General features: G+C 37.0%; 2 protein-coding genes across 6 annotated transcripts; both read right to left on the reverse strand.

The window, feature by feature from the left end:
- Positions 1–476: 476 nt before the first annotated feature.
- Positions 477–38088, reverse strand: LOC126820598 (transient receptor potential cation channel subfamily M member 2). Of its 4 annotated transcripts, none has more exons than XM_056101251.1 (29): positions 38001–38088; positions 35050–35114; positions 34749–34822; positions 33795–33897; positions 32346–32514; positions 30839–31020; positions 28939–29365; positions 28417–28532; positions 27819–27943; positions 26171–26313; positions 25415–25533; positions 24413–24556; positions 23589–23658; positions 21420–21553; positions 18716–18822; positions 17071–17302; positions 16192–16299; positions 14151–14279; positions 12640–12873; positions 11005–11182; positions 9390–9546; positions 8837–9036; positions 8367–8502; positions 6599–6878; positions 4075–4140; positions 3835–3900; positions 3413–3475; positions 1603–1679; positions 477–1081 (listed from the first exon to the last, which is right to left on the reverse strand). In XM_056101251.1, the coding sequence occupies exons 2-29, from the start codon at positions 35092–35094 to the stop codon at positions 943–945; spliced, it is 4023 nt and encodes a 1340-aa protein (XP_055957226.1). In that variant the 5' UTR covers positions 35095–35114; positions 38001–38088; the 3' UTR covers positions 477–942. The 4 variants fall into 4 exon arrangements, with proteins under 4 accessions (XP_055957226.1, XP_050404607.1, XP_055957227.1 ...); XM_050548650.2 differs by having other exon boundaries at positions 1603–1682; positions 38001–38086; XM_056101252.1 differs by lacking the exon at positions 4075–4140 and having other exon boundaries at positions 1603–1682; positions 38001–38086.
- An 8727-nt stretch (positions 38089–46815) lies between these two features.
- LOC130010266 (transient receptor potential cation channel subfamily M member-like 2) lies at positions 46816–71625 on the reverse strand. Of its 2 annotated transcripts, none has more exons than XM_050548657.2 (18): positions 71511–71625; positions 70504–70647; positions 69678–69747; positions 67440–67546; positions 64689–64795; positions 62984–63215; positions 62104–62211; positions 60053–60181; positions 58541–58774; positions 56771–56948; positions 55000–55156; positions 54447–54646; positions 53293–53428; positions 51567–51846; positions 49525–49590; positions 49106–49168; positions 48416–48492; positions 46816–47608 (listed from the first exon to the last, which is right to left on the reverse strand). In XM_050548657.2, exons 1-18 carry the CDS (start codon positions 71601–71603, stop codon positions 47362–47364), a joined length of 2628 nt encoding a protein of 875 aa, XP_050404614.1. In that variant the 5' UTR covers positions 71604–71625; the 3' UTR covers positions 46816–47361. The 2 variants fall into 2 exon arrangements, with proteins under 2 accessions (XP_050404614.1, XP_050404613.1); XM_050548656.2 differs by having other exon boundaries at positions 48416–48495.
- Between the last annotated feature and the right edge of the window lie 464 nt (positions 71626–72089).

Here is a 72089-nt window from a genome sequence, read left to right on the forward strand (position 1 = left end):
GTCGTGGTTTCGAATCCCCGGTTGTACGTGGCAAGGTGTAGGGTCGCCTGTCCAACCTCGTGGGTTTTCTCCGGGTCCTCCGGTTTCCTCCCACTGCTAAAGACCCCTACGCGCAAGCGAATTATTGAAATAAAATTGAACCAAATGTTAGTCCCGAAAAGATCTAGTTTGTGTCGAGTGGACGTTACCCTCTCTCTCTCTCTCTCTCTCTCTCTCTCTCTCTCTCTCTTTGGTTGAACTGTGGGATTTGTACACCCAGCATTTCACATATGTCCTTACTCTACCGACAACTCGAGGATGATGCGTTTCACAATGGTTTCCCCAGCCACCTAGTTCCTTTGTCATTCCATGTAATTGGGTTAAATTCCCAGACGTTGAGTGATAGTACTGAAATTGGGTTTAACTTTCTACTTTTCTGCATTGACAGGGACAATGGAAATAAATTTCATAATTATTATAAAAAAACACACAAATAATTATGTAGAACGTGTTTTAATATTAGAAATAAAACAATACTATCGAATATTATAAATAAAACAATACTACCATAATAAACTAACAAATTTAATAATCAATATAAAATAATAAATAAAATAACAGTTCAATATTTTAAATATTCATAATATACTTATTAATGTAATCATTAAAATAAAACAAATGATAACCATTCAATACTAAAAATAAAACAATACTACCGTAATTTACTTATAAAATTATAAAATGATAACAGTTCACTATTCTAAAAGAATATACTTATTTATGTAATCATAACAATAAAATTAATAAAATAATAATGTAGAAGAATGATAACCGTTTAATATTATAAATCTAACCGAAAATGACGTTAGCCCTAACCTTGATCGACAACTATTTGTAATATTAATTCTATCCTACTCGATATACAAACTAATGTTTTGCGGTCTAGGAAACGGGGTTAAAGGCTTACAATGTATTTGTGACATCCTCGGCATCTGTTTTTGTTTTCTTGGTCTTTTTCTTTTTCGATTTCCTAAAAACTGCTAGACGTTGTAAGCGCTGATATTCGGCCAGGTTTGAAAAACACAGCGAACTGTGTAAAAGTCTGAAAGTAAAATATAGTAACACTACGAAATGAGGACCACGCCCTACGCGCAGGCGAATTATTGAAATAAAATTGAAGTATATTATGTTAGTTCCGAAATGACCTAGTTTGTGTCGAGGCGCCATTTCCGGACTATTCAAATCACGACTACGAATCAACAGATCTTTATGTTAAAATTCTATTTATGATATGTTTAACTTGCTCTATAACAAATTATATTTAGGATCTGTTTAACTTGCTCTATAACGAATTATATTTAGGATCTGCTTAACTTGCTCTATGGTAAAATTCTATTAAGGATATATTTAACTTGCTCTATAACACAATATATTAAGGATCTGTTTAACTTGTTCTATAATAAATTATATTATTATAACTTGTTAACATACTTCGAGCTCTCGACTCCATTACAAATATCACACTTTCAGATAAACCTAAGTGAAACTAATGACGTTATTATTCCCAATTTATATACTTAGAAAAGTTTTTATTCATTGGAATTTTAAGTAAGTTTTACATACTTATTCTTGGCTTGTCCCCTGTATGGAAGATAGGTTGGGAGATCATTATATAGGTAGTCATCATCATAATCATCATCCTGCTAATGTGAAATATTGTAAAAATGTACTACATTATTAACAATCTAAATATATTTACATATTTTGGGGCCCCGCCATTTTATTCCGGCATAGTAATCTTGTTAATGATAATGCTTGTTAATGATGAACAGCTTCTTCAACTATTTAGCGAAAACAACTATGTAGCACAACTAACCCCATTTTCAATAGAAGGTTTGATCTCGCTTTAACTACGTACCTCTTATCAAGTCCTTCACGTAATACCCTGCATATTTCGGTACTAATTTCGATTGGGTATTCACCCAGCTTGAGAGCCTATCAGATTCCCCGATTATCGCGAATACTATGTCTCGCGCTTTCCAGCTAAAATGTCCACATGTGATAATCGAGTTGCAAAGTTCAAGGTTCGTTCAATGATCACGTGTCTGCAAATAACGTAGCTTTAAGTTTGAGAATTTTAAAGTAATCTAATTGTTTACGATATCACCCCCGCTAGAAGTGGACGTTAAACTCCAGAAACAAACGAGTAATCTAGCAACATCCAGATGTTGTAAAACTCGCAGTCGTTGCTTCAGGAACATGAACTTACCCGCTCCCCAAATATCATTATCAACTCAAGGTTTGACATTGAAAAGAACAACCCGTCGTTAGTATAGGTGATATAATGATAACAAGCCAACAGTGAGGCTGATGTCCCCCGCCGAAATAGGAAAATAATTAGAGGACACATATAAATTTATCACAAATAAGCGGAACGGACAGACAGACAAACAGACAGACGGACGAACCCATTTTAATAGTTCCCTGCTTTCTTCGAAAGGCGGGGGACAATCAAAGTAGGAGAGTTATTGTTTTCCAAAGTCTCGACCAATCAAATTGCGTATCGCTCTGCTTACCCTGAGCAGAAAATGCTCATTATCAAACTTAGTCAAGGTATTACTGTAATGAAACTATACACCAAGTTTCATCAATCTCACTTAATTAGAACTAAAGTTATCGTGTCCCAAAGCATCAACCAATCAAATTGCTTATCTCTGCTTACCCTAAGCGGAAAATGCTCATCTTCGAACTCCATCAAGGCATTGACCTAATCAACACATACACCAAGTTTGAACATTCTAGCTCAATTAGGAAGAGAGTTATCGTGCCCCAAAGTATCAACCAATCAAATTGCTTATCTCTGCTTACCCTAAGCGGAAAATGCTTATCTTCGAACTCCATCAAGGCATTGACCTAATAAACACATACACCAAGTTTGAACATTCTAGCTCAATTAAAAGTTATCGTGTCCCAAAGCATCAACCAATCAAATTGCTTATCTCTGCTTACCCTAAGCGGAAAATGCTCATCTTCGAACTCCATCAAGGCATTGACCTAATCAACACATACACCAAGTTTGAACATTCTAGCCCAATTAGGAAGAGAGTTATCGTGTCCCAAAGCATCAACCAATCAAATTGCTTATCTCTGCTTACCCTAAGCGGAAAATGCTCATCTTCGAACTCCATCAAGGCATTGGCCTAATAAACACATACACGAAGTTTGAACATTCTAGCTCAAATAGGAAGAGAGTGTGACGGACAGACAGACGGACGGACGGACGGACGGACAGACAGACGAACCCATTTTAATAGTCCCCTGCTTTCTTCGAAAGGCGGGGGACAAAAAAACCCAACACAACCACTAACCGAACTACGCAATCTGTAAATTACGTAATCATAATCGAGATACCATATTTCAAAATGTATTTTACCTCTGGTATTTCTGGTGTAACTGTTTTTGGTTGTCTGTCGGACGATTTCTGTCCCGCTTCTATCTGTACAATTAAAGCAACGATTAATGCGATGATGAAGAATTGTTAAATATCATTTGTGTAGTGTAGTCAACATTAACCCTTACCGGGCAAAGTGGGACAAACTTTGTGTTGAGTACAGGATTCTGAATTGATACGAGTGACTGGAGTTCGTACATTGATCGACTTTTGGCTAAAGGTTTGTCATATAGCCTTTTATTATTGACTGTCTATCTTTAAAAAGACTGACTGGGATTCGTACCTTCATTGTAGTTTGAAACTTATGCTTTAATACATCCTGGACCTTATGCTTTGTTCTGAATTAAGCCACCACCCACCTACATTTGTCAAGATTACATTGTAATGATTATTGATAATATTACCTTTTTAATCTCGTCTAAAATCAGTTTAAGTTCGTCCCTTCGGTTCGATGTGTACATAGAGTCAATCTAAAATGGAAGACCGTTTTATACTATATATATATATAATTCAATAAATAAAAGTTTGCATCAAATATACGTAATCACAATCTGATTAAAACACAGATCCCATTTTTATAGTTCAAAATTTCGTTTTGCTTGTCTTTACTGAACTAGGATCTGGAAGATTATTGATAATATTACCTTTTTAATCTCGTCTAAAATCAGTTTAAGTTCGTCCCTTCGGTTCGATGTGTACATAGAGTCAATCTAAAATGGAAGACCGTTTTATACTATATATATTATATAATTCAATAAATAAAAGTTTGCATCAAATATACGTAATCACAATCTGATTAAAACACAGATCCCGTTTTTATAGTTCAAAATTTCGTTTTGCTTGTCTTTACTGAACTAGGATCTGGAAGATGGAAGAGTTGATATAAAACCCGCGTTCTGGATGATGTGAAGGATTAGCCAATGAAACGGTCTGTTACGGCAACTTCTTCGCGTGCCATGCACGGCATTGTGGGCAAACCACTATAAACTTCATCGCGGATTGATTAATCAATGTCTGGCGTTATAGGATCAGATCTTCATGTAGTATAGGCCATCGAAAGTATTAAAAAAAACGAAACGAAATATAGATCTATGTTTTAATCAGATTGACGTAATAAAATAATTAGGATTTTCTAACTCGAGTCTATAACCGAAAGCCGAACTAAGGCCCAGAGGGTATTTAATACTCTGTATAACATATGGATACGATTCTCAATATTGATATGCATTCCAAACATTTTTTGGAATTGTTGACACATGTTTAAACGACATTTATTAATAATACACATCTCCATTATCGCGTATCTGTTTCACTAATGGTTATGTGGTTACCATTTCGTGTGGTATTCTAGTAGTATGTCTGGTGTAGCACGGGAGCCACGGTGGCTAAGTGGGTAAGGCGCTGGCTCGCTAGCCTGGAGGTCGCGTGTTCGATCGCTGCATTGGCCAAGAAAGTTCATCCGGATTTGTTAGACCTAGGTCCACCCGTGACAATGGACATGTGATGTTCAGCCCGAATTATCCCCTGTAGCACGTGACCATAGTAAAAATATTAGCATTGAACAATGCTTGAAGTATTGTTCTAAAGTCAATCTTCATTTGTTTTGAATAGACTGGCCAATGATCAGATAAATAGGATATCAAATGTTTAAAATAATATATTTATCGTCTACATGCGGACAGACGAAATACGCATAACCATATATAATCTTCAAAAAGAGTAGGGGATATTGAAATGCAAATACCTATGCAGGTTGTGATATGATAAATGGTCATGGACACTTGACATGCTTTGAGAGTATGTTCACAGATGAAGAACCACTGAGCTGCACATGCGACACGCAATAGCGCCATACACGTGGGAGGTGTTCATTGTCAAATTTGACACTTCAAGGAAGGGTTGATAAAAACTGCCGCTTGCTGGTTTATCCTATCCATGTTTGCTTTCCTATCGGTTCTTGCATAAGATTTACTGTTTAGTGTATCTTTGCTGTAGTGTGTTACGTTTAATTTGATCGGGAGACGTGTTCGTCGACGTCAACCAACAACACTGCAAGAATTGGCCGTGGCGTGGCAATGAAAGAGGAGTGGGTCAGATTGCCCCAAATCATGATTGGACGGTTGATTAGGAGTATGCCACGACGAATTGCTGAATGTCTGAGGATTGGTGGAGCAATTACTCATTATTAAGACAAAAAACAAAAAACGTTCATTTTCATTTTTGACAGTGTATCTCTTTGCTAGTGAAATGGGGCCGTCAGATAAGCCTCCCATATGGACTGTTTAACATACACTGGTTACCTCTAATAGAAACAGCAGTGCATTTACGCAGTTTTGAAGAGTATATATATATATATACAACTAAAAGCAAATGAAAGGTTTTTTTTACCAAATATTGTAAGGGTTCAGGATGATATTTTTAGGGTGCTACACGTGGTGTAATTGATCTCACAGTTCAGTGAGGATGTTCAACCTCAAATGACAATTTCTAAAGTGAAATCTCAAAGTTAAAAACAGATAATATTTAATGAAAATGAGTAGACGTGTATTTGCAATGTTAGATTGTACTACTATCACGAATGAGTAGACGTGTATTTGCAATGTTAGGTTTTACTACTATTACGGGGGAGGGGGGTAGGGATTGGATGGCCGAATGGCTAGCAAGCGCGCGCTGTATCATACGGTCTGTCCTTGAGTCAACTGGGGGGGGGGGGTCGATTCCCCGGTTGTACGTGACAAGGAGTAGGGTCGCCTGTCCAACCCCGTGTGTGTTCTCTGGGTCCTCCGGTTTCCTCCCACTGCTAAAGACCCCTACGCGCAAGCGAACTATTGAAATAAAATTGAACCATGTGCTAGTCCCAAAATGACCTAGTTTGTGTTGAGTGGACGTTAAACCTCATTTCTCTCTCTCTCACTACTATCACGAAAGTAAATTACCCTTTCGAATGGTTAACGCGTGCGCGTTGGATCAGAAGGTCTTAATTGAATCAAGTGGGGTGGTTTCGATTCTCCACTGGTAAGTGACAATGAGTAGGATCGTTTGTCCAACCTTGTGGGTTTTCTGTCGGGTTCCCCCACTACTAAAGACCCTTGTGAACCATATGTTAGTCTTGAAATGACCTAGTTTGTGTCAAGTGGACGTTAACCCCATTTCTCTCTCACACATTACCTTTTGTTCCAGGTGCTGAATGTTTTTTTCAATCTGTGATAAGGATTGGTGAATATCAACTCTTCCCGACGTCGCCCTTGACTGATACGTATCATTAGTAATGGGTGACCTGCGAGTTTTGTTATTATCATTTGCATCCTCATAATTTACACTATGGTCCACTTCATCGACTTTATCATCCTCATCATAATAAACATCACTTTTTTCAACCATCTTACTTGGTATTGTCGTGCGTTTATCTTCTTTATCAGTTGTTGCTGACCATTCGGTAAGTTGGTGTCTTAAATAGTGTAAAATGTCAGTTATTATGTTTCGGAGATGTCGTTTGTAGAATGCAATCGATACGCTTTACATTATTCCAGTGACTAGTACAATGTTACTGATACTGATGTTTCATCTAATTATTTAAATAAAAAAACTCGTTGACATTGTATTCTCTGAGATCAGATTAAATAAGTTAGTCTACAACAGGGTAGCGTTATTTTTTATTGTTAAACATACATTATACAAGAGCTACACGTATGTCTGTCTATTGCAGGTCTCTCTTTAGGCCTGAAATGTTTTCTAAATTATTAATCAGACATTAATTAACATATCATGTCCATAATTAACTCTCGATGGCATCGGATTTCTCCGATATTATATAGATTAGAACAGTTCAGCCATATTTTGATTTAAGCTAAAAGCGGAGGAACGAGAATTAGCTTTGAAATTATTGCACACGTCTTGTCAAATCTTCAAAGGATAATATTGAATGAAATTATTCATTTTAAATTATCTATATTCGAACTATTATAGCAAGAATGGCTAGCTCTTTATCTAAATCTTACATAATGTATCTTTAATAAAAGGCCTCTTATTATTCTAAGGATGGGCTAATTTTAAACTAATGCGCACCGATGAAATATACCTTTAAAGTAACGGTGCGCAGCTGGCATTTGTCGCCAAAATATATCAAATGGCTCGAGGCTTAATTTGAAACCGGTTTGTATACAAAGAACATGCCAATAAAATCAATCAATTATCAAATTCTATCTAAACCTTAAGTACATTTAAATAAAAGCATGGTAAAAACAATCAAACAATAAACATTGTTAAATATATATATTTTACCTCAGTTACACATTAGCATTTTTCTTAAAGGACAATATTGGTGCCAGTCATTATCACATATGTGATAGAACTGGTTAAACATGTTCCAAATATTATTTTATCACATAGATCATTGCTACGATAGATGCGTAATCAATCTTTCAACAATGTACGGACTATTTCTTTTTTTCTAGTGTTCTCTTATCTAATGTCATTCAATGATCTCTGTGATAAAATAATATTTGGAACGTGTTTAACCAGTTCTATCACATATGTGATAATCACTCGTCTGTATTTACAAACAAGAGCTGAAACGGACATTATGGACGAAGTAGCAGTTTCTTGCAATTAAACTGCAGCAAAGCGAATACTTTGAATAATCCCATTCGATAAAGAAAACAAAATCTCAAATAACCACTCGATAATGTCCAGGCTCGGATTCAATACAGGTCTATTATCAAATGTTCGTGGACACAGATTGGTGGTAGGCTTACTAAGCAGTATAGATCGGTGAAATTTCAATTTCACATATCTTTGTAAATTTACTGAACGGGATTGAACCATTAGTGGACTGATATTCTTATTAGAGATTCATCTTTAACATTCTTGTAGTTTAAAAGTGATTCATATTGATTAAAATGGAGCACCAGGACTTTAAGCTAAAATAAAAGTCTACCTGTTTGTATTTGGAAGATGATTATAATTATTTTGAACAAGTTGTGGATTTGTTTTCAGTAGATCTACACACTTTTTAGCCTTGCTCTTTTCAGCACGAGAGTAAGATCGGTTTACTTCATCGGTGAGTGCTTCACCTGCAAATCAAAATGGTCAAATAGTCATAACGTGAACAGAACAAGCCTCTTTTCACTCGCTGGTTTGCAATTCTAATGATGACTTAACATCTTGGCTTCGTACTAATTATTTCTCGCCTTCGCGTTGACGATTGGGATCGTGTGTAGTGACAAAGGCACTATATAGGTATCCCGTTCAATGTGATCCCAGGGAACTTTGTTTAGACATATTTGAATAGGCAGCACCTGAATATAATTAACTCCAATATTTGCCTGTGGGATAGAAGAATAAGTCGGATAGGGTTACGATGTCCCCTTTAAAGTAAACCCACAATCACCCCTATGAAATTCATACCATGCTTGTCCTTTTTTGGTTCTTGGTCTACTTTATTCTTACAGTCACATGAACGTATGCAGACAATTAGTCTATACAGATGCTCGAAGAATATAAAAGGAGGTGGAAGAATTGGTCTTGTTTCGTATTCCGTGACACGTTCGTAACGTTGATAACCCCAGTGTGGATACGAATCGTCCATGATGGCTGTTATGGTTGAGCTATTGAAGTAAACAGAAAATAAACACACATTATTTAGGCGCAATTTCTTCATAGAGGCTATCTGATTTGATCAAATTTGCTATTATTGGTATTGCGGATATCGCTTCAAAGTATTCCTGGTAGATCACACTGATTTGCGTGTTACTTTCGTTGTGTTTAAGAATTATAATGATCATTACTAAATTACAAATAAATGACAAATTTAAATCATCTCAACAAAAGTCAACAAACATTACTATTACCTTGAAAAATGAAATAAGCGTTGAATTTTGGCACACTATATTTTTGCCAAAATATTCGTTTGTTTGTTTTTTAAGGTAAAAAATATATGTAGTTGTGATAATAACTTTACCTGAACATGGCTATGAGGAGATTCAGCAGTAAAACATTGATCAGGAAGATGTAAATTGCGAGTAACACTGGTGCTATATACTTCCCCACTTCAGTTGGACATCTTAATTGGTCGTAGTCATCATACAGGTTAGGATCATTGGTACACTGACTCTCTCCTGAATTATACATACACACGATATATAGCATACGACATAGGGAATATGAGCATCATATAGATTAGGATATTGGTATACGGCAAAGATCATCATACATATTAGTAACATTGGTACATTAACTCTCTTCTGAATTGTGCATACACGATATAGGGTATAAGATCCTATTTGACCTTATGTTTGCAACGACTGGTTGAAATCACTGAATCTAATATCTCGTATCTTATAATAACATAGATGCCCATTTGTACGGCTCCACAGCCCCTACAGAAATTGAGCTCGAACAACAGGGCCGGTGGGTGCAATTCATGATTGGGAGGGTGAGTGCTATCATCCTAGGACTTTATGCGAGGGTCCAAGAGCCGCGTGGGCCCCGAAGCTTCCGGGGTCTAGATTTTCTAATACAATTACCGAGGAATGAACTGAAATTTTAAATCTATTCTACGTCCGTTACCATGTTAACACAGTCGATGGTGGTTTCCTGTGATACTGAACTTGACAAGTATGCATAATAAAACCAAGACTGTGTACTCTCTAGAGGTCCCATTTTTTACGATTTTGATGAAACTGACAATATATGTTAATAAACGGAAGCCCTCGGTTTCTTTTGATATTGACGCATATGGGACTGTCACATCCAATATATACATGTTTAGTTGGTGGACATTTTACAGCTCATGGTTTTTATTTGATTGTAAAAACCGTTCAAATATTTCAACACAACATCATAATATCGGATGAGTTCAACATTCGTGAACATCGGACCGCAATTGCCCGACAAAATGGCTTCTAACCTTCAAATCATGCAATAACATGTTGTGGACCAACCAGAGGTTCGAATTTTGATATATCCCAAAAATCTGGGTTTCTTTCGATATTGACCAGTATTCGACCGTAACTTTCTGGATTATGACCACTGGTTGTCCGAAATATCACTTGTTTAGCTTGCGGACCCCCTAGAGGTCACCATCTGTATCTTTCGTTCAAATGTATCACTAGCTCTTTGATGAAGTTTGTGGAGGCGAACATTTGTGCCCGATTCATCAGATGAAACTTAAACTAAATCAGACCTCGTTGTATCTAACGCATAATGAGACTAGCGTGCAATAACCTGAAGAAGGGACTATTCACAGCCAAATTATTGGGGGTGCTAAAGCGCCCCCCCCCACTCCCCGGGCCTGTCGAACCGTTTTTTAATGACGCTGGGATTACTCCATTTTCTTTGAATGATTTAGTATAGGCAATTTCACACAGATCGATTAACTGGCTAGTGTGAATAGTTTCAAAAAGGTTCCAAGATAACCCCTTTCCTCAAAGTGTCACCATTCTAGAAAAGTGAAATAAAACGCGTGGAGTAAAATATATATTATATAAAGTGAAATATCGTTTTTGTTATTGATCCCTTATTTACAAATCATACTTGATTCTGTAACGCCCCTCTACGAAAGGGGATATACCTACCTTCAATATCCTCCAAAAATAATTCCCCATAGATTTGCCAGTAGGCCTTCCTTGGTAGGTGGTAAAGTAGCTTCCACGATAATTTAGCGTTTGGATATAAAAGAGCCTCGGATGAAATGGCATATGCAACAACAAATATCAGTATTATTAACACAAAGGGAAGTAAGTCCTGGGTTACCTGTAAAAATATATAATATACTTTAGTTGTAGGCTTGTAGTCCATCTTATTATTAGTCAGAAAAGGTATATTCTTGCACGCGTTCGAATTTGTCATTGCCAGTTCATTTCATTTTGCTGCGGACTCCCTTTTGTCCTACACAAAGGAGCGGGGCCGTTGGTAACGTATCCACGCTGCTAGAATCATTTCGATAAAACGATTTTAACGTACGCCGATATTACCACCTTAACCTTAAAAGTTTCCATTTTTTAATACCTGCATACCTACGAGGGCTGGCTGAAACGTTCTAAAGCCTATCCGTGCAAAACCGTATAAAGTCGACGGTTTTCATTTATTTTTTCTACAATCTGGTCACAAAATTATCAGGATCTGCTTCAATTTGGTGCTTATTGTCACGAGACGTCAGGAATCTGACACATTTCTTATCTGTAACTAAGAACGTTGGCACCCATCTTGCTAAAAACTGTTGTTATTCCTAACTCATTGGCGATAATGTGCTCAACCCTCTCATATAAGCGATGCCCACAACACTGGCAACTGGGTAATGATTTCTTGAATGGTTGCTGTTGATGGCCTTCTAGAACGCGGGTCACCATCAAGGCTCTCGGCAACCCACTTCTTTACTGTATGTATCTGCATGTATCTGTGTTGAGGTTAACCCTTCCAGCTGCAGGTACTTGATGACTGTCCAAATCCAGTTTTGTTAAATTCTGGTGATTTCAATTTGCAGGTGTACAAGATGGTCTGGTAGGAAGACAATAATGACACTACAATGGTCGTACTGTTTTGCGGCAAAAATTTGTGTCAACCCCATTGATTTATTTTTTTCAAGTTTGAAACTGTTCAGCCAGCACTCATATTTAAAGGACAATATTGGTGCCAGTCATTATCACATATAACAACTTTTGGTCTTCGAAAGAATTATTAGTGATCAGAAATTCGCCCGTGTATCTGTTATCAATCGTCACTTCAGTCAGTTATATAGAGGGATAACTCGTGTTTTCATTTTGCGGTTGTCACTTACAATTGTTGAAGCATTGATTACCCATATCTATCGTAGCAATGATCTCTGTGACAAAATAATATTTGGAACGTGTTTAACCAATTCTATCACATATGTGATAATGACTGGCACCAATATTGTCCTTTAAAAACATAAAAGGCATTATGCCGCAGATAACGCTAAACTGAACTATACGTTCCATGACGCTTCGGTCCCACTGAGTATAAAAATCATGGGTTATGTGGAAATAAACAAATTTTCTTCCGATGACTCCCGTTGCTCTCGACATTTTTGCCATAATCCCATTCGATATGGCTCCTTTGTAAATATCTTAGGAAAATTCGGTTTAACAGTAATCGGAAATGCATCTTTCGAATCGTGTGTAATACCGGGCATACCATGCACGTAATGTGTGTAAATTCCCAAACACCCAGGAATGTTAATAAATACTCACCAATCGGCCAATCATTACCAACTGTGGTCCTAATTTTACAGATCCCAGGAATATATACAGCACACGGATAAAATAAACAAGCAGGACGAAACACATTACAACCCTGGACAACTCAAAACTGTCCTCATATGCACGAAGAATCATCCCGCTAGTAAAAGCGATTATTGCTATAAAATCTAATACATTCCAGAAACCTATATTTGTAATACTGTCGTCGTTACGGCGCTCTGAAAACTTAAAAAAAAATATCATTCTTTAAGGTGGGGATTAGGTTAACATTCTAATGTCCTGCACTAAGCAGGCTGTTTTGCCCGGGCAGCGGCGTTGTTGACGAGACAGCCAACGGTTCCTGCGGAACTTTTTCGGCCAATACTGGAATCAAAATCCTGTCAACATGGTTGGTGAACCATCGCCATATTCATTAGACCACAATGGCACACTCATTTAAATGAAATGGGGTTTAAAGTCCTAGTGTCCTGCTCCAACTGGGCTAATGAAGTCGGATACTCGTTTAAAACACGGTTTGTATTTTATACTTTAATATGAACCCGATGGCTAAGCAAATCCCATTGTCTTATCGGAAATCACATGCCCATGTGGAGAGTCGCGATAGTTCCAGCAAAGGTTATTGTATTAAATTTATTTATATCATTCAGTTTCTTGATTAAGTGCTTAGACTGACACACCCATCGATTACTGAAAAGCAACTTGGTTATAGTATTAGCTTAAAGTAAGACATTGTTAGTATCTTAAAAGTTTTGCTTGGTGGCAAACGGTATTCGAACGGGGAGAGAAGAAACAATAATAATTTTGTATCTGACCTATAGAAAAATGGCTATTACCCTGACCCAAACAAGGGTCTAAGGGATACCAGTGAATATGAATATGACCACCAACCAAATTTATGTAGAGCACAAAGCCCCCCACCCCATTCCCCAGATCGTATTAATCCATTAATCACGAGAAAGAAGATCAACACGTTTTCGAAAGTTCTGATATATAAATCAAAATCGGATATTTGTGTTCATGCTGTTCCAAAAATTACGAGGACATGTCTGACAAATTAGACAGAGAAGTTTTAAACTGTAGTAAGTCATAAAAAATATTAATTTTATGTTCAATTTATTAAACGCGTAACTGCCAATTGCGTGGATTCATCTTGGCCAAACGTGTATGATGGATAATTTTAAAAGCGAGAGAGAAGAAGGAACAGGACACTACCCGCTACAGATTATGGATACGGCTGATCTAGATGAAAACGACATGCCCTGAAGTGGACGGACGGGGCCAACTTAAGATGCGATAATTAGTAAGGAAAACAGACTGTAAATGTACATCCTCATCACCCACCTAAATTAGCAGAAATCTTCTCTCAAAGCTTCTGATTTTATCAAATTTGCGGGTAGTTTCCCCCGAACTAACGCGAGACTTGACGTTGTCTCCTCCCAGGACCCCTGCTGGACAAGCCCCTGCATGTCTCATAATAGTAATTCTACAACAATATGACATACCTGTCGAATCTCTTCGCAGAGGAAAGTGAACACCCAGAAACAGAGCACACCTTCATTACTCGAGAAAGACGGCTTAAACGAAACCAACATGTAATAACTAAACACGCCCAAAAACACAAAGTAGGATCCCTGAAATAAAATTGTTTACTACGTTTTAATGGAAGGGATAAAAAAAATATGCGTTAATCTACATGAATTAATTTCAATAACTTGCTACTTTATGATCGGCATATCGATGATTATTAAAGTAGCCAAGTCTCTAATTTAATATAATCCAAAGTCGTATACGTTGAAAACACGAATTATTTGTCAATTTAAATCAATATTGATGTTGTTATCTTACCGGGAAAAGGAAGGCTTCTGATATCCAATATTTAAGACAAAATAAACATTTTACCATTGGTAATTCGTGTACCATAGTGCGTTTCATCGTCATTTGTAACAAGTGACCAGAAAGAGCGAGGCTAGACATATTCGACAACTCATGTCATACGGCGACGCCATGACTTACCAGGAGAGCATGCGCAATAGACTGGAATAACCAGACGCTAGAAATTTCTATTCGGTTGAGACTCATGCCATATTTCGCTGGACCTAACTGATTTGAAATCAGAGTCAAAACGGAAACAATTGAATGTAATTCAGTTCATATACAATCAGATTACATTATTATTGGCGTTGCAACCCATTTGGGTCAATTTCTAGGTCCCTAAGACACTTCCCTAAGCCATGCAGGAAGAACGCCTATATTGCAATAGTCCTATCGAAACTTGAGTACGGAAGCGTCGTCTGAGACCCCTACTTGAAAGGAGACATCGACCGCTTGCATGGAGAGGATCCAAAGATCAGCAGCACGATTTATAACGGGCGACTATAAATCCAGGAAGGAAAGATACGTCACTAATATGCTCAAGGAAATGGAACTGCAACCACTTGAGGAGAGACGCCGTCACCAGCGATTGACGTTCCTATTTAAGGTGGTTGAAGGGCACGTACCAGCCATTAACAATGATCACTACCTCAAGGATAAGGGCTGAAGAGAACTATTAGGGCTAAACAATTTGAAAAACTAACATCGTAGAAAACTCAGTGTGTAACAACAAGTGCTTCCAGCCAATTAGTTCTAAAAGTCACATATTCAAATACTCATACTTTGTACGAACTGTATACGACTGGAATAAACTCAGTGATGATACAGTGAACTCAGAGTCAATCGAATTATTCAAATCTAAACTAGAAAACATTAATTAGCACACCCCATCCGTCGTGCAAAAGCCAGTAATTGGCATCTACGACTATTCATTCAGATTCAGATTCCACATATTAGCGATTTAGCTCCTTTAATTGATATTTCTATAATGATCATCCCAACGAGAATTCAATATACGGTTGTTTTATAATCACAATAATGGATATACATAGATTAGTTGGATAGGTCAATCTAAAACGTTTGTCAAGCAATCATTTTCTATGTGGTTACGTAAAATATTTCAGCACATTTAACAAGTTCTGCGCTATTTAAATGCACAACGATTCGGGTCGTCAACATGATGCGCATTATTAATGTAAAGATTGATGTTATTTCAGTGCAGAAAATAAGATTTGTCCGTAATGACCCGTCTTATACGACAAGGATTGCACAATTATTTTCATCATTATTGTCTTAAAGAGATTATGATGTCGGTGTGAAATCACCAAAAGCCAACGTAAACCTCAAATAGCCATAACTTATGTTAGAATTTATCAATTTGAATTTTGGATCCAAATCGGTTTATTAAGACATGTACAGCGTAGTAATATCATGTCACGGCTACCAAAAAACATATAGTACGATGCTGTAGCTCAAAAGTTGTAGCTCAGCAGATCGAATATGTGAGTCTATCCTGGTGACAGGCCTACCAGAACGAATATGTACCCCTATCGATCCTGTGACACAGCTTTCAAAATTCTTGACTTCACGTTGTGTTCTTTTCATATGAATTGTGTGGTCGGGGGGATTATTTATAGAAGATCTTGTATTACAAACTGTTTTTGTACTCACTGCATTTATGATATACTTTACTTTAGGTTTGGAAAAATAACATAGCATTTCTTCTCGTAGGTCCTCAATACATATAAGGCATAGCAATGTAATCGGCATGGCGATAATCTGCAGAAATAAAATACAAACCTAGTTATGTATCAATTTAATTGTACTGGCCTCAACGGTAGATTTAAAAAAACGTAAAGGTTTTGGAAATACCAGAGGTCAAAGTAAACAAAGTAGAAAGAACTGCATACAAATCTCGTTCACAAAGCTTTGTTTGATCAAGATTAGCCATTTCCCAAATAATTCCAACACTTTCGAGATACGTAGACATATCAGGTTGGAGAATTGTATTTTGGAGAATTCATTGGCAATAACTCTACAGACTAATATTCTGTCAATATGAATGGTCAACATAAATTTTGAAATTGCATACACTCGTCAATCTTCGGTAACATGTGTTGGGCAAAATATGTGCTGTATCAGTAGGTCAGCTGATTTCAAGTTCCTCATCAACTCGCCTGCAGTAAAGATTATATGTTGGAAGGCATGTGTATCAAATGTTTACTCGGAATACACTTCGTTCAGCATGACGTTGGGATTCAAATATTGGTCAACATGTTACCGAGAGGCTGGTAGTAAGTGGGAACCACTGGTGTACACGCTACTAATATCATAATACTAATACGTTGACGAACCCAAGTTAAAATTCGAACTCATCCTGAAACCCGTTGGTTATATTTATTCCTTCATCATCATTTACATCCTTAGACTTCCATAAATCCTTGAAGCGATTCATCCATCATAAGAAAAAACAAAATTTACTTGGTTACGGTATTATGTTAGAACTGCCTACGGTTGAATGATTTACATAAGTAGCTATAATATACTTACTAGTAGCAAAGTCGTTATTAAACACGTTATTACAGATACGTCATTCCCCCATCTTGTATCAAGTATGTCCTGGCACGGTGTTTGGGATATGAACCTTTTATTTCTAACCTTTGCGGAAAGGTGCAAACAAGTTTTCTTTTCCCAATTAGGTAACTGACGTGTTAGGATGTGATAAGACTTCTTATCCTCGTAAAATGAATTAATGACGTATACTGCCAAACCTGTAAATTCGCTAGAAAATAAACAACCATAATCAGAATTTATTTGAGCAGTGGGGAAAACCGGACGACCCGGAGGAAGTCTTCGGGGTCAGGTCGGCAAGTGTGAGATCGAAACCACGCCACTTAACTTAATGACAGAATTTATGATCTAAAGCACACAGGTTAGATCACTCGATTCCTCCTCCCTAATGGAAAAGATTATGGATAAAAAAAAACCTCGCTTAGAGTTATAGAGAGAAAGAGAGAGAGAAATGTGGTTTAACGTCCACTCGACACAAACTAGGTCATTTTGGGTCTAACATATGGTTTAATTTTATTTCAATAATTCGTAGGGGTCTTTAGCAATGAGAGGAAACCGGAGGACGCGGAGAAAACCCACGAGGTTGGACAGGCGACCCTACTCCTTGTCACGTACAACCGGGGTCTTAAAGTTATAAGATCTATCGGTATATCATTAACATCTCTAGTCAAAATTGGAACACAATCTTTACTGTCTCGGTTGGAGAATTAGAAACCGGTTCAAGTTCGCAGTGGAATAGCGTTTTTGTTTTGGCGGATTTATTCGTTGCAAGTTATCTCTACTATTATTTTTTTATTATTTTTAAAGCTTGTAAATGATTTATAACAAGAGATTTTAAAACAAAACTAACTCAGCTTGATTTGTTATCATATGTCTTTAGAACACGACCGCCATTGTCGTTCTAGTGTCTGTGTTAAAGGACAATATTGGTGCCAGTCATTATCACATATGTGATAGAACTGGTTAAACACGTTCCAAATATTTTTTTATCACAGAGATCATTGCTACGATAGATGAGTAATCAATATTTCAACAATAGGAAGTGACGAACGCAAAAGGAAAACACGAGTTATCCCTTTATATAACTGAATGAAGTGACAGGTAATAACAGATACATGGGCGAATTTCTGCTCACTAATAATTCCTTCGAAGGCCAAAAGTTGTTGTATGGGACTGTGAAAGGATATCTGACAATTCATAAACAAAATTGACTTTCACTAGATAAAAGAACATGAAAGAAAAATAGAAAAAGTCCGTGCATTACCATGTTTTTATAAGTATATAATGAATAAACACCCGTGAATGTACGGACTGTTTCTATTTTTCTGGTGTCAGATATACTCTTACAGTCTTCGAAGGAATTATTAGTGAGTATAAATTCGCCCATGTATCTGTTATCACCCGTCACTTCATTCAGTTATATAAAGGGATAACTCGTGTTTTCCTTTTGCGTTCTTCCCTTCCTATTGTTGAAACATTCATTACTCATCTATCGTAGCAATGATCTCTGTGATAAAATAATATTTGGAACGTGTTTAACCAGTTCTATCACATATGTGATAATGCCTGGCACAAATTTGTCCGTTAGACAGTGTCTTTTGTTAATTATTGTTATAAAACTTACTCATTAATCTTGTTGAACTCTGCTAAATTTTCCTTTTCATTGTCACCCAAAACATCAGTCACTAACTCACAAAACCCATTCACGAAAATGGCAGCTGCTAATGGTTCCTAGTGTAAAAAAGTTAGTAGTGTTGTATTCGTATTACCAGAGCCGGTGGGACACTTGTCCAGGGGCCCAGAGCTTAGCGGAGCCAGGAGCTATGTCGATTACTGTTGGGTTTTTTTGGTATAAATTAATAATAAAAATATACTGTTACTAGATCGTCCAGAAGCAGACAGCCGGTGACTTTTCTGAATGTTGGTACCGAGATGCGCGAGTAGGATAAGGATCGATTGCTGTCAGTCCCCATTTTTAGTACAGGTATTTGGCATATCATAATATGTTGTTGTGTTACATCTCAGGGGTGTAACAAGGTGACCCGGGCCCTTATTTCCCAAGATATACGCCAAACTATAGAGCGCGACGGAAGAGAACCTCTCCGAATCCCCCCTGCGTATCGTGAAGAATTAAAAGGCGCGTGAAATGAAATGAAATATGGTTTAATGTCACGTCAGTACCAACCGGGATATATTACGCCAAACATGTGATTTTTTTTAAACACGCTAAATCATATCACAAATCTGTCTCTTTTAAAAAGTTTAGCATTTCACAATATAACCCAGGTCGGGCAAACAAGTGTTGTAGTGACTAGCAACGGTAATATCGTTATCTTGTATGTTTGAGATGCTTGCACTCAATCAAAATGTGGTTACCTGCCAGAGGAACATAACAGTGGTCCCATTCTGGTCGACGCTCTCGCCTCAAGATGAAAATATGAGTTAAAAATAATGACCAATGCGGGAGCGACCCCCCCCCCCCCCCAGTTGGTTCTATAGGAGTTGGGTCAATTTCCGAAGAGAGGCTTTATGTGCCTGCAAGATCCCAAGACCGTAAAAGGGATGATGGTGGAGATGATGACGATGATGATAATAATAGCTGCTACTAATACTATAAGAAAATTTTCTTATTCTACATATAAAAATATATTTGAAATTAAACTTAACGAGGCATTAAACCGCCTTCCAATTGATTCGTGAGGCAATTGCGAAATACAAGATGTGAATAACATATATATACTGATTCTATGTCCCTGATTGCGTATGGTGTTGAGCCCTTTGAGATACGACTTGCCCGTAGACTCGTACACAATTCACCCATAATCGAGATTCGATATGACACCCTTACATTGTTGTCTCGTATTTTTCACGGAATCCAGTATTGCTCTAGGAAGATTGGTGTCTACAAATCTATCATACGGTTATTGACAATAACTACCTTATAAATGCTTTCGTAGGAATACAGCTTTAAAGAGGCTAAACGGTTATGTACACACCCTACCTGGTTAGGTTGATCTAAGTGTATTTCTCACCCATAATACATTCTACGGTAGATATCGCTTGTGTGATAAATTTCATAATCTTTAGGAGATATCGCTTTACATGAATTTGATTGGTCAATCAAAATGGAACTACTTTTTTTTTCAAAGAACAGTTCATTTTATTTTTTTTTATTAAAAGTAACTTCTTTCTTATTAAAAATGAACTATTTTTATTTAATTGACCTTGATGGAAACACTGGGTTAATATAAAGGAGTTTGCAATGGTTGAATTGCTGTCAAAAAATGATGTATCACTACGCCATAATGTAATCAGGTTCAGTAAAAAAGTGAAATCTATAACAAAGAGTTACATGTATTTATTTGTGCATGTAAGAAGGGATTGGGTGATAAATAAAATCTCCCAATCGCCTTTTTTGATATCAAAAAAGACTCGTAGGAGATTCTCTATATATACAGATGATACAGATTAATGACTGAATGAAATTAAGTTTTACGACACGTTGACTTCATCCGGGCTATATTGAGCTATCCTATGGTGAAATATTAGACATGCTAAATTAAAGCAGTTTTCATTAACATAAGTATAAATACAAAATTAAAAAATATTTATCACAATGGTATATAAATATTTAAAATATCAAAATTAAAAGATACATTTTATAATTGTAATAAAAACTTGTCTCTTTGGTCTCTTTGAAAAAAAGGGTGACCCGTTTGGGCAGATACATTCTATAATGCCTGGCAAAAGCAATATTTGTATCTTATATATCATTGAGATAATTGCGCTCATTCAAAATGTGCTTCACGGTATGATACATATTAAACATAGTAACACATCATCAACATTTACGGTTATTTATTTATGATGATATTCATTTCGTTGTGAAATGCCTGAAAGTGGACTAAATAATATTGACTCGAGTTTAAAAAAAAAATTGAAATGTGGTTTAACGTCCTACTGTCCTGCTGCTCCGACTGGGATAGTGAAGACAGCCATACAGACTGCGGCGCTACGGACTACACTTATTCTCATATAATTCCAACTACCAACGGATCTTTTACGTGTACGCCAAATGCACTTCAGGCCCTCCGCTCTGCACCACTGACAAGGGGAAACCACGCCGGAAAATCCTCGATGAACTTTCCCGGCCCATGACTAGTGATAAATCATATGCTATCTTGATCGATTCAAGTCAAAGATTTGAAGTGCTTTACGCAGAGTCTGGTTATTATTCAAATAACGACAAGAACGCCCTTTAAAGTATTTAAAACAAAAAATCACTTGAATTATACTAACGTTAGTTTTGTAAATTAAAAGGGTCATACCTCTAATTCTAACCAAAATAATTTAGCCAAGTCTTTATTTCTTATGACGAGACTCCATACAAACAAATCTATACATCTACAGTTTTCCTTACTCTTCTTCGTCTCGGGGATTGTCATTTTTCTTTTAACTAAAACTAAAACAAAAGTAATATAGCAAAAGTTTGGACGATGACAATGCATGCCAATTGTCAGAAATCCGTTCGCACGGTGGAGTACAGTCCCGAATTAAGCTAGTGCATATGTTATAAGCTCCAACTATTGTGTAAAATAACACCAATTGAAACACACAGTATGCAAGAGCTTAATCTACTTATTGCAGGACTCATGAAATGCATAATCGAGGCTATGATTTTATCGTACCGACATTAGTAATGATGATCGAGGCTAGAACGAAAATTCAATCGCTAAAATCTCGGTTCAGAGTGGATCAATTTGACTGAAATTTTCAGCAATTTCTCTTTACATCATCTAATTTTTATACGCCTACATTTTCATGTGGACGTATTATGCCGTCACCTCTGTCCGCCCGTCCACAATTGTTTGTGGACTCTCTACAGGTCACAATTCTAATCCGATTTTTACGACACTTGACATATAGGTTTATCTTCAAAAGATCTCGGCTGCTTTCGATATTGGCATGTATCGGATCGAAACTTCATGGATTATGGCCCCTGATTGTACGAAAAATCACGTTTTTAGCTTGTGGACCTTATAGAGGTCACAATTTTTATCCGATTTCGTTGAAACTTGAAATGTAAGTTTATAAACCACAGATCTCGGTTCCTGTCGATATTCGCGCATATCGGACCGTAACTTCCTGATTTATTTCCCCTGTTTGTACGAAAAATCACGTTTTTTGGCTTGTGGACCCTATAGAGGTCATAATTTTTATCCGATTGAAAAAACCGTTTTAGTATATCATCCTTACACCCTAAGGATGGATGAGCTTTAATTTCGTGAAAATCGGCCCAAAACTGACAGATAAAATTGCCGCCCCTCGTTCTCAAATAGCGTAAAAATATGGTATATCAAGGTTGTGGACCCTATAGAGGTCACAATTTTTATCCGATTTTGTTGAAACTTAAAATGTAAGTTTATAACCCAAAGATCTCGGTTCTGTTCGATATTCGCGTATATCGGCCCAAAACTGACAGACAAAATGGTCGCCCTTCGTTCTCAAATAGCGCAAAAATATGGTATTTCAAGGCTGTGGACCTTATAGAGGTCACTATTTTTATCCGATTTTGTTGAAACTTGAAATGTAAGTTTATAACCCAAAGATCACGGTTCCTTTCGATATTGGCGCATATCGAATTGTAATTTTCTGAATTATGGCCCTTGATTGTACGAAAAATCACTTTCTTTTTAGCTTGTTCTCTATCCGTCTCTCGAAAATGAGGGCGTATAGAGGTCATAATTTTTATCCGATTTAAAAAACCGTTTTAGTATATCATCGTTACACCCTAAGGATGGATGAGTTTTAATTTCGTGAAAAACTGACAGACAAAATGGCCGCGCCTCGTTCTCAAATAGCGTAAAAATATGGTATATCAAGGTTGTGGAATCTATATAGGTCACAATTTTTATCCGATTTTGTTGAAACTTGAAATGTAAGTTTATAACCCAAAGATCCCGGTTCCTTTCGATATTTGCGCATATCGAATTGTAATTTCCTAAATTATGGCCCTTGATTGTACGAAAAATCACTTTCTTTTTAGCTTGTTCTCTACCCATCTCTCGAAAATGTGGGCGTATCCTGCCTGGCAGCCGCGAGTAACTATTATAGTGAGAACTGCCAGCCCTTTATCTAATCTCCCATGTATCTTTGAAGGTGATGATTAACTAAATTCGCTCGTAAAATGTACAGTGCAATATAGTGCTACAAATCAGAATCACTAATTCAAAATAATCAGCTTGACCGCATTAAGGGCTGGCACTTGCAAATGTGGATCCCATAGCTTATGATTTTTAGATTTTATTTTTGATGCCAAGTTAATCTTGCATTGGTCAATTATAATAATTATTCAAATGATCAAATCAATAGTAAATATCCAAGAAATAATTAAGTGCGACGATGACATAAGACTACTATATCAAAGATGTTAGCGCATAACAGGTTGTTTAGTTGCAAAATGATTTATTTACAGCAATTCAGAAAAAAAAACTTACTAATGCCAGGAAGAGTATACCCAAGCTTACGCAGTTTCCTGACAAATTTCTTATTCTCCAATATTTTCATCTGAAAATAAGAACAAACACGTTGAAACAAAATGGGATTATACTTCTTACTTTTCTTAACCATCTGGGCCATTGCATTGTGCTGCTGGGGAAATTATATTGGCCTACTCTTCGTTGGGTTCCAACTGTCAAGACTCTTTTTTTCCTGCTCGCCAATATGTTTCTTACACCAGTAACTTAAACACCCGAAGGAGCTAAATCCACAATCTTTGACATTGCAAACACGACTTACTGGTCAATTTAAATCAACATTGATGGTGTTATCTTACCGAGAAAAGATGGGCTCCTGATATCAAATATTGAAGGCAGAATGAAAAATTTAAAATTCAAGAATGCTTTCGAGTGCTAATTATTATGAGGTGACTCGATGAACGAGACTAAACATTCCCTCAAGTCAATACGGTAGTAAAATGACTGAACAACAAACGAAAACACGAACGACAAAATTATTTGCGCACCCTGAAGGAAGAAAAAAGGAATATAGCCAACAATACAGTGGGAGTAAAAGAGGAATTCGGATCAACATTCTATCGAAAAAAGATCCTTGGAATATGTTCAAATGCTGTAGGCCTATTGGTATTGGATCAATAATTATGAACGGTAAGAAAATAATTTGTGTACCCAAATAGAATAGGATCTCACATGTAATGCGGGAAAACAATTGGGGAAGCTTATAAGCTCGTGCATTGTCATGGACCCAAAAGCGGCCTTGGGCATCTGTTTCCTTGTATGACATTCAAGATATTTACACTTACCGCCGATGTTTCTTGGTGATACAACTTTTTCAGTTTCCCAACCGTGATGCACTTGTCAACGTCAATGCCATAATTAGTGAATAATTCAATAAATGCGACACGCCTTTCTCTGGTTGCATCGAACATTGGTTTGTTCATATATGGCTATAAAAGGAAAGACACCATTTACTGTTTAGTAATCGATTTATATGTATTACACTATTTTGTTTATTGTATAGCTAAAAATAAAAATTCACAGTTTTAATTCCTAAGATGGAGCAGTTACGAAACTGTACTATTGCCTAGACTGTCGTGTGTTTGAATCGTTGTCTGTTGATACAGACATAGCTCTATGTACAAGGTTTGGAAAAATATCACAGCATGTGTAAAGAGTTATAGTCCATGCGATAGCAAAGATTTAATCTCGAGTACAAAAGGTTTAAGAACTGAAATTAATAAATGTGTGATCAGAACCAAAATGTCCCTTAGGATTCCCAATGACCATAAATATCCCCCTGAGTAGTCCATTTTGGGTTTTAAGTCACTTCTGTGTTGGTCAAGGGCCATATTGGTCGGCCACGTCCAATCTACTTTAAGGATGATATTGTTGACAGTCATTATCACATATGTGACAGAACTGATTATACACGTTCCAAATATGGTTGTTACACAGAGATCATTGCTACGATAGATGCGTAATGAGGATGTCAAGAAACGGAAGTGACGAAAGCAAAAGGAAAACACGAGTTACCCTTCTATATAACTGACTGAAGTGACGAGTGATAACAGATACATGAGCCAATTTCTGCTCACTAATAATTCCTTTGAGGACCAAACGTTGGTATGTGAGATTGTGACAGGATATTTGACTATTCAAAAATACTAATTGAATGTCACTAAGAGACAACGAGAAAAATAGAAATAGTCGGCACATTCCCTTGTTTTTATTCATTCTATACTTAATAAAACATGGTAATGCACGGACTTTTTCTATCATTTTCATATTTTCTCTGTTCTACAAACCTTTACTTGTTTTACATGTTTGTCTAATATATCTTCTGCTTCCTTAACTGTATTCCATAGTATCATTAACCGTAACGTATCCGTGTGTTCCATATTCTTTTGTTCTCCAGCATACTTACCTAGATAGAATACGTAAATGCAGAGAAACAGGGTATAAGAATTTTTTGAAAATTCAAGAACTAACACACCGTTATGTACTCTGTAACGCGTAACTAAGATATTGACGAATTCAGTACGACAACACGCAATGGCGTACATTTTAAGTGACCAATTACTAAATGACACTTGGCCAAGAACAATACGATTTTTGAACCATCTGGACTTCTCAAGTAAACGCCACATCAGGCGTTCTAGAATGAGATCTAAAGTAAGCAAACAAAGTTTGCCGATGCCAAGACAGATGAATTAGAAGGAAGTGGCGAACCAAAATACAATGATTCAACCATAGGAGTCTGAATGGCCGCTCATTCTACGTAAATACATACATACACCATACACTACTAGACAGGAAATGAGATGAAAATATTATCTGCTTTAACATATGTATTTTCGGTTTGTGTGGGACATGCGAACGACAAGCTACAGTTCCCTGTGAAGCCTTTATTCATCTACCACTGTCAAGGGGGAAAACACACCGGAAAAACTCAAAGAATTTTCTAGGTCAACACCGCGAGGTAACCCAAGACCATCTGGTTAGCGAGCCAGCGCGTTATTCACTGAGCTATGAATACAAAAGCAAAAGAGTGGGGCACTCGCCTTTTAATATTGAATCCTTTACAACACTTCCAATGTCCTTTTGATGCACGTCCAAACATGTAATCAAGTACATATTCTCAAATAACTTTTCAATATGAGGTTCCAACCAATCTAACTTGAGCTCCAGAATCTTTTGCTTTCCTCTAATCAAGACAAATGAAATTTGATAATTAATCGTGATGATACTATAGCTTACAAATACATTTGAGGATATTGTCAAAAGACCAAAGACATATTGGGGTATATATAACATGTATCAAGCAGCTATATGCAACATCAGTTACACGTGAGGATAGATACTCTGCTTTAATCTTTATTGTCTCTTGCCGTATATTGAGTCATTTTTATACGGACACATTTTCCTGTGGACGTATATTGTCGTCGCCCCTGTCCGTCCACAATTTTTTGTGGGCACTCTACAGATCACAATTCTCACCCCACTTGCAATTTAGCCTTATCTCCTAAAGATCTCGGTCATTTCGATATTGGCACGTATCGGATCGAAACTTCATGGATTATGGCCCCGGATTGTACGAAGAATCACGTTTTTAGTTTGTGGACTCTCTAGAGGTCACAATTTTTTATCCAATTTAGATAAAACTTGAAAAGTATGTTTATAACCCAAATATCTCGGTTCCTTTCGATATACGCGCACATTGGATTTAAATATATCACCGTTCGACCACAATGATGTTTATGTTCTGTTTTCAAGAAAATCGGACCGAAACTGCGGGACAAAATGGGCGTGGGGCGTGTGTGTGGGGGGTGGTGTCCGAATGGTTAGCACGTGCGCGCTGTATCATAAGGTATGTCATTGAGTCAAATGACGTGGTTTCGATTTCCCGGTTGTCGCCTGTCCAATAAGCGAATTATTGAAATACAATAGTGTAAAAGTATGTAATACCAAGGTTTTGGACCCTGTAGAGGTCAGAATTTGTATCTGATTTTGATGAAGCATAAAATATATGTTTATATCCCAGAGATTTCGATTCCTTTTGATATTCACGCATATCGGACCATAACTGGCTGGATTATGTCTCCTGATTGTACTAAAAATCGCTTTTGTTAGCTTGTTTTCTGTCCATCTCTTGCAAAATGTGGGCGTATCTTGTGTGGCAAGCGTTTGTTAATAATATAGACTTTTGGCAAGTCTATATTGCGTGTGACGTCATCAATGTGTGTGGTGTATTTCTCAGATTTCGCTCCGCCACCCCCCCCCCCACACACACCTTTCACATACACACCCACACACTCATGCAAACAATCCATGGTGCTTGGGGGGTGGATGGCCGAATGGTTAGCACGTACGCGCTGTATCATAAGGTCAGTCATTGAGTCAACTGGCGTGGATTCGATCCCCAGGTTGTACGTGACATGGATCGCATGTCCAACCTCGAGGCTTTTCTCTTGGTCCTCCGGTTTCCTTTCACTGCTAAAGACCTCTGCGTGCAAATGAATTATTGAAATAAAACTGAACCATAATATGGTTCATATTCTGTTAGTCCCTGGTTTGTGTCGAGTGGACGTTAAACCACATTTCTCTCACATACACCACCTGCCAAGGGTTATCATAATACATTAATTTTGTAAGATTCGTACATTTTATTCATAATATTGAAAGTGTATATAGCATTGACAAAGCGCTTACTTATCTTTGTCTTTTTCCCCTAAAGCTTCTGCCAGTATACCACATATGTCTTCTTTGTCTTGGGTCACATTTTTCGACCCATTCTCCTTATTCTCCTTATTTTTGTTTGGAGTGTCATGAACCCCCTGCAATAAAACGGAGATCTTACAATTCAAAGTACCTAATACACACCTACATTTGAATATTATAGAGGTATTGGTGTAATGAAACTTAATTAGAATCAAAGTTATCGAGCTCCTAAGTCTCGGCCATTATCGAAATTCATCAAGGTATTGATATAATGAAACTACATACCAAGTTTCATCACTCTCACTTAACAAACGTCATCATTTCCCAAAGCATCAACCAATTAAATATTTTATCTCTACTAAGCCTAAGCATTAAACATTAACTCAATTAGAAGGAGAGCTATTGTGTCCTAAATTGTGTGACGAACGACGGTGGACAAATAAATATTTTGTGAAAAAAATTATTGGATTTAAACTCGACTACAGAGAGATGTTCTTTAATATATTGGAGTATTATAGCATAAAACGACACCAACCTTTATTAAGGTTCTTTAATATATTGGAGTATTATAGCATAAAACGACACCAACCTTTATTAATATTATTGGCCACTTGTTGTCGATGGCTTTTAATACTGCACCAATAACACCAGGCTCCAATTTTATAACGAACAACAATAATGGAATGTTCTTAGACAAACGGTCATCTGAAGAAAAAAGAATAAGTTGCCAGTTAACGAAACATGCCCGCAGTACTTAAGGCGCCCGAGCAGTCCACAAGGTTAAATACTTTAACGCTATAATATTGCTGAAATTTAATGTGCTTTTTCGTTTAATTAATTTAATTAGTACATATACATTTTCATACAGATCCAATAACTTATTTCGTCGTAAAGCATTCACAAGGTTCGATGGAGTGACAGAAATAATTAATGGAAATTGTTGAAATTCAATATATAGGCTTTGTCGGACCAATAAGGTAAACAACATATATAAATTTTCATACATAAGCTACAGAGAGTGAGAGAAAGAGTGTTGTCCAATCAGAAGAGCTCAGATGGTGCCAGGGTGGTATCCCTTTACGTGGCAATACAAGAATTGAAAAAAATATACCCAGGCCTTTCTTCAATTTGAAAAGAAATTCTGTTCTCTGTTTTACAATTTCAGCATCTGTCAGAACTTTTGTACCATTAGTATCGACATCATTATCCCCAGTATTTACTCGACTTGCTTCTTCTTTACCATTTACTTCTTTGATATTTTCATCATTAAAATCTGTTTCTTCTGTGATATTTTCGTCGCCATTTGTATCTTCTGTAACATCGTCATTTGCAACATCTGCATCATTCTCACGTTCAGTACCACATTCAACATCAGTTTCCCCTTTGGCATAATCTTCCGAATCACTTTCACTATAGTCCGTATCAGACTCATAATCATAGACGTCACTGTTTTCATCATCGCCATCTTTTGTACTTTCGTCGTCCAGGAATAAAAAGTGAGTATGGTTTCGATCAAGGAATGGAATATCGTCTTTCGGCTATCAATATAGAATGAAAATGAGCTTAATTACATACAGTTTATATATATTATTACATACCTGAAACAAACCTTAATTTCATCTTTTCAGGTGTACATACTATTTATACCTGATTAATATTGATTGTTGCAAGTGCGAATGCTGGGAGCGCGAGAGACAGAGATGGGGTGAGCGGAAAAAAATTCACAGTAAAAAAGTCACAAATTTGCCTAGATAAAAAAAACACAGGAAAAAAAGTCACAGTTTTTTATTACATCTCAAATTCAATAACAATATAAACAATAACATACATATTTAACCTTTCATTACACAGATGTAACTAGACTGTTTTAGTCTTTAGAAATCAGCACATTTTGATATCATAGCACATTTGATGTATTAGCACATACGGCATATCAGCACATGACATTTTAATACATTATAGCATATTTGACATATCAGTACATCAGACATTTTAGCACATTCTAGCTCATTCAACATTCTAGCACATCAATACTCTTTGTTAATACTAATGTTCCTTCCAACTCCATGTAAGAATTCTGGGATGGATTTAGCACCGCAAAGATTTCGTAGTTGTGTCTGTATCTTAACAAACTCTACAATATAATATATATCAGTTGTGACTTTTTTACCTGTGTTTTTTTTACTGTGACTTTTTTACCTGTGACTTTTTTTCCTAGATTCCTCCTTGTCACGTACAAGTTGGGAACCAAACCACGCCACTTGACTCAATGACACACGTTAACCATTCCGAACCAGCCACCAACTGGTGATCGTTGGAGCAATATAACACAATATGTGTTGATGGTTTTTGCCATTAAATACGACAGTATAAAAGTACAGTCTTAAATCATTGAATCATGGATGGATTGAAAAGAAGTCTGCGAGGACAGTTGGCTCGGGGCCCTCAATAAGTTAGTATTCTCGCGTAGAGGCCCTTTGTAGCCTTGAATTTATTCTTGATATTATTTGTTTGATGATTTGCTGTCTTTTGGGGTTTGGTACACAGGGTGTAGAATCCCTTAAGTGGGGTCCCTAGTGGAACCACACTCGCTGGTCTCCTGCCCATAGTTTGTCCCTGCTCTGAATGCTCAAATTGTTTAGTATCTTCTGTGTCATAGTGGCACGTAAAGTTGATGTAATTCGTTTCATATAATTGAAGGAACGGCATGGTTAAAAATAGCAACAGAATGAAGTATGTGGTTGTTTGAAAATAATTCTGTAATCTTACGTCCTAAGGGACCATGGGTAATCTGCCAAGAGTATGTTTATTATCGCAGACACCGCATCTGCTCTCCCGTAGAATTTAAATTTTGCCAACCCAAGCCACTGCAAACAATCATCCCATACTAGAGATCAACAGAAGTATTTCGACCAAAGATCAAATCTGTTTGATCCTGGTGTATTCTTCCACCATACATTTGCACAAGGGGTGATAGATAGTTCTGTACAAGTATATGTGAGTGTACTTACCTCCTCGGAAAAAAGTAGTTTATCCTTGTGTTTAGACACAAATTGGCTCCAGGGGATTACACCAATAAGTCGAGATGACTTTGAGAAAGGGTCCCCTGTTAACATGGTTCCTTTCAAGGCTTTAACTATATGATTCAAAGCACCATTGCCAGACGTAGTTCCATCTGTTACAACCCACATATCTAAACATACAAATACATACATATTAGTACAGCAGCAATCTATCAGATAATTTATTAACTTTCCTAATGTAAGTTAGTTCTTTCACTTCATTAACATGCATCGCATATTGTTGAAATATGTACCATTTTCAAGTAAAGACTGTGTTTAATTTGTACTAAAAAATGCCTTCATAAAACACTGGCGTGGGCAGATGGGCGACCCTCAGCATTCTTTTCAGGGAGGCGGGGGGGGGGGGGGGTCATTCAATCGTAAGGGAAATTTACGTTTAAATGTTATGCAATTCGAATGTTTTTCTTTTAACATTGTTGTGCAAGTTGACATACTTAATTTGAGTAAAGAGTCTTTTTCATCCGTATTTATACATTTGAAATGTCTTCCTGTCTCAGAGTAACCAGCTGCGGCGGTCTTTTGTATACATGTAATACTGAAATCGACCAGGCATTTTGTTCTCCTGGATATGGATTGGTAAGAATTGATCTAGTACCATTTGTTTGTAAACTATTTGAGAAATAGGAGTAATGGTGTCTTTACACCATATTATCGCTACCCAATTTCAATCTCCCAACATGCCTCAGCATTAGCATAAATCAATGTTAAAAGAGAAGATGATATTGGATCCATTCTTGTTATGGCCGAGATGTTATCCGTTCATATTGTTTGAAAAACATTTTCTATTTTTCCCGACCACCATTCGGCAAACCTCAGCTTATTCTGTGATCTTCATCATGTCATGTAGCTCCCCTGTAAGTCGTAGCTTGATATGCCTCTCCACCCTCCGTCTGATATTACGGTACGGTCGTAGGTTTAATGATTAGGAAAACTTGTTGCTTAACATAAATATTCCTTAAAAGGGCGTCTTTTGGAGATTTACCTTGCACAGCCACAAGTTTCATTAAAAACAACGCGTTTGAAAGGTGTGCAGTATCAAAAGGTAGGCCGAATGTACAAGCGACAGGGAAATGAAATGAAATGGGGGGTTAACGTCCTACTGTTCTGCTCCGACTTGGCTAATGAAGACGGGCATACGTCATACACTGTGCCATGAGGGGAATTTTGCCTGGACAGCGGTGCTACGGCATACTCTTATATAGAATTTAAAGTGCCAAGCGATCTTTTTTACGTGCTCGCAAAAGTGTAGCCTAGACGGGATCTCGGTTTTTCTTCAACACCGTTGTATTCAGTTCGCCGACCACACTTCATGGCATAGTCTGTGTCGAGTGGACGTTAAACCCCATTTCTCTCTCTCTCTCTCTCTCTCTCTCTCTCTCTCTTCAGAAATACTATATGTATTACATTTGTGAAGCTTATACAAAGTAAATCCTACCTAGCTTTTCTACCAAGTCAGTAAGTCCCATGCAAAATCCTTTAGGTACTTCCGTATTTTCATTATTTCCACCAACAAAGGCAATAATAAATCTAGGTTTAGGTAGCTTCCATATATTCAATAGAAGGTCGACTGTTTTGTCCATTTGTTCTCTATCGATACGGACATACTGAAATATTAAAATGGTATGCTTGTTACAGTCGTTAGCATATAGGTGTATCTTGATAATTGATCGTCTCTCCTAGTGAATGGAGTAACCTTATCGATTTTTCAATAATACTCTCTGGATTTATTCCCCTTTGTTACGAAATCTTGTTAGCACACTGGAGGCTTCAATTATAACCTAATATTGATTTTCTATCCTGTTGAACGGAAGAATCCTATTGATTTGTAAGTATATAGTACGGAATCATATTGTTATAAATTTCATGTCCGTCGTACAGCAATTCGCATGTCTTGTTTGTGCATTAATTACTAGTAAACAAATCCATATAGGTTTTTTTTTGTAATGTATGATTGGGTGGCCGAATGGTCTAACGCGATGCTAAGTCAAGTGGCGTGTTTTACATCCCACACTTGTACGTGGCAGGAGATGGATTGTCTGTCTAACCCTGTGGGTTTTCACCGGGTCCCCTCCACCACAGCTAAATACTCCTCCACACAAGCCGATTATTGAAATTAATTTGTACCCGTTGTAATTCGATATAAGAGTAGGTCATGGTGCCGCTGCCCGGGCAAAAATTCCCTCATTACACACCTGTATGGCGTATGCTCGTCTTCAGTAGCCCAGTCGGACATTAAACCCCATTTCATTTTATTTCTTTTACGTAAACACCTACGTATACACAGGATCTCGGCTTTCTGTCCCATCCCAAAAACTAAGCACTGTCCTTGTCAGACATCCCACCCCGTTCTACTCACTTATGAACCTTTCAGACATTTATATTGGCTGTCTGTCTCTCCTGTTGAAAAGAAAATCCGATTGATGCCTATCTAAACCGTAGACTGCAGCATGCATCATATAGGCTTGGTTGGTACACAGTTACAATGTTGTAATGACTAGAAAACAACTATCAACTCAAATAGTTTCATATGCCTACAATAAATCAAAATTGCCAGCAACCCTTTGATGTTAACATCAGCGATCATCTGCCTGCTGTCGTCCAAATGTACCTAATAATAGAAGCTACTTTAAAGTAAGCGCTTGATGAAGTATCCATTAAGATGTTAGTTCATTCTATTCTAAAGTAAGGTTACTTATAATTATTTTCTAGAATCAGTTGAATTTGCGAGTGAATACCTGGATTGGCGCGTTGCAGGGGTTTTACTGTAAACAATATACAAATACTTGATTCAAAGCTTAGCTGTGTCAGAACTGGTACTAGCTGCTCGGACTCTTTACAAAAAGAGCTTTCAAACCCGTACTCGCAATTCAAATGCGTGTGTTACCTTTGTTTTATGATTGCCCGTCTTCTCCACACCAAACACGTCACACGGGTACTGCCTCGGGTGACCCTCTTCTGGACGTTTACATCTACATGCTTTTTCCTCTCTATAAAAAATAATAATAATAAAGATAGCCACGCAAAATGGAAATGCACCAACAAAGCCGCTTTGTCTCCTAAAACATAGCCATGGACAGCAGTTATTCTGAAAATTAAATTTGGATGTCAAATTTTATAGGAATCCTTTGTACCGTCATGAAATCCTATTTCTGCCGTGCCACGTGATATTTGGACCAGGAAGTCCTAGAACACTAAACATCAACAGTTTTTCACTCTTGGTTCCAAATATCACAGTCATTATACTTCACGCCAAATTTGAAAAAGAAAATCGGTTCCAATCTGTAGCATGTTACGTTAACAAGATTATCGGCAAAGGGAGTGCCTATAACAAGAAAAGTCATTAAGGGTTCTTCGTCTCCAGTCCTCATTGTTTCGCACCAGACTGTATACTCTATTTACGTTAGCCACGTTTTCGGAGAAGGGGGAGGCGGAAGGGGGGGGGGGATCGGTACGCAAGGTCGCCGAACGTTGAATATCAAGAGAGCTCTTCTTACCAAGACCCAAATGTTTCACACCAAATTTGAAGGAAATGAACAAAACCAAAGCTGTAGACTCCACAGCGTTAACAATATTTCGACAAAAGGAGAGAAAATCCAGAACGGAAGCTCGGGAGCGCTGAATATTGATAGAGTTCGCCCTGCCATTGGCAGATCTTTGGATCTAATGGTATCAGCTGTATCACAGTTACCGAATTCATCTACTCTTGCCCCGTTGCACCCTGGAATCTATAGGGTCGATTGGTAAGAGAAACCCGGTATCTAATGAGCAAAACCAGTCCGGGGATAAATAGTTTACATCAATTGCTGTATACTTTTGCATACCACATAATACCACTTACGGTTCATGTTTGGGACAGGTTAACTTTATGTTTGCCTGGATCCATCTGCCGTCAGATTTTTTCTCTTGCTGTTCCTGATAATACATAACAATTAGAACATGAACTACAACTTTGAGAATAGGTATTTGATTGAAAGTTTGCTTTCTATTCGTGTAGAGTTAATTGGAGACATGCCACACTATAGCAAATTGGTTATTAGTTCCTACCCACCCATCCAAACCACACATACATTTCCCAAATGACACATTGACCACAAAAGCTATTTTATTTATTAAAAAAAGAATTAAAAAAGAAAAATTACCTTATATGATTTTGGCAAAAATCGTTCTAGTCTGTACATCTTCATATACTACATTATTTACTTGCCTAAAAGTAAACTATTTAGTGATTATTTTGTCAATAAACAATATCGATTAATGATATCTAAATGTTGTTTACCTAAAGAGCTTAAATAATATTATTTGTTTATAGCTGTCTCGAGTAACATCACCATATGTTTGGCGCAATATAACCCGGCTGGAGTTGACTTGCCTTAAACAATATTTCATTCATTAATTCCCATCTATGTTACAATTATACTTCTAGGCATGCAGCCACAATTTCTAGCTTAATTGTTTAATTGATTTTTTATGTCACCCCCTCCCCCCACGCCTGCGAAAATGAGTTTGTGCGCCCCTGATTACTGCTATTGCTGCGAAGTTCATTGCTGGAAATTTAACTCAAAATCTTCTTTGACATACAGACAGACCTGTGGAATCACGAAGACAATGAAGAAAACTACAACCAGAACTGCGATTCAGTACTGACGTGTTTCGGTGAATGTTTCAATGTGAGGGCTGTCAAAATAGCGTTGGGATCGAAACAGGTGACCGAAGAGCTGCGATTGTAAGCGCAACACCCCGGTCTACAGCTTGAAATGCGACTCTGTGTTAGATGACACAGATTAATTGCACATTTATCTTTTGGAAAAGTACCGAGCAATCAAACTGATTATCTATACTAAGTCTAATCTTAAAATGTTCACAATCAAACTCAGTCAAGGGTCATCACTTTCCATCAGTTAGAATCAAAGTTATCTCGTCCCAAAGTATGAACCAATGAAATTGCTTAGCTTTGCTTAGCTTTAACGGATAATATTGACCCAAAGAACACCAAGTTTAAAATTCTACCTCAATTAAAAGCAACATAGATAGGTTCCGACGTTTTGATCAAATTGCTTATCACTACTTTATGGAAGGGTATCGCAGCCAATATTAAATGCTCTGCGACAATGTCGTTTCCATTGATTATATGTAAAAGGTACAATGTACAAAGATAGTGTCATAATATTTCTAATGCAAGAGTTAAATGTAAAACGTCAAACGTTAAATGAAAAATGTTTTGTGGGAAAGTGTTTTTTTTTACGTGTCTACATTTTACATTTCACTCGCTACATTTTACATTTGCGCTCTGCCACATCCCATTCGTCCTTCTTTTCCGGCGTGGTTTCCCTTTGTCAGTAATGCGGGACAGAGGGCCTGACAAGGACAGCTGTCTAGTCGTTCGGATGGGACGAAAAACTGAGGTCCCGTGTACACATTGGCGTGCACGTAAAAGATCCCATGGCAGTTGGAATTCGATATAAGAGTAGGCCATAGTTCAGCTGCCCGGGCAAAATTTCCCTCATGGCACACTGTATGGCGTATGCCCGTCTTCATTAGCCCAGTTTAGGTGCAGAACAGTAGGACGTTAAACCCCATTTCATTTCATTTGTCCTTCACGCTTTTTATATAGCATCTTTCGCACAGCATTAACTTTCATATGCATATGTAGGATATTTGTTTAGAATTGCCCACTGTGTCTTCAATAGGAGACGATATGTTTACGGTAGGATAACAACACGTCCTTTAAAAATAAAAATGTGGCAGTAATTGTGTTGACTATGTCCGTATACAGTGTATACATGAAATAGTCGAAATTGATTAGTGAGTCTTTCGTAAAGCACCATTCGGCACAAATTTTAGTTTATTAGAATAATAAATTCAAAGCAAATAAGACAGTCCACAGTGCGTTTGGCGCTATCTGTTTTATAACATGCATAAGCAAACATTATACTATTGTATATTTGTTACTACATGTTTTTATATGACTCGCATATATACAATAATTAATCTTTTTAACTGATTTTGTATATTTTTTTACCTCTATTGTAAATATTGTGGTATGTTATTTCATTTATCAGCTATATATTTTGTATTATATTTTCTATAAAGGGTTTCATATTAGCAAGGCTATTATAGTCTAATCTTCAACCCGTCTGAAATAATTCATTGTTATTATTATTATTATTATTATTATACTCGGTGACAATTACAGAAAAAAAAATAACAAAACGGATTTGTGCTATTCTTACAGATAACAGTCAATTCATAACCTTCATGTATGGGTTTGGGATTCGATTATAGCCGTGAATCATGAATAGCAGTTATCCTGCATAATGTATAAAGCGACAGGACTGGATTACCGCCAAACACAGCGCACGACATAACCTGAATTAACCGGATATTTATTAGTGTATATATTTATGAGTATTTCATGGAATTGTGTATTCTACTAGTAAAAAGGCTTCGCTAAAATAAGAAAGGGCTAGAAGTAACCGCAAATAAACGGGTTTGATTTCATTACATACATCGGAATTGTAGACATACTGACAGCCACTTCCTCGCTCATATTTACATGACTAAACAAAATGAAATTAAAGGAGATATAACGACCTACTTCCACACCAACAGGACTTTAGGAAGACGGGTATGCTATAGGGCAGCGGCGATATTTCCGATTTTGAATTTCAACTTCATGCTAACCGGCTTGTCGGCCTATCCGAATTGCTAGACGCTGTCAAGAATAAAAGCAGAACTGCTAATAATTCTTCCAATTCCCTGTATTCTTGCAGAAATGAAATGAAATGGGGTTTAACGTCCTACTGTTCTGTTCTTATATAGGCTAATGAAGACGGGCATTCGCCATACACTGTGTTATGACGGAAATTCTGCCCGGGCAGCAGCACTATGGTCTACTCTTATATCGAATTCCAACTGCCAAGGGATCTTTTCCGTGCACGCCAATGTATACACGGGACCTCGGATTTTCGTCCCATCCGAACGAGTAGACAGCTGTCCTTGTCAGACCTTCCGTCCTGCAGCACTGACAAGGTATTAACCATGTTGGTATTCTTGCAGCAATATCCATAATAGAAAGTAAATGAAATACTACCTGAGACCTGCATTAACAGTTGCAAACTGCTTACTAAACATATTCGTCATATTATGTTGCTTAGCTTCGTTTTCTCGTTGCCATAAACAATATTCCAAACAAAAGAAACATTTCTGTGAAATCGAATTAGGTCACTTTCAGTTTCGATGCGCTTTCAGCCCATTATATGGGTAATGGTTTGGATTTGAATGAAGTCGTCACTGATTATGCACGTGGATAATGGCAAATTCGTATTGAAGAGAATGACAGCCACTCCTCCATCGGTGGTCTCCGTTATCTATTGGTGGGCATTCTTCGAAATAACTATTTTTCTAAACCATGACAGCACGTAACAGAAAGTTTCTGGGAATCAAATCAAATGTAATATTGTAGTCATTGGTAGCTGTCAGCAATTCATTAAAGGGGTATGACTTTGTAAATATAGTAGCTTAATTACAGACTCACGTGTGTTACATATAGTATTAAGCAGCTGTGGTTTCTAGCTTTGAGTTGGAGATACAATCAGTCCAGCTGATGTATGTAAATGGCCAAGTTAGATAATCATGTAATACTGTAGTCATTGGTAGCGTCGTTATTAATTGGTAGCACACGACTTTTTTCAAAACCTATTAATCTCGGAAAACATATTCCATCGCATTCACATGTTTTTATACGCCCACATTTTCATGTGGACGTATTATGCCGTCGCCCCTGTCCGTCCGTCTGTCCGTCCACAGGTCACAATTCTTATCCACTTTTGACGAAACTTGAAATATAGGTTTATCCCCATAAGATCTCGGCTGCTTTCGATATTGGCATGTATCGGATCGAAAATTCATGGATTATGGCCCCTGATTGTACGAAAAATCACGTTTTTAGCTTGTGGACCCTATAGAGGTCACAATTTTTATCCGATCTTGTTAAAACTTTAAATGTAAATTTATAACCCACAGATCTCGGTTCCTTTCGATATTCGCGCATATCGGACCGTAACTTCCTGAATTATGGCCCCTGATTGTACGAAAAATCACGTTTTTAGCTTGTGGATAGAAGTCATATTTTTTTATCCGATTTAAAAAACCGTATTATTATATCACCGTTACACCCTAAGGACGGCTGAGTTCTAATTTCGTGAAAATCGGCCTAAAACTGACAGACAAAATGGCCCCCATCGTTCTCAAATAGCGTAAAAATATGGTATATCAAGGTTGTGGACCCTATAGAGGTCACAATTTTTATCCAATATTGTTGAAACTTGAAATGTAAGTTTATAACCCAAAGATCTCGGATCCTTTCGATATTTGTGCATATCGGACCGTAACTTCCTGAATTATGTACGAAAAATCGCGTTTTTAGCTTGTGGGCCCTATAGAGGTCATAATTTTTATCCGATTTAAAAAACCGTATTATTATATCACCGTTACACCCTAAGGACGGCTGAGTTCTAATTTCGTGTAAATCGGCCCAAAACTGACAGACAAAATGGCCGCTGTTCGTTTTCAAATAGCGTAATAATATGGTATATCACGGTTGTGGACCCTATAGAGGTCACAATTTTTATCCGATTTTGTTGAAACTTGAAATGTAAGTTTATAACACAAAGATCTCTGTTCCTTTCGATATTTGCGCATATCGAATTGTAATTTCCTAATTAAGGCCCTTGATTGTAGGAAAAATCACTTTCTTTTTAGCTTGTTCTCTATCCATCTCTCGAAAATGTGGGCGTATCCTGCCTGGCAGCCGCTGGGTTTTTTTTTTTAAGAAATGGGGACATTAACTCAGAAACGGCAGGTTTGCCTCCTTATGGCCTCTCTCCTTTCAACTAAATTTGAAAACAATGCCTCTATAGCGCCACAAGGCTCTTACTGGTCATAAAAAAGCATATCTGGGAACCAACTCTGCGTCCTAGTATATGAGTTACATCGGGCGCCGTTGTGACTCAGTCATGGGGTGGCTCTTAACAAGGAGGTCTTGGATTCGCTCTCAGATATTGGCCGTTTCCAGTTGTCATTAAGCAGGACAGAGAACATGTTTTGTCGCTCGAATGGGATGAAAACCCTAGATCCCGTACACACAAGAGACCCCTTTGACAGTCGGAATTCAAATTAAGAGTAGGCCTCAGTGCCACTTTCCAGGCACAATTTCCCTCATAAAACACTGGATGATGTATGCCCATCTTCTTTATTTTTCCCCGTCTGTGCAGAAAAGTAGAACCTTAAACACCATTTCATTTCGTTACATTTATGACTTAAACGGGAATAGTTTGGTGTTCCTGGCAGTTCGTCTTCTATAGCGCGATTCGCAAATATTCTATCGGCATCTCCTTGATTCCAATGTGCTAATTACTCCTGGAATGGAGTGCATACTTTTCGAAGGGTGGGATGAGGGGGGGGGGGGGTCGGTCTCAGAAGCGAGTCATATAGAGTGGACTTTTTCCATAAAGAAGTATATCAAATGACTGTTTTCGAGGCTGATACATCCTTCTACAAACACCATACAGTTCGGTTCCGTAGATACCCCCACCCCCACACACACCTACCTCAAACCTAACCCCTAAACACATCCCATGTGCAACTATTTAAATGTTTTTCTTAAGGTACAATTATACTTGCTGAATATATGGATCTAAATAAATAATAAATACCAATTGGAGTAATTTTTCTATTAAAATCCAGATCTCCTAGTTAGCCAATGAACCCGCCTACAATATCTGAAGCAAGAGCACTTTTCAGGATCCGTCAACAACATATCTCTCTATCTAAATGGCAACCCTTTAACGGAGAGATTTGAAAGACGGCCCCCTATACTGTCAGTATGTGACCACTCATGTTTGAATCAACTCGCTCTTTACCTGTATAAATCGGGTAAAATGTCTTCACCCCTCAAAACGGTTAACCATCAAGAGGAACTGCTTTGGTACCAAAATTAGGCTCAAATGGGTGACCAAATACTGAATATTAAGAGGGATATCACTTGACGTGCATGGTTTTGTCATTGAATGACTATTTTGTTAAAAGGGGTCGGGAAGGAAATATTTGCTTTATGAAGGCCACACAACAGAACACATTGTTAACGTGCTTAGTGTCGGTTTTGAAGTCCTGAATTCAATTACGCCGGTTTGTGAACGAAATTCTTTACACGAAATCAACAAAAGGCGATTGTTCAATATTAAACTGTTTTTCGTCATCTATTGAACGAATGCTAATAAAAATGCTAATAAAAAAAATATTTGGTCAGTAGTTTAAGCATTACTTCACAAATAATGTGGCGTAATGTTAAACCCACGTGCCAGCAATTCTTTAAAGAGGTCTTACTATGTAAATATAGTAGCGTAATTACAGACTCGCGTGTCAGAGAGAGAGAGAGAGAGAGAAATGGGGTTTAACGTCCACTCGACACAAACTAGGTCATTTCGGGACTAACATATGGTTTAATTTAATTCAATAATTCGCTTGCGCGTAGGGGTCTTTAGCAGTGGGAGGAAACCGGAGGACCCGGAGTAAACCCACGAGGTTGGACAGGCGACCCTACTCCTTGTCACGTACAACCGGGGATTCGAAACCACGCCAGTCGACTCAATGACAGACTTTATGATACAGCAATTCTTTAAAGGAGTATTACTATACATATATAATAGCGTAATATTACAACCGTGTAGAATTGACAAAGCAGGCGAAAACGACAATTTGGACTGTTCGCGTATTTCATCGAATATAAATAATTAGAAATGTGAATAATTTTATTTAAAAACTGAATATCAATCACTTTATAAATACTCATATGTGCTTTAGACCTATTTTCGTCACTGGTAAGTCCCTTTGACCGATTTCGAGCACTGACACCATGCTCGACACCATGTTAGTCACGCAGCCTTATAGTCAATCGATTATGAACAGTTCTGTAGGGTGGGGCGGTATTCGTTCTCTTTCGACATCAGTCCAGGCATTTTAACTCAATTCTGCGTCATCGCGGGCAGTTGAAATGCCGAACACAGTTTATGGTCGGTCTAGACGTATATTATAACTCAAAATTATCACCCAAACAAAAGTCCCAGTCGGGAATCCGTGTCCAAATGGGTACATGTGATAACATCAAACATACCCGCCAGTTATGTAAGGGAAATGCCAATTTGTACCGAATTATTATATGACCAGTTAGGTATCAAAATATACGTTTTCCGGGTAGCTGGATCCGCTTTAATACCAATTTTTCTGATTAGTTATACCGCGGAGTCAGTTTAGTGGCAGAACATGAATTTTGCTAAATTATCGAGTTTTGGTGTCAAAATGTACGTTTTTATAAGGTAGCCTATTCCATTTTTGCATTTTGGTGTTTAATTGGTTCCCTTGGGTCAATCTACCAGGAAATCCAGTAAGAGATTGGGCGATTGTGGGTACTTGAGTCTGACTTAGATCTAATACCATGACATTCATCAAGCATCAATTAAATATAATCTCGATCAACTCACTGCGGAAGCAGCGTAGCAGGTACGTAGAAAGCGAAAGACGACACTCACTGCGTACGCAGCGTAGTGGTTCGTGTCTGAGTTTGATCACCAAGCTCGAAAATTCAGCCAAGATGACCAAACCTATTGAAGTAAGCGTTAATATATCGAAAAAATTTAATCAGATTAGTTTGGAATTGTTGTAAGGTATATAATTGTATAGTAAACACAAGCTTTAAGGACATATAATTTTGTTTGGTCATTTATAATGCTCTTTAACTTTCATTTCACTCCATTTCAAATTAGTCTTTATATTGAAAATATTGTTATCATTTTTTATTAATTTTCATATCAAATTAATCTTTACATCATTGTAACCTAATGTCTTACCTATCTGAAGTAATTCTTGTGGCGTCTGGATCCGAGTTGCCAGCTAATGTGCTGTGTAAGTAAGCACGATCCACTCCGTACATCTTATCAAGCCATTTGCGTATTACTCCGCATATTTCGGCAATAATTTCGATTGGGTACTGACCCAGGTGGAGAGTCTATCAGATTCCTCGATCATCGCGAATACCTTGTCTCGCCAAAATGTCTACTTGTGATAATCGAGTTGCCAAGTTCAAGGCTCGGCCAATGTCAAGGTTTCGGTGAAGGTCGCCATGTTTGATTTGAGTGTTTTTATGTCACAACCTCTGATTGGAAACTACTGTTCACGTGTCTGCCGTATAGGGGGATAACGTAGCTATAAATTTGGGAATTCCAAAGCATATAGCAATGTCTAGATGTTGTAAAACTGACAGTCGTTGATTTAGGAACATGCCTCTATTACGGACCATCGGTCGTAGATTGGAGTCCGCCCTGACGCTGCCAATTCACCGCCCCGCGGCTACACGATATTACACCCGTTTTGTCAATCGTGCTGAGCACGTGTTGTGTGACAAATTTTGAATGTATAACGTTTCTGTTTTCCGTTTGTTTGGGTTTTTTTTGGTGATAATATAGCAGCGAGAATCGTCGGTATAACTAAAGACTGAAACTATCCTTGAAACTATTTATTACCGGAAAACATTAAACATCATATACGGAGAACAGTACGTCCGACAAGCAGAGTAACTGTCCTGGAAACGGGATGAAACCTAGAATGCTATATAAATGTACAAATCAGTATTTGTAAAAAAAATAGTATCTAAGGAATTAACAATATACGCCAACGTTACTAATAACAATTAAAGAGGTAAGATTAATATACCAAAGTCACTGCAATTAAATGATATGAAATGTTGTTTAAGGGCACGTCAGCTCCAACCGGGCTATATTCGGCCAAACATATGGTGAATCTAACGAGACAAACAATAAAAATAAAACAATAACGTAGAAATTAAACGCATTAATGTGTCAGCGGTCAAACGTCTGTCAATAGAGAGTAGCTTAACGTCTTATTAAACTTGGGGATTACCAGAAATATAATAATAATAGAAATGTTTAAGTGAATGAATGAATAATGAACGAACGAACGAATTATTGAAAGAATAAAATAGAAACCGTTCATAAATAATTATTTATCACCATTATATTAATATACGTCTAGACCGACTATAAACCGTAGTTTACCTTTCTACTGCGCAATTGTCCGCACTAATATTATCTGGACTACTTAGTGCTTTCAGATACTACCATATAGCATCGAAAACTGATCAACTTTTTCAATTATTTCATTAGCGATAAATGAAACGGCTAAACATTGAATAAATTATTTATCTTCTTCAAACAAATAAAAACATATTTTGTTTTTCAAGTAATTTTACTTTTATCTAATTTTTGGGGGTAAAATTGGTCAATTATTTTACATAAAGTGATTGATTTTTGACAGCCGTGTCATTTTTGTTATATAATTGATGCATTATGTAAGATGTTCACAGTGATAAGTTTTATTTTGTAGCACTTGGGGTACTGGATAAATCGCCCTGCCTAATTCCTGATGCCAATAACTTGCCAATATAGCTGTAGTGCGTAGAAGCGGTCCCATTGAAATACTTTCAATAAACACAGCGATTTTTAGACTTACGTTAAGGCAATGGCTAATTTCCGATTTCCGAACTATAAAATGTTATTCATGCACTTGCAGCTTTCACTGGTATGTATATATTTATTTACGCAATAAATTTCTCTCGAGCGCATGCGGGTTTTGCGATACTTTTTTCACTGTATATCTATGGTTAGGTCTAAATATTAAGGCCAACTGCAGATTTGGTGAAAGGTCACGAGAATAAACAGGACTAGCGCTAACCCACAATCGCGTGCCCTAACCCTATTTACACCGCGAGACCTTGACGAAAACAGCAGTTAGCCTTAATACTTACATTTTACCGTAGTTTGATAAATATGACGACAGTTTTAGATTAGGACAAATTTGTTACACGATGGGGATAATAGGGATATCATTCGGATATGAGTAAATGGATATAATTTATTCTTAGTAACTCTCTACCGTACTGACTTAGTGTTAAATCCATGACATTTCTTGGCCTATAACATGTTTTGTTGTTTGACATTCCGATGATCTTAATCTTTAAAATTACCACAAAGTGTGAAAGGGGTTGACCAGTTCGATTTGTTGCTAGGCCCGGTCAAAGAAATATAAAGGAAGGAACGTCATTGTAGTAGGTGATCACCCTATTAATGTATGTATCTTTACTTCCTGATCCTTGTAGAATATTCTACAAATATGGAATAAAATGGAAATTCAAACACCCTTCTTCCAATTCTAGACCAAAAATTCCTGTGAAATTGAGGAGTTACTAATCGAGATAATGGATGTAATTGGCAGTCTGGAAGAATTATGGCCCTTGATTGTACGAAAAATCGCGTTTTTAGCTTGTGTCACAATTTTTATCCAATTAAAAAAAACGTGTGAATATATCACCGTTACACTATAATGATGGTTGAATTTCTTGAAAATCGGACCAAAACTGGCGGACAAAATGGCCGCCCCGCGTAAGCAAATGGTGTAAACATATGGTATATCAAGGTCGCGGACCCTCTAGATCACAATTGTGATCTGATTTTGATGAAACTTGAAATACATGCTTATAACCCAAAGATCTTGGTTCCTTTCGATATTCGCGCATATTGGATCGTAACTTCCTGAATTATGGCCCTTGGTTGTACGAAAAAGGTCACAATTTTATGCAATTTAAAAAACCGCGTGAATATATCGCTGTTAAACCCTACTGATGGTTGATTTCAAATTTCGTGAAAATCGGACAAAATGGACGCCCCTCGTATGCAAATAGTGTAAAAATATGGCAGATCAAGGTTGTGGACCCTCTAGAGGCCACAGGTTTTATCCGATTTTGATTAAATTTTAAATTTTTGTTTATATCACAAAGACCTTGGTTCCGTTCGATAATCGCGCATATCCGAACGCCAACGTCACTTCCTGGATTATGGCCCCTGATTTTTCGAAAAATCGCATTTTTAGCTTGTATTCAAATGTAACATACGGCTGCCAGGCAAGATACGCCAACATTTTGCAAGAGATGGATAGAAATCAAGCTAAAAAAGCGATTTTTCATAAAATCAGGGGCCATATTCAAGAACGTTGTAGTCTGAAATGCGCAGATATCGACATGGACTGAGCTCTTTGGGATATAAAGAATATATTTAAATTTCATCAAAATCGGATAAACATTGTGACCTCTAGAGAGGGTCCATAACCTTCGTATTACACACTTTTCGAACAAATGGTTACGGGCTTTTACATATGAGCAGTGACAGATTCGGGTATCACCACAATTAAGCAACAACTATTGCAGATATTGAGAGAAAAAATTTAAAAGCACATGAATTTTGATTGAACATTTATTAAAGATAAATGCATTCTGTAAAAAGATAATATAAAATATCCTAACATTAGGGACGACCATCTAACTAAATATACGTGATACGATATTAAACAAATTAAACCCGTCAGTCTTCATCTGAAAATGGAGACCGGTGTCCCAAACTGTATTATACGGTGTCTGAATAACACCAGACTTTTATTTTATATAAATGACTGAAATGCAGTTCCATATTTTAAAAACTCTATATAATTAATGTAAAACAAATAAAATAATACTTTAGAAAAATAAAATGATAACAGTTCAGAATATAATAATATAAAATTAATTTTAAAAAATAATGTAGAAAAATGACAGAAGTTCAATATTATAAATACTATAATAATAGTATTATATTAATAATGATAATAAATACAATAAAATAAATACAATAAAATAAAATAAATACAATAATACCATAGAGGTACGATAGTTTCAATATTATAAATATTACAATAATCAGCACACCTGCCTGTGTTTTTGTCACACCCCCCCCCCCCCCCCCCTAAGCGATCGCCATGTTTCTGCTATAAATTGAAAACAAGTATGGCGGTCGTTTAGGGCGTTACCCTTTTTTAATTTAATTATTTTTGTAGTTCAGCTTTAACAACCACGTTGAATGAACTAAAGCAGACGTAAAATCAATAGCTTGTAGTCTGTGTCATGGTTGTATGCCGTCTATGACTTGCCATGTTTTTATTTTGAAAAATTCATATATTTTTCATATATATTTAGCCAGGTGTGCCGCTATTTTGTCATGTGTTCCAAGGTGTGCCGTTGGCAAAAAAAGGTTGAGAACCACTGCTTTGCACAATTAATACAAGTACAGAATTCAATTTACAGACTTACAGACGGGAAAGATTCTTCATAAGAAATTCGACATCTGATAATTTAGACTTTGCAATGTGCTGATAAATGATGTAATCTCCTATTGACCCATATTCCCCAAGATGACGTTGGCCCTAACCTTCATCGACCACTATTTGTAATGTTAAGTCTATCCTACTCGATAAACAAACTAATGTTTTCCGGTCTAGAAAATGGGGTTAAAGGCTTACAATGTGGTTGCGACATCCTCGGCATCTGTTTTTGTTTTGTTTTTCTTTTTCGATTTAGGATGATCTCTCAATTTCCTAAAAACGTCTAGACGTCGTAATCGCTGATATTCGGCATCTGTTTGTATTTCCTTGGTCTTTTTCTTTTTCGATTTAGGCTGGTCTCTCAATTTTCTGTGAACTTCTAAACGTCGTAAACGCTGAGCTTCGACCAAATTTGAAAAACACAGATAACTGTGTAAAAGTCTGAAAGTAAAATTCGGAAACACTATGAAATGAGGACTACACCTCATTAATTGGGGGTCGGGTAGCCGAATGGTTAACGTGTGCGCGTTGCATCATAAGGTCTACCATTGAGTCAAGTAGTGTGGTTTCGATTCCCTGCTTGTATGTGACAAGGAGTAGGGTTGTCTGTCCAGCCTCGTGGGTTTGCTCCTGGTCTCCGCCCCCCCCCACCGCTAAAGACTCCTTACGCGCGGGCTAATTATTGAATAAAATTGAACCATATTATGTCAGTTCCGAAATGACGTAGTTGGTGTCGAGACGCAATTTCTGGACTATTCAAATCACGGCTAAGGATCAACGATAGCCCAGATCTTTATGTTAAAGATAGGTGTGGGTTTTAACGTCCACTCGACACAAGCTAGGCCATTTCGGGACTAACAATCATTCGCTTGTGCGTAGAGGTCTTTAGCAGTGGGAGGAAACCGGAGGACCCTCGAAGTTGGATAGACGACCCTACTCCTTGTCACGTACAACCGGCAATCGAAACCACGCCAGTTGACTCAATGACAGGCCTTATGATACAGTGCCCACGTGCTAACCATTCGGCCATCCACCCCCACCACCAAACTTGATCTGTAACAAATTATAATGTATTAACATACTTCGAATTTTCGTCTCTATTACATATCACACTTTCACATAAACTTAAGCGAAACTAATGACGTAATTATTTACAAGGCTATATATATTTAAGAACTTAGAACCGTTCTTATGCATGTCGACTTCATAAATAAATAATCATAGGAATTTTAAGTCAGTTTTACATACTTATTCTTGGCTTGTCCCCTGTATGGAGGATGGGTTGGGATATCATCATTTTGGTAGTCCTCATCATAATCATCACCCTGCTAAAGTGAAATATTGTGTGAAAATGTACCACATTAATAACAATCTAAACATAATCACTCGAAAGAAAGAGAGAGAATTATGTTTAGATTGTAATCACTCGAGTGATTATGTTTAGATTGTTATTAAAAGGTTTAACGTGCACATAACACTAATTAGCTAATTACGGGACTATATAATGTTATGTAATAATAAATTCATAAAATTATTCCATAGCCTGAGGCAACTTAAGCAAACACTTGGCTTACCATTAGAAATTATTAACAGTCTTATATAAAAAAATACTTTACTTCGATACATTTTTTTATTCTAACTATTATTAATATGACAGTTGAACCAGAAACCGTGACCCGACGGCCCAAATTTATTGCTATTGCATGTCTGGCTTCAAATGTTATATAAATAATTATGTAAACATTTATTCACATTTATTGAGCGATAAACGATAAAATTTTAATTCAGTCATACAACAGAGACCATTCGAACCTGGGATTTCATTTCAAATTTGCTATTATTATAATTTATCGAGTAGAAAGTTAGGGTGTAATGTATCCTCCTTCTATTACGTAATCATAATCGAGATACCATATTTAAAAATGTATTAAATTATACCTCTTGTGTTTCTTGTTTAACTATTTTCGGTTGTCTGTCTGACATTTTCTGTCCAGCATCTATCTGTCAAATTAAACCAACAGGATAACGATGAAAGAGATAATGAAGAATAATTAAATATTATTTGTGTAGTGTAGTCAACATTAAACTTATCGGGTCTAGGTAGAGCAAAATGGGACAAACTTTGGGTTGAGTACAAGATTCTGAATTGATAAGACTGATTCGGGTTCGTATTTTGATCGAGGTTTGGCTAAAGATGACTGTTTATCTTTAAAAGTACTGTCTAGTATTCGTACCTTGATTGGAGTTTTAGAAACTTGTGTTTTAATACAACCTGGACCTTACGCTTTGTTCTGAATTTAGCCTCCACTCACCTAGATTGGTAAAGATTACATTGTAATGATTATTGATAATATTACCTTTTTAATCTCGTCTAAAATCTGTTTAAGTTCGTCCCTTCGGTTCAATGTGTACTTAGAATCAATCTAAAATGGAAGACCGTTTTTATACTTTAAATATGATTAAATAAATGAATGAAATGAAATATGGTTTTATGGCATGTTAGCACCAACCGAGCGATATTGGGACAAATGTATGGTGTTTAGGCTAAACTATATCACAGGAAAAATATACACATAAATAAAAACAATATCACCGTAGTAAGTAAAAAATTGAAAATAAAATAAATCTTAAATCTTTTATGCATATAAATATTTAAAATACAAAAATGAAATGACATATATACAATTAAAATTTATGATAAAATCCTACCCCTTTTAAAAAAAAGTAACACTTCAATATATAAACTCGGTTGGGCAAACAGATCATGCAAAGTATGGCTACAGTAGTATGTTTTTCTTAATCTTTGAGATACTCGCACTCGATCAAATGCGCTTAACTGTCTACGGAACTTGATATTCTGCTCACATTCTGGTTGAGGCTCTCGCTTTAAAATGACAAACGGTTGTCATGCAAGATACGCACATTTTGCAAGAGATGGACAGAGAACAAGCTAAAAAAAGAAGCGATTTTTCGTACAATCAGGGGCCATAATCCAGGAAGTTATGGTCCGATATGTGTGAATATCTGCAGAAACCTAGATTTTCGAGATATGAACATATTTTAAGTTTCATCAAAATCAGATAAGGGGCAGTCATTCTGTTCTTGCAGTTTCGGTCAGATTTTTATGAAATTCGAACTCAGCCTTCATTGATGTGTAAAGGTGATATTTATATAAACATTTTTTAAAATGGAATACAAATTGTAACCTCTAGTGGGTCAACAAGCAAAAAATGCGATTTTTCGAACAACCGGGGGCCATAATCCAGATAGGCGCGTTCGGATATGGGTGAGTATCGAAAGGAACCAAGATCTTTGAGATATAAAGATAAATTTAAATGTTTCATCAAAATCGGATCAAAATTGTGGCCTCTAGAGGGTTCACAACCTTGATATACCATATTACGTACGATGAGCGGCCATTTTGTCTGGCAGGTTTGGACTGATTTTCACGAAATTCACACCCAACCACCATTAGGGTGTAACGGTGATATATTCAAAAAAAAAATTTAATCGGATAAAGATTGCAACCTCTAGAGGGACCACAATCTAAAAACGTGATTTGTCGTATATCAAGGGCCATAATTCAATATGCGCGAATGACGAAAGGAATCGAGATGTTTGGGATATAAACATATTTCAAGTTTCGTCAACATCGGATAAAAATTGTGACCTCTAGGGGGTCCACAGACTTGGTATTCCATATGTTCACACTATTTGCGTACGAGGGGCGGCCATTTTGTCCTGCAGTTTTGGTTATATTTTTACGAAATCCGAACTCAACCATCATAGGGTGTAACAGTGATATATTCAAACGGTTTTTTTAAATCGGATAAAAATTGTAACTTCTAGAGGGGCCACAAGCTAAAAACGTGATTTTCCGTACAATCCACAAGCTTAAAACGTGATTTTTCGTACAATCTGGGGCCATATTCGATGAAGTTATGGTCCGCTACATGATAAAATCGAGAGGATATTGGGAGATATTTCACGTTTCATCAAAATTGTGACCTGTAGAGTATCCGCAAACAACTTGTGGACGGACGGACGGGGGCGACATGATGATCGGGATTCCTTTATTCCCCGCGTATTTTTTATTTGTACTTTAAAATCCTGAAGCAGAGGAATGTAGAGCAAATGGCTAGACCAAGAGAGGAAAAAGAATCTGTGGTAAGATGTACATAAGTGGGTGAATCGTCATTTAACAAACACGAATTATTCATGCTTACCTCTGTTATTATCATCTGGACTACCCCAGAGTGAATGATGACCATTGAAATCTCCCGTAATTCTCTGAGCCCCCCCGCCACTACTAAAGACCCCTATGAACCATATGTTAGTCTTGAAATGACCTAGATTTTGTCAAGTGGACGTTGACCCCCATTTCTCTCTGTTATATTACCTTTAGTTCCAGGCGCTGAATACTTTTTACAATCTCGGATAAGGGTTGATGTATATCAACTCTTCCCGACGTCGCTCTAGACTGATACGTATTAACAGTAATGGGTGATCTACGAGTTTCGTTAATATCATTTGTAGCCTCATAATTTACACTGTGGTCCACGTCATCGACTTTATCATCCTCAGCATAATAAACATCACTTTTTTCAGCCATCTTACTTGACATTGTCGTGCCTTTATCTTCTTTATTAGTTGTTGATGACCATTTGGTAGGTTGGTGACTTAAATAGTTTAAAATTTCGTTTATAAAATTTGGGGAATGCTCACTTGTCCGCGGATGCACTAGTCCGCGGGTTCATTAGTCCACAGATATCTATTATTAGGGTTGGGTTAGGGTTAGGTATGTGTGTGTGTGTGTGTGTGTGTGTGTGAGTTAGTTGCATTTGACGTCCGCTTCCACCGAGGTGATATCGCAGACAATGGGTTAGGTTTATTGATACCCATATTTATAGTGTTTCTTATAGCGGCTGACTAGTGAACCCCTCTCTTATATTTCAGATATGCCGTTTGTAGAATGCAAACGATACGCTTTACATTATTGCAGTGTCATGAATTATGACAATATATAGTACAATGTTACTGATACTTTGCTCGTGTAATATTTCATTTAATTATTTAAATAAAAAAAACCTCGTTGACATTGTATTCGCTGAGAACAGATTAATTGAAGATACATTATGTTCAGATTTAGATAAAGAGCTAGCCATTCTTGGTATAACAGTTCGAAAAAAGATAATGTAAAATGAATAATTTGAGAATTTCATTCAAATTACTCTGTCGCGAGCTACGATATAAGCCTTCGAAGGTTTGACAATACGTGTGCAATAATTTCAACCACCGCACTGGTTGTTCGAAGCTAAGTCTCGCTCCTCCATTTTGAAATTAAATCAAAATATGGCTAAACCGCTCTAATCTATTTAATATCGGAGAAATCCGATGCCATCGAGAGTTGATTATGGCCTGGGTCAGTTAATTGATGTCTAATTAATAATTTAGAAAACATTTCAGGCCTAAAGAAAGATCTGCAATAAATAGATTCAGCTCTTGCATAATGTATGTTTAAGTTAGTCTACAACAAGATACTGCTAATAAAACGCCTCTTATTATTTTAAGGGTGGACTAATTTTGAACTAATGCGCACCGATGAAATATGTCTTTAAAATAACGATGCGTCGCTGGCATTTGTCGCCAACATATCAAATGTCCCACGGCTTAATCCATGATAATATGTACTTTAACAATTGATAATGAAAACAAAATCCTAAATCACCCACTCAAAAATGCCCCGGCTCGGATTCAATGGGATTTAAAACAGGTCTATCATTAAATGTTTGTGGACACAAATTGGTGGTAGGCTTATTAAACAGAATAGATCGATGGAATTTCAATTTCACATATCTTTGTAAATTTGCTGAACAGAATTGAACCATTAGTGGACTGATATTCCTATTAGAGAGTCATCTTTAACATTCTTGTAGTTTATAAGTGATTCATATTGATTAAAATGGAGCACTAGGGCCATGTGTCTCGAAATCTTAACTAAAGATAAAATCCAAATTTTACTAGATACTTCAAGTTTGATTGGCTAAGCACTAAAATCAATATAATATTTTAGTTAAAATTTCGTGAAACAGGTCCCAGGACTTCAAGCTAAAATAAAACCCTACCTGTTTGTATTTGGAAGATGATTATAATTATTTTGAGCAAGATGTGGATTTCTTTTCAGTAGATCTACACACTTTTTAGCCTTGCTCTTTTCAGCACGAGAGTACGACTGGTTTACTTCATCGGTGAGTGCTTCACCTGCAAATCAAAATGACCAAAAAGTCATAACGTGAACTCGCTGGATTGTAAATCAAAATGATCAAATAGTCATAACGTGAACAAAGCAAGCGTTGCTTTTCTCTCACTGGTTTGCAATTTTAATGATGACTTGACATCTTAGCTTCGTGTTGGTTATTTTTTGTCTTCGCGCTGTTGAATCATAGCGAAGCGAAGCCGCAATTACGATTAGTACCGTATGTAGTGGCGAAGGCACAATGCAGGTAACGCGAAGGCAAGAAAGGGCACGGGGAAACTTATCGTCTTCCGTAGTTGCATGTATGGTAATACTATTTATTAAAATGAAGATCATCGGCCCATACGTTTTCAGTTAAAGAAAGGTAATAAACATTGCTTTAACAGTTACAAAAACCAGTAATATTTACAGTTTCATTTTTTCGAGCCAAACATTTCTATAGGGAATTAATTACCTTAACAGCCTATAATACTGTTTTTATTGGGCTGATATTAATAATCATACCCAAGCAAGATGCCTACCAAATTAAAACAAATGCTCCCAAGCAGGCTTAATATTCCAGCTATTGATGTGCTATTTTAAGTTCCCTGAGAAAATGTTTTACTTGGGTGCGTTCCTTAAACTAATCAACTTTATTTTAAACACATTAGCATCAATATCACCAAATATCCAACATTCTTACAAAACATTCTTAAATTAGGTTCTCTGACTATTAGAAAATGTCTAAATACGCCCTTTCGTTTTACTAATCAACACAATAGCATGGATATCAAAAATCCAGCATTCTAAATTAGGACGGGTGATCTTCATGTGAACCAACCAGAATAAGTACCACCAAACCAACAGAACTACAAACATATTATGGGAAAATATATGTTTCCCCTTTCAAGGTGCTCCAGATGAACTTTATTTGGACATATTTGAATATCTCCAATATTTGCTTGTGGAAAAGAGGAATAAGTTGGATAGGGTTACGATGTCCCCTTTAAAGTAAACCCACAATCACCCCTATGAAATTCATACCATGCTTGTCCTTTTTTGGTTCTTGGTCTACTTTATTCTTACAGTCAACTGGATGTATGCAGACAATTAGTCTATACAGATGCTCGAAGAATATAAAAGGAGGTGGAAGAATTGGTCTTGTTTCGTATTCCGTGACACGTTCGTAACGTTGATAACCCCAGTGTGGATATGAATCGTCCTTGATGGCTGTTATGGTTGAGCTATTGAAGTAAACAGAAAATAAACACACATTATTTAGGCGCAATTTCTTCATAGAGGCTATCTGATTTGATCAAATTTGCTATTATTGGTATTGCGGATATCGCTTCAAAGTATTCCTGGTAGATCACACTGATTTGCGTGTTACTTTCGTTGTGTTTAAGAATTATAATGATCATTACTAAATTACAAATAAATGACAAATTTAAACCATCTCAACAAAAGTCAACAAACATTACTATTACCTTGAAAAATGAAATAAGCGTTGAATTTTGGCACACTATACTTTTGCCAAAATATTCGTGTGTTTGTTTTTTAAGGTAAAAAATATATGTAGTTGTGATAATAACTTTACCTGAACATGGCTATGAGGAGATTCAGCAGCAAAACATTGATCAGGAAGATGTAAATTGCGAGTAACACTGGTGCTATATACTTCCCCACTTCAGTTGGACATCTTAATTGGTCGTAGTCATCATACAGGTTAGGATCATTGGTACACTGACTCTCTCCTGAATTATACATACACACGATATATAGCATACGACATAGGGAATATGAGCATCATATAGATTAGGATATTGGTATACGGCATAAGATCATCATACATATTAGTAACATTGGTACATTGACTCTCTTCTGAATTGTGCATACACGATATAGGGTATAAGATCCTATTTGTCCTTATTTTTGCAAAGACTGGTTGAAATCACCGAACCTAATATCTCGTATCTTATAATAACATAAATGCCAATTTGTACAGCTCCGCAGCCCCTACAGAAATTGAGCTCGAACAGCAGGGCCGGTGGGTGCAATTCATGATTGGGAGGGTGAGTGCTATCATCCTATGACTTTATGCGAGGGTCCAAGAGCCGCGTGGGCCCCGAAGCTTCCGGGGTCTAGACTGTGTACTGTCTAGAGGTCCCATTTTTTTACGATTTTGATGAAACTGACAATATATGTTAATAAACGGAAGCCCTCGGTTTCTTTTGATATTGACGCATATGGGACTGTCACATCCAATATATACATTTTTAGTTGGTGGACATTTTACAGCTCATGGTTTTTATTTGATTGTAAAAACCGTTCAAATATTTCAACACAACATCATAATATCGGATGAGTTCAACATTCGTGAAAATCGGACCGAAATTGCCCGACAAAATGGCTTCTAACCTTCAAATCACGCAATAACATGTTGTGGACAAACCAGAGGTTCGAATTTTGATATATCCCAAAAATCTGGGTTTCTTTCGATATTGACCAGTATTCGACCGTAACTTTCTGGATTATGACCACTGGTTGTCCGAAATATCACTTGTTTAGCTTGCGGACCCTCTAGAGGTCACCATCTGTATCTTTCGTTCAAATGTATCACTAGCTCTTTGATGAAGTTTGTGGAGGCGAAAATTTGTGCCCGATTCATCAGATGAAACTTAAACTACGTCTTAAGGATCAAATACAGCCGCAATAACATGTTGTGGACCAACCAGAGGTTCGAATTTTGATATATCCCAAAAATCTGGGTTTCTATCGATCATGACCCGTATTCGACCCGTAACTTTCTGGATTATGACCACTGGTTGTCCGAAATATCACTTGTTTAGCTTGCGGACCCTCTAGAGGTCACCATCTGTATCTTTCGTTCAAATGTATCACTAGCTCTTTGATGAAGTTTGTGGAGGCGAAAATTTGTGCCCGATTCATCAGTTGAAACTTAAACTAAATCAGACCTCGTTGTATCTAACGCATAATGAGACTAGCGTGCAATAACCTGAAGAAGGGACTATTCACAGCCAAATTATTGGGGGTGCTAAAGCGCCCCCCCCTCCACTCCCCGGGCCTGTCGAACCGTTTTTTAATGACGCTGGGATTACTCCATTTTCTTTGAATGATTTAGTATAGGCAATTTCACACAGATCGATTAACTGGCTAGTGTGAATAGTTTCAAAAAGGTTCCAAGATAACCCCTTTCCTCAAAGTGTCACCATTCTAGAAAAGTGAAATAAAACGCGTGGAGTAAAATATATATTATATAAATTGAAATATCGTTTTTGTTATTGATCCCTTATTTACAAATCATACTTGATTCTGTAACACCCCTCTACGAAAGGGGATATACCTACCTTCAATATCCTCCAAAAATAATTCCCCATAGATTTGCCAGTAGGCCTTCCTTAGTAGGTGGTAAAGTAGCTTCCACGATAATTTAGAGTTTGGATATAAAAGAGCCTCGGATGAAATGGCATATGCAACAACAAATATCAGTATTATTAACACAAAGGGAAGTAAGTCCTGGGTTACCTGTAAAAATATATAATATACTTTAGTTGTAGGCTTGTAGTCCATCTTATTATTAGTCAGAAAAGGTATATTCTTGCACGCGTTCGAATTTGTCATTGCCAGTTCATTTCATTTTGCTGCGGACTCCCTTTTGTCCTACACAAAGGAGCGGGGCCGTTGGTAACGTATCCACGCTGCTAGAATCATTTCGATAAAACGATTTTAACGTACGCCGATATTACCACCTTAACCTTAAAAGTTTCCATTTTTTAATACCTGCATACCTACGAGGGCTGGCTGAAACGTTCTAAGCCTATCCGTGCAAAACCGTATAAAGTCGACGGTTTTCATTTATTTTTTCTACATAGGCCCCTTCAATGTACACATTTTTGTCCATGATGTTGTAAGGTCCACATACCGGTCAAGAAGAAAATCCTTCAGCCAGTCTTTATAAAACGTCGTTCGCAGCTTACATGACGCCATCATTGCTAGGTGATGGTTACAATCTGGTCAAAAAATTATCAGGAACTGCTTCAATTTGGTGCTTATTGTCACGAGACGTCAGGAATCTGACACATTTCTTATCTGTAACTAAGAACGTTAGCACCCATCTTGCTAAAACTGTTGTTATTCCTAACTCATTGGCGATAATGTGCTCAACCCTCTCATATAAGCGATGCCCACAACACTGGCAACTGGGTAATGATTTCTTGAATGGTTGCTGTTGATGGCCTTCTAGAACGCGGGTCACCATCAAGGCTCTCGGCAACCCACTTCTTTACTGTATGTATCTGCATGTATCTGTGTTGAGGTTAACCCTTCCAGCTGCAGGTACTTGATGACTGTCCAAATCCAGTTTTGTTAAATTCTGGTGATTTCAATTTGCAGGTGTACAAGATGGTCTGGTAGGAAGACAATAATGACACTACAATGGTCGTACTGTTTTGCGGCAAAAATTTGTGTCAACCCCATTGATTTATTTTTTTCAAGTTTGAAACTGTTCAGCCAGCACTCATATTTAAAGGACAATATTGGTGCCAGTCATTATCACATATAACAACTTTTGGTCTTTGAAAGAATTATTAGTGATCAGAAATTCGCCCGTGTATCTGTTATCAATCGTCACTTCAGTCAGTTATATAGAGGGATAACTCGTGTTTTCATTTTGCGTTTGTCACTTCCAATTGTTGAAGCATTGATTACCCATATCTATCGTAGCAATGATCTCTGTGACAAAATAATATTTGGAACGTGCTTAACCAATTCTATCACATATGTGATAATGACTGGCACCAATATTGTCCTTTAAAAACATAAAAGGCATTATGCCGCAGATAACGCTAAACTGAACTATACGTTCCATGAAGCTTCGGTCCCACTGAGTATAAAAATCATGGGTTATGTGGAAATAAACAAATTTTCTTCCGATGACTCCCGTTGCTCTCGACATTTTTGCCATAATCCCATTCGATATGGCTCCTTTGTAAATATCTTAGGAAAATTCGGTTTAACAGTAATCGGAAATGCATCTTTCGAATCGTGTAATACCGGGCATACCATGCACGTAATGTGTGTAAATTCCCAAACACCCAGGATTGTTAATAAATACTCACCATTCGGCCAATCATTACCAACTGTGGTCCTAATTGTACAGATCCCAGGAATATATACAGCACACGGATAAAATAAACAAGCAGGACGAAACACATTACAACCCTGGACAACTCAAAACTGTCCTCATTTGCACGAAGAATCATCCCGATAGTAAAAGCGATTATTGCTATAAAATCTAATACATTCCAGAAACCTATATTTGTAATACTGTCGTCGTTACGGCGCTCTGAAAACTTTAAAAAAAAATATCATTCTTTAAGGTGGGGATTAGGTTAACATTCTAATGTCCTGCACTAAGCAGGCTGTTTTGCCCGGGCAGCGGCGTTGTTGCCGAGACAGCCAACGGTTCCTGCGGAACTTTTTCGGCCAATACTGGAATCAAAATCCAGTCAACATGGTTGGTGAACCATCGCCATATTCATTAGACCACAATGGCACACTCATTTAAATGAAATGGGGTTTAAAGTCCTAGTGTCCTGCTCCAACTAGGCTAATGAAGTCGGATACTCGTTTAAAACACGGATTGTATTTTATAATTTAATATGAACCCGATGGCTAAGCAAATCCCATTGTCTTATCGGAAATCACATGCCCATGTGGAGAGTCGCGATAGTTCCAGCAAAGGTTATTGTATTAAATTTATTTATATCATTCAGTTTCTTGATTAAGTGCTTAGACTGACACACCCATCGATTACTGAAAAGCAACTTGGTTATAGTATTAGCTTTAAGTAAGACATTGTTAGTATCTTAAAAGTTTTGCTTGGTGGCAAGCGGTATTCGAACGGGGAGAGAAGAAACAATAATAATTTTGTATCTGACCTATAGAAAAATGGCTATTACCCTGACCCAAACAAGGGTCTAAGGGATACCAGTGAATATGAATATGACCACCAACCAAATTTATGTAGAGCACAAAGCCCCCCACCCCATTCCCCAGATCGTATTAATCCATTAATCACGAGAAAGAAGATCAACACGTTTTCGAAAGTTCTGATATATAAATCAAAATCGGATATTTGTGTTCATGCTGTTCCAAAAATTACGAGGACATGTCTGACAAATTAGACAGAGAAGTTTTAAACTGTAGTAAGTCATAAAAAATATTAATTTTATGTTCAATTTATTAAACGCGTAACTGCCAATTGCGTGGATTCATCTTGGCCAAACGTGTATGATGGATAATTTTAAAAGCGAGAGAGAAGAAGGAACAGGACACTACCCGCTACAGATTATGGATACGGCTGATCTAGATGACAACGACATGCCCTGAAGTGGACGGACGGGGCCAACTTAAGATGCGATAATTAGTAAGGAAAACAGACTGTAAATGTACATCCTCATCACCCACCTAAATTAGCAGAAATCTTCTCTCAAAGCTTCTGATTTTATCAAATTTGCGGGTAGTTTCCCCCGAACTAACGCGAGACTTGACGTTGTCTCCTCCCAGGACCCCTGCTGGACAAGCCCCTACATGTCTCATAATAGTAATTCTACAACAATATGACATACCTGTCGAATCTCTTCGCAGAGGAAAGTGAACACCCAGAAACAGAGCACACCTTCATTACTCGAGAAAGACGGCTTAAACGAAACCAACATGTAATAACTAAACACGCCCAAAAACACAAAGTAGGATCCCTGAAATAAAATTGTTTACTACGTTTTAATGGAAGGGATAAAAAAAATATGCGTTAATCTGCATGAATTAATTTCAATAACTTGCTACTTTATGATCGGCATATCGATGATTATTAAAGTAGCCAAGTCTCTAATTTAATATAATCCAAAGTCGTATACGTTGAAAACACGAATTATTTGTCAATTTAAATCAACATTGATGTTGTTATCTTACCGGGAAAAGGAAGGCTTCTGATATCCAATATTTAAGACAAAATAAACATTTTACCATTGGTAATTCGTGTACCATAGTGCGTTTCATCGTCATTTGTAACAAGTGACCAGAAAGAGCGAGGCTAGACATATTCGACAACTCATGTCATACGGCGACGCCATGACTTACCAGGAGAGCATGCGCAATAGACTGGAATAACCAGACGCTAGAAATTTCTATTCGGTTGAGACTCATGCCATATTTCGCTGGACCTAACTGATTTGAAATCAGAGTCAAAACGGAAACAATTGAATGTAATTCAGTTCATATACAATCAGATTACATTATTATTGGCGTTGCAACCCATTTGGGTCAATTTCTAGGTCCCTAAGACACTTCCCTAAGCCATGCAGGAAGAACGCCTATATTGCATTAGTCTTATCGAAACTTGAGTACGGAAGCGTCGTCTGAGACCCCTACTTGAAAGGAGACATCGACCGCTTGAATGGAGAGGATCCAAAGATCAGCAGCACGATTTATAACGGGCGACTATAAATCCAGGAAGGAAAGATACGTCACTAATATGCTCAAGGAAATGGAACTGCAACCACTTGAGGAGAGACGCCGTCACTAGCGATTGACGTTCCTATTTAAGGTGGTTGAAGGGCACGTACCAGCCATTAACAATGATCACTACCTCAAGGATAAGGGCTGAAGAGAACTATTAGGGCTAAACAATTTGAAAACTATGTAAAAACTAACATCGTAGAAAACTCAGTGAGTAACAACAAGTGCTTCCAGCCAATTAGTTCTAAAAGTCACATATTCAAATACTCATACTTTGTACGAACTGTATACGACTGGAATAAACTCAGTGATGATACAGTGAACTCAGAGTCAATCGAATTATTCAAATCTAAACTAGAAAACATTAATTAGCACACCCCATCCGTCGTGCAAAAGCCAGTAATTGGCATCTACGACTATTCATTCAGATTCAGATTCCACATATTAGCGATTTAGCTCCTTTAATTGATATTTCTATAATGATCATCCCAACTAGAATTCAATATACGGTTGTTTTATAATCACAATAATGGATATACATAGATTAGTTGGATAGGTCAATCTAAAACGTTTGTCAAGCAATCATTTTCTATGTGGTTACGTAAAATATTTCAGCACAATTAACAAGTTCTGCGCTTTTTAAATGCACAACGATTCGGGTCGTCAACATGATGCGCATTATTAATGTAAAGATTGATGTTATTTCAGTGCAGAAAATAAGATTTGTCCGTAATGACCCGTCTTATACGACAAGGATTGCACAATTATTTTCATCATTATTGTCTAAAAGAGATTATGATGTCGGTGTGAAATCACCAAAAGCCAACGTAAACCTCAAATAGCCATAACTTATGTTAGAATTTATCAATTTGAATTTTGGATCCAAATCGGTTTATTAAGACATGTACAGCGTAGTAATATCATGTCACGGCTACCAAAAAACATATAGTACGATGCTGTAGCTCAAAAGTTGTAGCTCAGCAGATCGAATATGTGAGCCTATCCTGGTGACAGGGCTACCAGAACGAATATGTACCCCTATCGATCCTGTGACACAGCTTTCAAAATTCTTGACTTCACGTTGTGTTCTTTTCATATGAATTGTGTGGTCGGGGGGATTATTTATAGAAGATCTTGTATTACAAACTGTTTTTGTACTCACTGCATTTAAGATATACTTTACTTTAGGTTTGGAAAAATAACATAGCATTTCTTCTCGTAGGTCCTCAATACATATAAGGCATAGCAATGTAATCGGCATGACGATAATCTGCAGAAATAAAATACAAACCTAGTTATGTATCAATTTAATTGTACTGGCCTCAACGGTAGATTTAAAAAAACGTAAAGGTTTTGGAAATACCAGAGGTCAAAGTAAACAAAGTAGAAAGAACTGCATACAAATCTCGTTCACAAAGCTTTGTTTGATCAAGATTAGCCATTTCCCAAATAATTCCAACACTTTCGAGATACGTAGACATATCAGGTTGGAGAATTGTATTTTGGAGAATTCATTGGCAATAACTCTACAGACTAATATTCTGTCAATATGAATGGTCAACATAAATTTTGAAATTGCATACACTCGTCAATCTTTCGGTAACATGTGTTGGGCAAAATATGTGCTGTATCAGTAGGTCAGCTGATTTCAAGTTCCTCATCAACTCGCCTGCAGTAACGATTATATGTTGGAAGGCATGTGTATCAAATGTTTACTCGGAATACACTTCGTTCAGCATGACGTTGGGATTCAAATATTGGTCAACATGTTACCGAGAGGCTGGTAGTAAGTGGGAACCACTGGTGTACACGCTACTCATATCATAATACTAATACGTTGACGAACCCAAGTTAAAATTCGAACTCATCCTGAAACCCGTTGGTTATATTTATTCCTTCATCATCATTTACATCCTTAGACTTCCATAAATCCTTGAAGCGATTCATCCATCATAAGAAAAAACAAAATTTACTTGGTTACGGTATTATGTTAGAACTGCCTACGGTTGAATGATTTACATAAGTAGCTATAACATACTTACTAGTAGCAAAGTCGTTATTAAACACGTTATTACAGATACGTCATTCCCCCATCTTGTATCAAGTATGTCCTGGCACGGTGTTTGGGATATGAACCTTTTATTTCTAACCTTTGCGGAAAGGTGCAAACAAGTTTTCTTTTCCCAATTAGGTAACTGACGTGTTAGGATGTGATAAGACTTCTTATCCTCGTAAAATGAATTAATGACGTATACTGCCAAACCTGTAAATTCGCTAGAAAATAAACAACCATAATCAGAATTTATTTGAGCAGTGGGGAAAACCGGACGACCCGGAGGAAGTCTTCGGGGTCAGGCCGGCAAGTGTGAGATCGAAACCACGCCACTTAACTTAATGACAGAATTTATGATCTAAAGCACACGGGTTAGATCACTCGATTCCTCCTCCCTAATGGAAAAGATTATGGATAAAAAAAAACCTCGCTTAGAGTTATGGAGAGAAAGAGAGAGAGAAATGTGGTTTAACGTCCACTCGACACAAACTAGGTCATTTTGGGTCTAACATATGGTTTAATTTTATTTCAATAATTCGTAGGGGTCTTTAGCAATGAGAGGAAACCGGAGGACGCGGAGAAAACCCACGAGGTTGGACAGGCGACCCTACTCCTTGTCACGTACAACCGGGGTCTTAAAGTTATAAGATCTATCGGTATATCATTAACATCTCTAGTCAAAATTGGAACACAATCTTTACTGTCTCGGTTGGAGAATTAGAAACCGGTTCAAGTTCGCAGTGGAATAGCGTTTTTGTTTTGGCGGATTCATTCGTTGCAAGTTATCTCTACTATTATTTTTTTATTATTTTTAAAGCTTGTAAATGATTTATAACAAGAGATTTTAAAACAAAACTAACTCAGCTTGATTTGTTATCATATGTCTTTAGAACACGACCGCCATTGTCGTTCTAGTGTCTGTGTTAAAGGACAATATCGGTGCCAGTCATTATCACATATGTGATAGAACTGGTTAAACACGTTCCAAATATTTTTTTATCACAGAGATCATTGCTACGATAGATGAGTAATCAATGTTTCAACAATAGGAAGTGACGAACGCAAAAGGAAAACACGAGTTATCCCTTTATATAACTGAATGAAGTGACAGGTAATAACAGATACATGGGCGAATTTCTGCTCACTAATAATTCCTTCGAAGGCCAAAAGTTGTTGTATGGGACTGTGAAAGGATATCTGACAATTCATAAACAAAATTGACTTTCACTAGATAAAAGAACATGAAAGAAAAATAGAAAAAGTCCGTGCATTACCATGTTTTTATAAGTATATAATGAATTAACACCCGTGAATGTACGGACTGTTTCTATTTTTCTCGTGTTCTCTTATCTAATGACATGCAATTACTTTTTTGGAATTGTCAGATATACTCTTACAGTCCCATATAACAACTTTTGGTCTTCGAAGGAATTATTAGTGAGTATAAATTCGCCCATGTATCTGTTATCACCCGTCACTTCATTCAGTTATATAAAGGGATAACTCGTGTTTTCCTTTTGCGTTCTTCCCTTCCTATTGTTGAAACATTGATTACTCATCTATCGTAGCAATGATCTCTGTGATAAAATAATATTTGGAACGTGTTTAACCAGTTCTATCACATATGTGATAATGCCTGGCACAAATTTGTCCGTTAGACAGTGTCTTTTGTTAATTATTGTTATAAAACTTACTCATTAATCTTGTTGAACTCTGCTAAGTTTTCCTTTTCATTGTCACCCAAAACATCAGTCACTAACTCACAAAACCCATTCACGAAAATGGCAGCTGCTAATGGTTCCTAGTGTAAAAAAGTTAGTAGTGTTGTATTCGTATTACCAGAGCCGGTGGGACACTTGTCCAGGGGCCCAGAGCTTAGCGGAGCCATGAGCTATGTCGATTACTGTTGTTTTTTTTTGGTATAAATTAATAATAAAAATATAGTGTTACTAGATCGTCCAGAAGCAGACAGCCGGTGACTTTTCTGAATGTTGGTACCGAGATGCGCGAGTAGGATAAGGATCGATTGCTGTCAGTCCCCATTTTTAGTACAGGTATTTGGCATATCATAATATGTTGTTGTGTTACATCTCAGGGGTGTAACAAGGTGACCCGGGCCCTTATTTCCCAAGATATACGCCAAACTATAGAGCGCGACGGAAGAGAACCTCTCCGAATCCCCCCTGCGTATCGTGAAGAATTAAAAGGCGCGTGAAATGAAATGACATATGGTTTAATGTCACTTCAGTACCAACCGGGATATATTACGCCAAACATGTGATTTTTTTTAAACACGCTAAATCATATCACAAATCTGTCTCTTTTAAAAAGTTTAGCATTTCACAATATAACCCAGGTCGGGCAAACAAGTGTTGTAGTGACTAGCAACGGTAATATCGTTATCTTGTATGTTTGAGATGCTTGCACTCAATCAAAATGTGGTTAACTGCCAGAGGAACATAACAGTGGTCCCATTCTGGTCGACGCTCTCGCCTCAAGATGAAAATATGAGTTAAAAATAATGACCAATGCGAGAGCGACCCCCCCCCCCCCCCAGTTGGTTCTATAGGAGTTGGGCCAATTTCCGAAGAGAGGCTTTATGTGCCTGCAAGATCTCAAGACCGTAAAAGGGATGATGGTGGAGATGATGACGATGATGATAATAATAGCTGCTACTAATACTATAAGAAAATTTTCTTATTCTACATATAAAAATATATTTGAAATTAAACTTAACGAGGCATTAAACCGCCTTCCAATTCATTCGTGAGGCAATTGCGAAATACAAGATGTGAATAACATATATATACTGATTCTATGTCCCTGATTGCGTATGGTGTTGAGCCCTTTGAGATACGACTTGCCCGTAGACTCGTACACAATTCACCCATAATCGAGATTCGATATGACACCCTTACATTGTTGTCTCGTATTTTTCACGGAATCCAGTATTGCTCTAGGAAGATTGGTGTCTACAAATCTATCATACGGTTATTGACAATAACTACCTTATAAATGCTTTCGTAGGAATACAGCTTTAAAGAGGCTAACCGGTTATGTACACACCCTACCTGGTTAGGTTGATCTAAGTGTATTTCTCACCTATAATACATTCTACGGTAGATATCGCTTGTGTGATAAATATCATAATCTTTAGGAGATATCGCTTTACATGAATTTGATTGGTCAATCAAAATGGAACTACTTTTTTTTCAAAGAACAGTTCATTTTATTTTTTTTTATTAAAAGTAACTTCTTTCTTATTAAAAATGAACTATTTTTATTTAATTGACCTTGATGGAAACACTGGGTTAATATAAAGGAGTTTGCAATGGTTGAATTGCTGTCAAAAAATGATGTATCACTACGCCATAATGTAATCAGGTTCAGTAAAAAAGTGAAATCTATAACAAAGAGTTACATTTATTTATTTGTGCATGTAAGAAGGGATTGGGTGATAAATAAAATCTCCCAATCGCCTTTTTTGATATCAAAAAAGACTCGTAGGAGATTCTCTATATATACAGATGATACAGATTAATGACTGAATGAAATTAAGTTTTACGACACGTCGACTTCATCCGGGCTATATTGAGCTATCCTATGGTGAAATATCAGACATGCTAAATTAAAGCAGTTTTCATTAACATAAGTATAAATACAAAATTAAAAAATATTTATCACAATGGTATATAAATATTTAAAATATCAAAATTAAAAGATACATAATTTATGATTGTAATAAAAACTTGTCTCTTTGGTCTCTTTGAAAAAAAGGGAGACCCGTTTGGGCAGATACATTCTATAATGCCTGGCAAAAGCAATATTTGTATCTTATATATCATTGAGATAATTGCGCTCATTCAAAATGTGCTTCATGGTATGATACATATTAAACATAGTAACACATCATCAACATTTACGGTTATTTATTTATGATGATATTCATTTCGTTGTGAAATGCCTGAAAGTGGTCTAAATAATATTGACTCGAGTTTAAAAAAAAAATTGAAATGTGGTTTAACGTCCTACTGTCCTGCTGCTCCGACTGGGATAGTGAAGACAGCCATACAGACTGCGGCGCTACGGACTACACTTATTCTCATATAATTCCAACTACCAACGGATCTTTTACGTGTACGCCAAATGAATACACCGGACCTTGGGTTTCGTCCTTGTCAGGCCCTCCGCCCTGCACTTCAGGCCCTCCGCTCTGCACCACTGACAAGGGGAAACCACGCCGGAAAATCCTCGATGAACTTTCCCGGCCCATGACTAGTGATAAATCATATGCTATCTTGATCGATTCAAGTCAAAGATTTGAAGTGCTTTACGCAGAGTCTGGTTATTATTCAAATAACGACAAGAACCCCCTTTAAAGTATTTAAAACAAATAATCACTTGAATTATACTAACGTTAGTTTTGTAAATTAAAAGGGTCATACCTCTAATTCTAACCAAAATAATTTAGCCAAGTCTTTATTTCTTATGACGAGACTCCATACAAACAAATCTATACATCTACAGTTTTCCTTACTCTTCTTCTCCTCAACTAAAACAAAAGTAATATAGCAAAAGTTTGGACGATGACAATGCATGCCAATTGTCAGAAATCCGTTCGCACGGTGGAGTACAGTCCCGAATTAAGCTAGTGCATATGTTATAAGCTCCAACTACTGTGTAAAATAACACCAATTGAAACACACAGTATGCAAGAGCTTAATCTACTTATTGCAGGACTTTCTTTAGACATTAATTAATTTATCCAGGTCATAATCAACTCATCGCTAGCCTGCGATGTTTATTGGATTAGGTCCAGATTTGCTGTTCGACTTTCATTCATGATTTAATCATGAAATGCATAATCGAGGCTATGATTTTATCGTACCGACATTAGTAATGATGATCGAGGCTAGGACGAAAATTCAATCGCTAAAATCTCGGTTCAGAGTGGATCAATTTGACTGAAATTTTCAGCAATTTCTCTTTACATCATCTAATTTTTATACGCCCACATTTTCATGTGGACGTATTATTATGTGGACAATTGTTTGTGGACTCTCTACAGGTCACAATTCTAATCCGATTTTTACGACACTTGACATATAGGTTTATCTTCAAAAGATCTCGACTGCTTTCGATATTGGCATGTATCGGATCGAAACTTCATGGATTATGGCCCCTGATTGTACGAAAAATCACGTTTTTAGCTTGTGGAACCTATAGAGGTCACAATTTTTATCCGATTTCGTTGAAACTTGAAATGTAAGTTTATAAACCACAGATCTCGGTTCCTGTCGATATTCGCGCATATCGGACCGTAACTTCCTGATTTATTTCCCCTGTTTGTACGAAAAATCACGTTTTTTGGCTTGTGGACCCTATAGAGGTCATAATTTTTATCCGATTGAAAAAACCGTTTTAGTATATCATCCTTACACCCTAAGGATGGATGAGCTTTAATTTCGTGAAAATCGGCCCAAAACTGACAGATAAAATTGCCGCCCCTCGTTCTCAAATAGCGTAAAAATATGGTATATCAAGGTTGTGGACCCTATAGAGGTCACAATGTTTATCCGATTTTGTTGAAACTTAAAATGTAAGTTTATAACCCAAAGATCTCGGTTCTGTTCGATATTCGCGTATATCGGCCCAAAACTGACAGACAAAATGGTCGCCCTTCGTTCTCAAATAGCGTAAAAATATGGTATTTCAAGGCTGTGGACCCTATAGAGGTCACTATTTTTATCCGATTTTGTTGAAACTTGAAATGTAAGTTTATAACCCAAAGATCACGGTTCCTTTCGATATTTGCGCATATCGAATTGTAATTTTCTGAATTATGGCCCTTGATTGTACGAAAAATCACTTTCTTTTTAGCTTGTTCTCTATCCATCTCTCGAAAATGTGGGCGTATAGAGGTCATAATTTTTATCCGATTTAAAAAACCGTTTTAGTATATCATCGTTACACCCTAAGGATGGATGAGTTTTAATTTCGTGAAAAACTGACAGACAAAATGGCCGCGTCTCGTTCTCAAATAGCGTAAAAAATATGGTATATCAAGGTTGTGGAATCTATATAGGTCACAATTTTTATCCGATTTTGTTGAAACTTGAAATGTAAGTTTATAACCCAAAGATCCCGATTCCTTTCGATATTTGCGCATATCGAATTGTAATTTCCTAAATTATGGCCCTTGATTGTACGAAAAATCACTTTCTTTTTAGCTTGTTCTCTACCCATCTCTCGAAAATGTGGGCGTATCCTGCCTGGCAGCCGCGAGTAACTATTATAGTGAGAACTGCCAGCCCTTTATCTAATCTCCCATAATGTATCTTTGAAGGTGATGATTAACTAAATTCGCTCATAAAATGTACAGTGCAATATAGTGCTACAAATCAGAATCACTAATTCAAAATAATCAGCTTGACCGCATTAAGGGCTGGCACTTGCAAATGTGGATCCCATAGCTTATGATTTTTGGATTTTATTTTTGATGCCAAGTTAATCTTGCATTGGTCAATTATAATAATTATTCAAATGATCAAATCAATAGTAAATGTCCAAGAAATAATTAAGTGCGACGATGACATAAGACTACTATATCAAAGATGTTAGCGCATAACAGGTTGTTTAGTTGCAAAATGATTTATTTACAGCAATTCAGAAAAAAAACTTACTAATGTCAGGAAGAGTATACCCAAGCTTACGCAGTTTCCTGACAAATTTCTTATTCTCCAATATTTTCATCTGAAAATAAGAACAAACACGTTGAAACAAAATGGGATTATACTTCTGACTTTTCTTAACCATCTGGGCCATTGCATTGTGCTGCTGGGGAAATTATATTGGCCTACTCTTCGTCGGGTTCCAACTGTCAAGGCCCCTTTTTTTCCTGCTCGCCAATATGTTTCTTACACCAGTAACTTAAACACCCGAAGGAGCTAAATCCACAATCTTTGACATTGCAAACACGACTTACTGGTCAATTTAAATCAACATTGATGGTGTTATCTTACCGAGAAAAGATGGGCTCCTGATATCAAATATTGAAGGCAGAATGAAAAATTTAAAATTCAAGAATGCTTTCGAGTGCCAATTATTATGAGGTGACTCAATGAACGAGACTAAACATTCCCTCAAGTCAATACGGTAGTAAAATGACTGAACAACAAACGAAAACACGAACGACAAAATTATTTGCGCACCCTGAAGGAAGAAAAAAGGAATATAGCCAACAATACAGTGGGAGTAAAAGAGGAATTCGGATCAACATTCTATCGAAAAAAGATCCTTGGAATATGTTCAAATGCTGTAGGCCTATTGGTATTGGATCAATAATTATGAACGGTAAGAAAATAATTTGTGTACCCAAATAGAATAGGATCTCACATGTAATGCGGGAAAACAATTGGGGAACGCTTATAAGCTCGTGCATTGTCATGGACCCAAAAGCGGCCTTGTGCATCTGTTTCCTTGTATGACATTCAAGATATTTACACTTACCGCCGATGTTTCTTGGTGATACAACTTTTTCAGTTTCCCAACCGTGATGCACTTGTCAAAGTCAATGCCATAATTAGTGAATAATTCAATAAATGCGACACGCCTTTCTCTGGTTGCATCGAACATTAGTTTGTTCATATATGGCTATAAAAGGAAAGACACCATTTACTGTTTAGTAATCGATTTATATGTATTACACTATTTTGTTTATTGTATAGCTAAAAATAAAAATTCACAGTTTTAATTCCTAAGATGGAGCAGTTAGGGAACTGTACTATTGACTAGAATGTCGTGTGTTTGAATCGTTGTCTGTTGATACAGACATAGCTCTATGTACAAGGTTTGGAAAAATATCACAGCATGTGTAAAGAGTTATAGTCCATGCGCTAGCAAAGATTTAATCTCAAGTACAAAAGGTTTAAGGGCTGGAATTAATAATTGCGTGATCAGAACCAAAATGTTCCTTAAGATTCCCAATGACCATAAATATCCCCCTGAGTAGTCCATTTTGGGTTTTAAGTCACTTCTGTGTTGGTCAAGGGCCATATTGGTCGGCCACGTCCAATCTACTTTAAGGATAATATTGTTGACAGTCATTATCACATATGTGACAGGACTGATTATACACGTTCCAAATATGGTTGTAACACAGAGATCATTGCTACGATAGATGTGTAATGAGGATGTCAAGAAACGGAAGTGACGAAAGCAAAAGGAAAACACGAGTTACCCTTCTATATAACTGACTGAAGTGACGAGTGATAACAGATACACGAGCGAATTGCTGCTCACTAATAATTCCTTTGAAGACCAAACCTTTTTTATGTGAGATTGTGACAGGATATTTGACTATTCAAAAATACTAATTGAATGTCACTAGATAAGAGACAACGAGAAAAATAGAAATAGTCGGCACATTCCCTTGTTTTTATGCATTCTATACTTAATAAAACATGGTAATGCACGGACTTTTTCTATCATTTTCATATTCTCTCTGTTCTACAAACCTTTACTTGTTTTACATGTTTGTCTAATATATCTTCTGCTTCCATAACTGTATTCCATAGTATCGTTAACCGTAACGTATCCTTGTGTTCCATATTCTTTTGTTCTCCAGCATACTTACCTAGATAGAATACGTAAATGCAGAGAAACAGGGTATAAGAATTTTTTGAAAATTCAAGAACTAACACACCGTTATGTACTCTGTAACGCTTAACTAAGATATTGACGAATTCAGTACGACAACACGCAATGGCGTACATTTTATGTGACCAATTACTAAAATGACACTTGGCCAAGAACAATACGATTTTTGAACCACCTGGACTTCTCAAGTAAACGCCACATCAGGCGTTCTAGAATGAGATCTAAAGTAAGCAAACAAAGTTTGCCGATGTCAAGACAGATGAATTAGAAGGAAGTGGCGAACCAAAATACAATGATTCAACCATAGGAGTCTGAATGGCCGCTCCTTCTACGTAAATACATACATACACCATACACTACTAGACAGGAAATGAGATGAAAATATTAGCTGCTTTAACATATGTATTATCGGTTTGGGGTGGGACATGCAAACGACA

Source organism: Patella vulgata, chromosome 5 (assembly GCF_932274485.2).
Source record: "Patella vulgata chromosome 5, xgPatVulg1.2, whole genome shotgun sequence".
NCBI classification, from domain to species: Eukaryota; Metazoa; Mollusca; class Gastropoda; family Patellidae; genus Patella; species Patella vulgata.

Excerpts from the sequence above, each read along its gene's own strand:
- LOC126820598 (XM_050548650.2), bottom strand. The coding sequence starts at position 35,094 with ATGAAGATGTACAGACTAGAACGATTTTTGCCAAAATCATATAAG. Across the intron at positions 29,366-30,838 it reads AACTACTTTTTTCCGAGGAG|CCGAAAGACGATATTCCATT; the intron begins GTAAGTACACTC and ends CTATATTGATAG. Across the intron at positions 8,503-8,836 it reads ACCAAAAAAGGACAAGCATG|GTGAAGCACTCACCGATGAA; the intron begins GTATGAATTTCA and ends TTTGATTTGCAG.
- LOC130010266 (XM_050548656.2), bottom strand. The coding sequence starts at position 71,603 with ATGGAACACAAGGATACGTTACGGTTAACGATACTATGGAATACAGTT. Across the intron at positions 55,157-56,770 it reads ATTTTTGGAGGATATTGAAG|GAGAGAGTCAGTGTACCAAT; the intron begins GTAGGTATATCC and ends TGTATAATTCAG. Across the intron at positions 49,169-49,524 it reads TTTTAGACGAGATTAAAAAG|ATAGATGCTGGACAGAAAAT; the intron begins GTAATATTATCA and ends TTAATTTGACAG.